Here is a 72,089-nt window from a genome sequence, read left to right as displayed (position 1 = left end):
TTAATATTCTCTTTTGTTAGCTTTATTGATTTGATTTTGTTTCTATATTCTAATCTGAATTGAAAAGAGGAATTATGATATTCCTTCTTCTTGAAATCAAAATCAAATATAGCTAGCCCAACTGGTTTAATTTAAAATCAATCTAGAACCTAGAACCATTTCTTAAGTGAGTATTGGACATTGAACTTCTATTCGAACTTTTACTCCGATTTGGTTCTTCCGGGCTACAACAAAAGGAGAAATTCAGGTATTTTACTTTATTGTAAATTTCATTCTTTTGGTTTTATTTGAGATTAAGCCAAAAAAAATCTCAATCTATTGGTTATCTGAGGAGAGCTAGAAAACTCAGAAGTGAGGTTTTTTGAATTGTGTAAGCCCATTTGAAAGACACAATTGTGAAGGTTTTAGGTGAACCTGAGAAACCTATTTTCATAGTGAAGGTTGATATCCACTGAGTGAGGATATTAGGAGTGGAGTAGCAAGCTGTGTGGCTGTTGTTTAACAGTTGGTGAACACACAGGCGAACCACTATAACTCTTTGTGTTTTATGGATGTGTGATTTATTTTCTATCTTTTATCATTCAAAGTTTGTGGGATGTATGTATGGATGTGAATGTTGTAATATTTACATTTTAAGCATTGTGGGGAATGTTGTAATAGTTTAATATTTCTATTCCTTACTATTTATTTATTCCTCTTCAATTTGAGTTTTTAATACAAAGAACTTTCTGGAAATAAGGTTGTCCTGCCATAAACCCTTGGTTTTTATGGTGTAAGGTTGTCCTTAGAACAACATTTGTATCAATCTCTAAATACTTGATTATTGCTTTTCATTTCTACATTGTGAATTGATTTCCTTTATTTGGCTATCATATTCTTTTATTCCACTGTTAAAGTTTAAATTTGGCATAGTCCTATTCACCCCCACCCCCCTCAGGACATATAGTTTGGCCTTTTCAAGTGACAATTCACACTACGCTGCTAGCCGCACCAGTGTCCAACATCCAGATACGTTGGATGGCCTAGATGTATGAATCAAGGTGGGTCCCACATGGACATGGCCCACTTGATTTAGATCAATCTAATATTTGTATTTACCCTACATCAGGGCCTGTTCAAACGGGATGCTAGGTGGGTCCACTCGATGAACGGTATGGATAAGATGCATACTTCATGATTGGGTCCATCTAGGTGGGCCACACGGCCATATCATCACCAATCAAAATGAAAGAGAGGGAGAGAGAGAGAAAGAGAGAGAGGGAGAGAGAAACGAGTGATGGAGGGACCCCGGCACTATGGGCCCTCCCTTCCATGCTTTACAACATACATCAAGTGGGTCCTATTACATGTGGGGCCACTGATCAAAATCAATGGTGGAGATCCTTTCTCCACCATAATGCAAGGTCTAGATGACCCTAACATATAAAGAAAATAAACATAATGATGGGGTCCATGGAGAATGGCCCCATCATGGAACGACCATGAGAATCATAAATCATATAAATACAAAATCTAAGCCTACGAAACACCCACCATTAGATCTTCTCTTCCTTCTTCCGCCAATGCATGCTAGAGCTCCAATGGATGAGATTCAACAGTCGAGATTAGTTTTGGATGGTGAGATTTGGTGGTAGGAAGGTGGGCCACATCAAGCTTTCTCATGGAGCTTAGACGTTTGCTCCTCTCATGGGGTTGCTTGCTTAAAAATGGGGAAATGAGAGAGAGAGAGGATGAGATGTAAAGAGAGAGAGAGAGAGGGATGGGTGATGGATGAGTGATGTGTACTTGACATGTAAGGGTGTGTAAGAGAGAGAGTTGACTTTGGGGATAGTGTTGTACTTCACATAATGTGGTGATTGATGGAATTGATTGATGGGACAGTTGTAGAGATTCTCTTAGGATTGCAAACATGCAGCATTTCCTCGAACTGAACGCGGGCCCACATCTCCTGGCCTGGGTATCACCTCGGCACGCGAGACGCGGTATCGGAACCGTGACGGTGGCGTGGTCGCAATGATACAAGTATCAGGTCGAATCGACTCAGATATGCATGACTCGGCTTAAGCTCGCGCGTAAATGTCGAATACAGGTTGCGGGTTACCGAAATTCGACCGAAAGGACCGCGAAAGCCTACAGAATGGTATAGTCTAAGATACGGGCCTTACACCTTACATTTCTTCATTTTGTATATTTTAAAACAATACATGTATATATTCAGCCCAGTTACATACTCATACTCTGGAGGTTGTGAAACACTTAATACTTAAATATATATGCTTCAGACTTTCGCTTACTTAATTTAATAATATCCGGAGTATGATATGTTATTTTAGTATAATCCGACTCATGTTTAATTCATTAATATGGTTGAACTCTAAACATCATTATCCATATTGCATAAGTGATGTGCTGAATCTCAAGAGTAGAGCTTTGCTCAACCCTCGAAATTTAGGGCGTTACATGAGGGCCCTATTCGACTGGTCAAGCATGGGCTTTGACTGGTCGAGGGTGCTAGATTTTAGTTGCTGAATTTCAAGTTAAGCAACCCTCGACTGGTCGAAGGCCTCTCTTCAACTGGTCAAAGAAGTAATAGAAAAAATCATTTTTCTGAGTTTAAACTTGGACTGGTCGAAGATTTCTTAGACTGGTTGAGCCACAGTTTAGACTAGTCAAACCTAAGCCTAGACTAGTCAAAATATAGCCAACATAAGTATAAAAACCCATATAAGTTTGTATCTTAAATGTGAAATTGCAGTAATGACCACTTTAATTAAGTGGAAATGTGCCAATATGTCCTAGAGGGGGGTGAATAGGACTTTTTAATATTTTATAGTTATTTAAAATCCTATCAATCTAATCCTGAATAAATGTGCTTACATCAAGATTTCTTCAGAGTAACTCTAATGGCTTCCAAGCCAAATGGAGGATCCAATCATAAAACTAATTGAAAGATAAAAAGATACAAATCATAGTTTATGATGGATGTGACTGTGTGTGAGGTATGATCTCAGACAATCAAATATAAAAGCATTTAAGGAAATCACATACGTAATGGAAGACAAATATCAATCTCAAACACAATCATTTTTATAGTGGTTCAACTGCTTGTCTACTCCACTTCCGGCGGACGCACTCAACCCTTGAGGGTACTGTATCTCACTAAAGGAGGTTTCACAATAGGTTCACCTCAAACTGGAGGTTTTAAATCAGGTTCACCTCTAACCAGTACAACCTACACTTAGGTTGACACACCGTGTCTACACGACACACTTTATACTCCCATGAGCAAGGGTCAACACACAGCACCCGATTTTAGGCCACACAAGCCAAGGATCCACTCAAGGAACCTCACAAGTTTATGCTCCTATGAGCAAGGGTCAATACAAAGCACCCAATTTTTAAACCACACAGGTCAAGGACCTACACAAGGACCTAAGAGTGTATACTCTCCAAAGAGCAAGGGTCAACACAAAGCACCCCCACGTACACTCCCGCCGGAGGCCTCCTATGAGGACTTGCAAAGGGTGAGAAACACCTTAGACCCAATCCTACAAAAGGAGTGATCACAAGGGTCCTCTAGACTCTAATGACTTACAGATAAGTAAATGACCTCATTCAGCGCGTTGTCAAAGATCTCCTCCTTTGTTGACGAAGAGTCTTCTACTTCCTTGAACCGCAATTCAAAAGATGTACCAATACATGGCGACGGGTTGGGTCAAGGTTATGATGGAATCCTACTCTATTAAATGTTTTCCTATAAGGGAGATAGAGCGATTCCAATCATCTATGCATTCAAGGCATCCCAGCTTAATGTTTTGCCATTAAGGTGGTAGTTGCAGGATCCTTGAATGCGGAAGTTCATTCTCCAATCCACTCTATTGAATGTCAATGATGAGGGTGGATTGGAGGATGAACTTCTATGAGAGAAAAGGCTTAAGGTATATGATGTAAGGTTAAACACTCAAAAGCACTCTCTATTTTCTCTACCAACAACCAAGGGCAAGCTCTCATTAAATAGGCAAAAGGTTCCAACGGATATAAAATGGTCACATTTTTTACAGAGTTCGATATCATCGAGCAGGGTCGATATCATCGAGTGTATACTCTTGATAGAATCGACTGGCTGCTCAATGACACGAACTCAAATATCAAATGCTTTTGAAACCTTTTGCCAGCTGGTCGAGGAAATCGAACGTGCATCGATATCATCAGATTTTGAACTCCGATTTCATCGACACGAAGTTCGATTCCTCAACATTTGAAAATGTGAGAGCACTTGCCCTTGAAATATTTTAGGTATAAGATATGATCGAGCATCACTCGATATCATCGAAATATGAATATCGATGATATCGAGGGCAGTGTCGATTCATTGATAATTCCAAAGAATTTTCTTATAAGCTTGTTGGACAGTTTGTGTCCATATTCGATGACATCAACCATGCCTCGATATGATCGATGTTTGAATATCGATTTTATCAAGTGACCCTCGATCTAAGAAAAAATAACCTGAAAAACTTGTTGGATAGAAATGTGTCCCAATCCGATATCATCGAAGGGCTTCCGATATCCTCGAGATTTGAATTCCGAGGATATTAAGGAGCTCTTCGATATATGAAAAATTACATGATTTTCCTTAGTAGAACTTTAAACACAACAGACCTGATGTCAATTTTAATGAGTCTACTTGATGGACTCGAGATTTAAATTTTGATGATATCGAACCATCTATCGATACATTGATAATTCCGTCCAGAGATCTTTGTGGTTGCTGGACATCTTAAGTCCTCATTTTGATAATATCGAGTAATCTTCGAGGACATCGATAACAAGGTTCAATTTCATCGAACCATGTATCGATAAGTCGACAAAGGTAGAAAACTTAAAGATTTTTTCTGAAGTTTGGGAAAGTTTTCTAATCATAAAAACTTAGGGTGTTCTATTCAATTTTAAGGGATTTAAGTACCTAGTGTTTTGGGACATGGGATGTGAGGCTAAGATTTACCTGTGGCAAGTTCTAACACACATCCAGTTGAGGCAGACGCTTGATCAATCTTCCTATGGGGCTCCTCTGTCTAGCTGACTCAACGCTCATGCTAATTGACAAACCAGGACACTTTCAATCTCGCCCTTTGTCAATTACGTGACAAAACACCAAAACACCCTAGAAAAACTTCTAGACAAACACCCTAAATTGTGTGTACATGAACGTTACACAATTTTACAAAGTTATCTAGTGAGCACACACATACATTAAGTAGCTGCTCCCCCTAACAGCAATATCCCCCTGTCTTCTTGCAGTTTCTCTCCCTAACACCTGTACCACCATCCACAAACAGATACACACACAATTTTCCTTCGGGGTGTGGATTTGTTCTCCCCCTTTTTGTTAGTCATTGGCAAAGGATAATGTAATAAGGGATATTGACTGAAGTTGAAGCAATTGGGAGAACCAAAATGCAGGGCATAGGTAGAGTAGATATAAAAAAACACATTCCTTGAAAGCATATCAGTTCAAAGAAAACATGTGATGACTAATAGTATGAGCATAGAGAGCAAGCATCATAGTTGATATAAACCAGATAAAATAGGAAAACAGGGATAAGATTCACAGATGATAGCATCATTTAAGGCAGACCAGTAAACCAAATTAAAATGGCAGTAAGATATATGAGATGTAAATAGCAATAGCCCAAAATATCCAAAAACATATACTGCCCAAGATTAGCAGTAGTATAACATTCATCCCAAACCAAAAAAATATCAAGCCCATCAATGGGCACCTAAAAATAACCACAAGTATCTATCCCATCCATGGGCATATACATATCCAAAAATAAAAACTTGTCAAACTATGCAGGTTAGTAAGCCATCACATATGCTCATGTGACATAGGGCATTCAAAAAGATACCAATGCCTATATGCAAAGATGAGCATAGGGTGTATGTGACAGCTCCTTAATGACAGCACTATGGTGGGGCGGAGGAAGAGGGTGTTGTATCATCGCGTCGGCAGGTGATCAAGTCCACCAATTGTTGCACCGACTGTTGCACGCTAGACATCTTCTCTAATGTTGAGAACCTTGCATCATGTCTCCCTAGCTTATCTTCTATCCGAGCCAGTCCCCACTGCGTTGCACCAACCCTATCTTGGTGAAGCTTGACACGTTGGGTCTGAGTTGAACCGCTCGGATCTGGAACTTGCTGTGGCTCCACAGGATCTTCACCAGTTGGTGTTGTGCCTTCTCCCACTTTTCCACCTTTATGAATAGCCTCCTCAGATTCCTCTTGCACATAGTCATGAAATTTAAGGTCCAATTTTCGTATATTGACCTTGTTAAAGTGTTGGAGAGGACGCTCAAGATCATTTGTTTGAGGAATACCAATTGTTTCGCAGATTACATGAATGTGTGGGGAAAGGGCAAATATACTGCTCTGGACTAGTGGATGACACTTGCTATTTGGTGAAGGATTAAGGTAGGCAAACAAAGTTTGACTCTAGTGGCAACGCAGTATATAACCATGACCATGAACCCGGTAAGGTCAACGCGATTGGGTCCACGAGGATAAGCATTTGAGCAGAATATCCCATGCAAGATACGGTATCGAGGATGCATATATTTTGCTTTTAAAGCATTCCCTTGATACCATGGGATATCTCAATCCTGACACAGGAATTTTGTAATTGTGGACCGGGTGATAGGATTTTTAAGATCAAGGTCAGACAAACAAACTGGACACAAAGTTAGACCAAGAATGCTAGCGATGGATTCTATAGTAATCTCAACACTATCATCTCCAACAGTGACAGTAATGGATGGTGGTTCTAGTGTTGGAGAGTGATAGTATGGACGCCCGAAATCAAGAAGAGGCAGCTAGTCGATTGCCTTTAATAGAGCTTCTATATTGTAGGGTTTTATGCATTCCCTGTCAATCCTACGCTCATACACCAGGCGCCTCCCTGAGTACTTTTCAAGTATCTATGGAGGAGGACCCACAACAGTATGTGGTGGTGCCGGTGCTTCAGCCGGGGCTTCTCTTCGAGACGACTGTCAGGTAGAGGAACTTCGTGGGCGTGCTGGGGACCGTTGAGCCTGAGCCCTTCCTCTTTCTCTTAAAGCCACGAATTTCTTTCTAATAGGCCGAGATGACTCACCGATGGCAGGAGACTTTCCTTTCTCCTTACTCATTAGAACAACTTAGAAGGAAAAGAAAAGAAGAATCTGAGGACCTTGACAACCAACCCAAGATTTCCAATTAGAAAGACCCTAACACAACGAAGTATACTTTGAGGAATCAAGAGAATGTGTTAGAGATTACCTAATTTAAGAAACCTTAGATGGCCTAAGGACGCCACGGAAGAAAATCCCAGACGAATCGAGCAGGGAAGAAAAAATGAGTTTTTCCCGCTCGTCAACTATTTATCGGGCGGTGATCATCGATATCATCGACACTTGTTTCGATTATATCGATATACCCCATTCGATGTTATCGAAGATGTTTTGATAACATTCTCAATCATGTGACTCTTCTAATTCCAAAGAGGGGTCGAAGATATTGATTCTTGGTCGATTCAATCGAGAGTCCACACAATTTGTCAATGGACATGTCGAAGATGTATATCTTTCATTTTTCAGCATTTCAACAAACCTTCATGTATAGTATAGTATATCTTTGAGTCAGACAGTATACACAGTAAAATTTTGTACACGCATTATACAAATCAAAATTATAAACATCAAGATGTTTATATACAAAAAGATTGAGGTGAGGGCCTCAGATGTATCATTAGAAGTTCAGCAAAAATTGCATCTTTTCAGCAACTATCTAAATCTAGATGCATGACCTGGACTTGTTTTTCCATGCTCGATATTTCTAGGCATATGGATCAGTTCTTCCTTTGCCTTTAATGACATAACAGTGATTATTTGTGTGACAACCCTTCATCACTGATTGACCTGATTGGTTAAGGATTTCACATTCCTGTTTGTTGAAGGTAACCACATGCTCATTGTCACATATTTGAGAAATGTTCAGAAGATTATGTGTTAATCCTTTTATGCAAAAGGCAATCTCATTTTTGAGAGAATTTATTCCTTTGATAATTTTCTGTCCAATTACCTTAGCGGTGCTTCCGTCTCCATAGGTGACTATCCCATCATTCAGATCTGAATAATTTGAAAGGAGGGATTTGTCACCTGTGACATGTCTTGAGCATCCGCTATCCAAATACCACTTAGTATCATTGCTTGTTATATGATTTGAGTGAGTAATAAGGCAATTTTTCCTTTCTTTCACTACCCATTTTGTGACAAGATTTTTAATAGTGGTAGATTTAGTTTCTTTAATCAAGTTGGGCAACTGAATCATGTTTTCTTGTGTTACAAATTCATTAGTTTTCTTGTTTAGTTCAGCCACTTGATTCAATAATTCCTTCATTCTGTCAGTCATTCTGGGTGGTGATGGATGTGTATTTCCTCTAACCATATTCCTAGGAAGACACTTGACATTTTGTTTTCTGGTTGGTCTGATTTTACCAGCATGCTTTTGACCAGAGTTGGGTTGTGTCCTCTCAGGAAATACGCATTCAAACTTATAATGACCTAAATCACCACACGAATGACAAATAGGAGTAAGCTTAGTTTTACTTCCTCAAGCAGCAGATTTTTCTTTAAACTTATCATATCCTAAGCCGCTCTTGTCTTTTCCTTGTCTTCCCATCCCTAACAGTTTTTCTAATTTCTCACCACTCTGGGAAAACTTATAATTTATCTTAGTTGATTTTCTGGATTCTTTTAAATCAAACAGAAGTGTGTGATTTTCATTTTGAAGGAGCATGTTTTTATCTTTTAATAACTCAACCTGTTTGTTTAGTTTTTCAGACTCAGATTTAAGGAAGATATTGATTCGTTCTTATCTATCTTATCTGAGTGATATGCTGTAAATCATTAATTAGGTGTGTATTGACTTCCAATGTCTTATCCAGATCTTTTTGCAGCAATTCTTTTTTATTCTCAGTTACTCCGAGTCTTTTAAGGATATTGATGCTATGAATGTAGAGTTGCTTGTAAGCATCCTACAGTTTATCCTTTTCTTCTTCCTCATTCTCAGTTTCCTCATTATCTGATGAAAATGATTCAGTGGGTTGCGGTTCTTTAACATTCTCGATTTCAGTGGGAATGGTTGAGGCAGTGGAGACCATAAGAATTTTCAGAGATTTCTGGTCTCCTTCGCTCTCTGATTCGCTAGATTCTGAGTTTGACTCTTCCGTATCATCCCATGTAGCAGCCATTGCCTTTCCCTTCATTTTTTTATTTGGGCATTCAGTAGACAGGTGTCCAAACTTTCGACAGGTATAACATTGTGGCTCCTTTGACTTTTTACCAGATTTACCAGTGAAATGTTTGTTGTCCACCTGTCTTCCTTTAAATGGACAGCCACGATTTTTCTGAAAGAATTCTCTAAACCATTGAGCTAACAAAACCACTTCTTCATCTTCATTTTCTCTTTCACTTTCAATGTCCTCATTTATTGTATTCTTTGAAGTTTTGAGGACAGTAGTTTTGGATTTAGGGGTTTGTTTGAAGTGTAGTTCAAATGTTTGTAGGGAACCTACTAGTTCTTCTACTTTCATTTTATCTATATTTCTACACTCTTCAATGGTTGTTACTTTATGATTGAACCGTTTCGGTAATTATCTTAATATTTTCCTACAGATTTTTGGGACCGGAACTTTCTCACCTAATCCACCCATGGAGTTGCAAATGATGTTCAGTTTTGTGAAAAACTCCATGAAGGTCTCATGCTCTTCCATTATGAGACTTTCAAACTGTGATGTTAGGAGTTACAGTTTAGATCTCTTCATAGTGCTTGTTCCTTCATGGGTTGTTTCCAACAAATCCCATGCTTCTTTCATTGTCCCACACATACTAATTTGATTGAAAATGTCTTGGGACACAGCACAGTAGATAGCATTCATAGCTTTAGCTTCAGATGTTTGTTTTTCTTTATTGAATGTTGTCCATATTTATTTGGATTTTGGTTTGGTGATAGCTGTCCCATTTTTAAGTACTACTTGTTCGGTTGGTGGCACATATCCTCTTTCAACTATATCACAAACATCATGATCCAAAGATCTCAGAAAGTAATGCATTCTAGCCTTCCAGTATGCATAATTTGATTCATCAAATACTGGAGGTCTAGTGACCGATGAGCCCTCTCCTTTGGCCATATTACCAACTTCAGTCAAGATCACTCTCTAGGCGGTGAAGCCCTTAAGAGAGACCCACTTTAATACCAATTGAAATTGCGGTAATGATCGCTTTAGTTGAAGTGGAAATATGCCAATATCTCCTAGAGGGGGGTGAATAGGACTTTTTAATATTTTATGGTTATTTAAAATCCTATCAATCTAATCCTGAGTAAATGTGCATGCATCAGGATTTCTTCAGAGTAACTCTAATGGCTTCCAAGCCAAATAGAGGATCCAATCATAAAACTAATTGAAAGATAAATAAGATGCAAATCATAGTTTATAATGAATGTGACTGTGTGTGAGGTGTGATCTCAGATAATCAAATATAAAAGCATTTAAGGAAATCATATAAGTAACAGAAAACAAAGATTAATCTCAAACACAGTCATTTTTATAGTGGTTCGACTACTTGTCTACTCCACTTCCGATGGACGCACTCAACCCTTGAGTGTACCGGATCTCACTAAAGGAGGTTTCACAACAGGTTCACCTCAAACCAGAGGTTTTAAATCAGGTTCACCTCTAACCAGTACAACCTATACTTAGGCTAACATACCGTGTCTACATGACACACTTTATGCTCCCATGAGCAAGGGTCAACACACAACACCTGATTTTAGGCCACACAGGCCAAGGATCCACTCAAGGAACCTCACTAGTTTACGCTCCTATGAGCAAGGGTCAACACAAAGCACCCAAGTTTTGGACCACACAGGTCAAGGACCTACACAAGGACCTAAGAGTTTATGCTCTCCACGGAACAAGGGTCAACACAAAGCACCCCACGTACACTCCTACCAGAGGCCTCCTATGAGGACTTGCAAGGGGTGAGAAACACCTTAGACCCAATCCTACAAAAGGAGTGGTCACAAGGGTCCTTTAGACTCTAATGACTTACAGATAAGTAGATAAGCCCCATTCAGCGCAAGTCAAAGATCTCCTCCTTCGTTGACGAAGAGTCTTCTGCTTCCTTGAACCGCAATTCAGAAGATGTATCAATACATGGCAACGGATTGGGTCAAGGTTATGATGGAATCCTACTCTATTAAATGTTTTCCTATAAAGGAGATAGAGATTCCAATCATCTATGCATTCAAGGCATCCCAGCTTAATGTTTTGCCATTAAGGTGGTAGTTACAGGATCCTTGAATGTGGAAGTTCATTCCCCAATCCACTCTATTGAATGTCAATGATGAGGGTGGATTGGAGGATGAACTTCCATGAGAGAAAAGGCTTAGGGTATATGATGTAAGGTTAAACACTCAAAAGCACTCTCTATTTTCTCTACTAACAACCAAGGGCAAGCTCTCATTAAATAGGCAAAAGGTTCCAACGGATGTAAAACGGTCACATTTTTTACAGAGTTTGATATCATCGAGCAGGGTCGATATCATCGAGCGTATACTCTTGATAGAATCGACTGGCTACTCGATGACATGAACTCAAATGTTAAACGCTTTTAAAACCTTTTGCCAGCTAGTCGAGGAAATCAAACGTGTGTTAATGTCATCGGATTTCGAACTCCGATTTCATCGACACGAGGTTCGATTCCTCGACATTTGAAAATGTGAAAGCACTTGCGTTTGAAATATTTCAGGTATAAGATATGATCGAGCATCACTCGATATCATCAGAATTTGAATATCGATGATATCGAGGGCAGTATCGATTTATCGATAATTCCAAAGAATTTTCCTATAAGCTTGCTGGACAGTTTGTGTCCATATTCGATGACATCGACCATGCCTCGATATGATCGATATTTGAATATTGATTTTATCGAGTGACCCTCGATCCATTGAAAAACTTATTGGATAGAAATGTGTCCCAATCCGATATCATCGAAGGGCTTCCGATATCCTCGAGATTTGAATTCCGAGGGTATCGAGGAACTCTTCGATATATCGAAGATTACATGATTTTCCTTAGTAGAACTTTGAACACAACAGACCTGATGTCGATTTTAACGAGTCTACTCGATGGACTCGAGATTCAAATTTCGATGATATCGAATCATATATTGATACATCGATAATTCCGTCCAGAGTTCTTTGTGGTTGCTGGACATTTTATGTCCTCATTTCGATAATATCGAGTGAGCTTCGAGGACATCGATAACAAGGTTCAATTTCATCAAACCATGTATCGATAAATCGACAAAGGTAGAAAACTTAAAGATTTTTCCTGAAGTTTGGAAAAGTTTTCTAACCACAAAAACTTAGGGTTTTCTATTCAATTTTAAGGGATTTAAGTACCTAGTGTTTTAGGACATAGGATGTGAGGCTAAGATTTACCTGTGGTGAGTTCTAACACACATCTAGTTGAGGCAGACGCTTGATCAATCTTCCTATGAGGCTCCTCTGTCTAGCTGACTCAACGCTCACGCTAATTGACAAACTAGGGCACTTTCAATCTCCCCCTTTGTCAATTACGTGACAAAACACCAAAACACCCTAGAAAAACTTCTAGACAAACACCCTAAAATGTGTGTACATGAACATTATACAATTTTATAAAGTTATATAGTGAGCACACACACACATTAAGTAGCTGCTCCCACTAACAGCAATCTCCCCGTCTTCTTGCAGCTGCTCCCCCTAACACCTGTACCACTATCCACAAACAGATACACATAATTTTCCTTCCGGGTGTGGATCTGTTCTCCTCCTTTTTGTCAATCATTGACAAAGGATAATGTAATATGGGATATTGACCGAAGTTGAAGCAAACGCTTGATCAATCTTCTTATGGGGCTCCTCTGTCTAGCTGACTCAACACTCACGCTAATTGACAAAGCAGGGCACTTTCAAAATGAACCTAAGCCTAAGGTCTTTCTAGGGTCTGTTATACCTGAAAAGACTGGACATTGAAGTAGATAAGATGATTAAACTTCATGGAACTTATTCTTCTACTTGATTCTTCAATAGAACTTGTAGTTGAAGATGGAGCTTGTTCTTCTAGTCGAAGTGTAGTAGAACTTGAACTCACTCATCTTGAACTTAGTAAAGCTTAAACTTTCCATCTTTATCTACTTCATGACTTGAACTTCAGTAGAGTCTTGAACTTTGTAGATTTTGAACTATCTCGACTTGAAGTAAGGTCTTGAACTTTCCATCTTGATCCACATTAGACGGACCACTCCATAATTTGTTTTGTCTAAACGAAAGTTGTCAAAGAAAGGCGTGCTTTATACAATATAATACTCAAAGTATTGATCTTAAAATTTTATATTAACTTAGCGAAGGATTGATTAAAGTAGAGCTTGATCAATTGTGAATAGTGTGAATTAAAATATATCCACACCTATCCTATTTAATCAAATATCCACTCCGATCCTAGCCAAAACCACAATCTAACCATATTATTCTAAACAGTACAATAACTTAATTAGATGAATCATATTGATTCTATTAGATTTAGAGCATGAGGACACAGATCTAACAACATTAGGGAGAGACCGAGATCGAAAGGTGAGGGAATCCTTTAAGCTTATAGTAATTTAAGTTGTTATGTTTTATCTTGCCTTTTACATTTTTTCATTATGATTCTCTCACTGTAGTTGTTAATTTACTACCAATAATTATTTATCCTTTGGGAATTATGGTATAATGCTAATTACAAGTGATCCTCATTATTTTTATGTGGGGCGATGGATATAAACCTTGCCCTTTCCTTTACCAATTTTGTTGAGTTAGCCCTTGCTACTCTCCTCTTTGTCGAGTTAGTCATTGTCACTCTCCTCTTTGTTGAGTTGGCCATTGCCACTCTCCTATTTATTGAGTTGGCCATTGCCACTTTCCTCTTTATTGAGTTAGCCATTACTACTCTTCTCCTTTATTATGTTATCCTTGTGCTACCTCCTTTTAAGGCTTGAGCATGTGTCTTAAAATTCCAAAACTCCCATGATTTAATTTATTTTTCTCTTTATTGCAAGTGATGTATTAAATGTAACATAATTAGTAATTCAAATATTTTATCATGTACGTAATGCGCTATGGGTAGAGGCCCTCTTAGTCGACGCATAATTTCGTGGGTTTTGGATAGTGGTGTATAAATCGATATAAGTAATATGCAATGCGTGTTACATCAGTTTTGGGATTGGATGTCGTAAATAGTCACTCTATGAACAAATCATGTCACGTAATTCATCTAACTCATGTGTTGCGCCACCTCGAGGTGTTCACATAAATCTACGGTAGCGTTAGACATTCTGACGAATCTCCATAGTTTGAGAATGCAGGGCTAGCCAGGGTTTTCAATGAACTATATTCCACATTATGATGATCACTATGTATGATGAGCCGCACACACTTTGCTACGCATGCATTCATATATATTAGTTGCGCATACGATATCCCTTATAGTAGTGGAGTACGAGACATATTAGAACGATGGCCCACTTTCATCCTCATGATCATTCCATGATGGGGCCATTCTCCATGGACCCCATCATGATGTTTATTTTCCTTGCATGGATAGGGTCATCTAAACCTTGCATTTCGGTGGAGAAAGGATCTCCACCATTGATTTTGATCGGTGGGCCCATATGAAATGGGACCCACTTGATGTATTTGTAAGTCATGCAAGGGCCCACTAATGCCGAGGTCCCTCTATCATCACGTATCTCTCTCTCTCTCTCTCTCTCTCTCTCTCTCTCTCTCTCTCTCTCTCTCTCTCTCTCTCTTTCATTTTGTGTGATGTGTGGCCCACTCAGTTGGACCCCACCTTGATGTACGTCTTATCCAAACCATCCAACCATTTGGTGGCCCACCCTGGTAACACGTCAGTGCGTGGGGCCCAGCTTAAATATCTGTTACCCAAACCGTCCAGCGTCTAGCGACGCTGGACATGGCTAGGCAGTGAAGAATGAGCTGACGGTGTGGTGTATTAGCGGCTAGACTATATATATATATATTAGCTTGTTTAAGCTTTTTGGGTGGGTTGCTCATGCAGGCCCCACCTTGATGTATGGATCTAATCCAAGCCGTCCATCCCATTCCCTAGATCATTTAAGGCGTTGAGCTGAAAAATGAAGCCAATTTGACTATCTGGCGGGCCATAGAAATAATGCTTTTACCGTTGAAATCCACCCTGATGTTTCTATACACCAAAATACCTTGAATATTGGGCTTGATGGGTCTGTCTTGAGCCATAGAAGCCAATGAGAGGGGGGGATTCCCCTGATGCGAGCCCCACCTAGGAAAAACCTCATGAAAATACAAAAAAATAAAAAAATAAAATAAAGCAGCTGCTGCTGACCGTCAGAGGATGCCAGCAGCGTCTTGCTATGGTTGACGGTGGGCAGGGACATGGGTCCCTGCAGTGGGACCCATCGTGATGTGTGTGGAACATCACACCGTGCATTTGGTGGGCCTCCTTTTGCTGTGAGCCCCACCCCAAAATCAGTCGTACCTGGATCCTAGGTGGCCCACGTCACTGGAAACAGGGTGATTGAACGTCTGCCATTGAAAGCCTTTTGGGTAACAGAAGTTTTGGATCATTATGAAATTTGTTTTTCTCCTTCATCCGGGTCTGTGTGACCTTACCAATAGAGTAGGTGGAAAATAAACATTACGGTGGGACCCACTGATGTTGTGTTTAACCCATCTAAGTGGGATGGCAGGCGCACCTCACTCTAACTACATAGCAGCTATAGTGGTGTCACCAAGTTCTGTGGGACCAACCTGTTTCATCCATGACGTCCATCTATATGGGACCCACCATGATGCAAGTGTCGCATCCAAACCGTCTGCCATTTGGCAAGCTTGTCTTAAGGCTTGAGGCTAAAAAAATAAGACAGATCTAAGATCAAGTGGACCACATTATAGGAAACAGTGGGTTTGAACGTCCACCATTAAAACCCTTGGGCTACAGGGTTTGGACCAATATGATATTTTTTTCCTCTAAATCTGGGTCCTTGTAAATAGACTGGATAGGAAATAAACCCTATGAGGGGGCCCACTAGAATTTAACCGTGGAAACCATTATCACCACGGTTAGTTATGGTATGGTCCAGTTGATCTTTTGGTATTGTTCATTTTTATATAATACTCTATATTAATTTATGGAATTAGATGAATTGTGTTTGGCCTATTTGACTTGTCCCATTCGACTTGTCCCATTCGACTCAACCCATTCAACTTGGCTCATTCGACTCGGCCCATTGATTCGGCCCATTTGATTAAGCCCGATGTAATGGACTTGGGGCCCATTTGATAAGACCTTGATGTGATATGTATGAGGCCCGTTGTTGAGGCCCACCTTGATATATATGAGGCCCATGTGATGCGACCCATTTGATATATTTAAGGCCATCAGTCGAGGCCCAATGGGATGTACTAAGGCCCATTGCAATGTGTGATTCCACCATGGTTTGTGTAAAGATGTTTATGGTGGTAATGCCTTGGGAGCAATGTTGGTTTGATGTCCACATTGTAAGGATAATATTGGTTAAATGTCCGCATTGTTTCTCTCCCTAGGGCCCATTGATAGGCCCATACTTGTTATGTGTAGGCCATGTAGGCCCATCTTCGTTGTAAGGATAGTTCATCACCTTATGACATGCTTAGTGTAACTCCATGACTCATACTTATACGCATCATATGTATGCTTGATATGAGTAGTGACTGATCATTGCATATGCCATTGGACAGATTATTTATGGGACTCACTGATAGGAGTTACCCACATGAGCGCGTGGTATGCATAGGATTATTGCATGACTGGACAGTGTGATTCATGCATCTCGCATATGTGTGACATCATCATTGTACGCCCTAGCGACATCAGGGCCACGGCCTTCACAGGCACATCGTGGATGACCGGATTGGATACTGAAAATATTGGCTCTAGCACTGTGGGCACTTAGGATGTCCTTGGGTGAAAGTCCCAGAACCTTTTTGGTACCAGGAGATGCTCCAACATCTAAACCGAGTGGATACACGAGCGCAGGAGTGCCAAATACCAGTAGGCCGCGTCTCCCACTATGTCGTGGTCGGTTGGAAGGGGGTGTGGCCTTATTCGCCCGAGTGAGGGGGTTATAAGCTAGGCTGAGTTTGACCAGCTCACAAATGAGTCTGCTATCGACGAGCCGGGTAGGTATTGACAGACTACTGGTCAGGCGGATAGTGTGGTCTATTCCACTTACTGGGTTGTACGGCTAGGGAGGTGGCAATCAGTGTGAAGTGTATTAGACCTCGGTGATATCCCAAAGAGAAACTGTATTGATATATGTATTTGATGAGGACTGGCATGCTTGTTTTATATCTCGCATATGACATTTGACTACATAGGCCTCGCATTGCATGGCCTTGGTATGGCCGATAGCATTCATGTCTTGCATCGCATAGCCTTGGTACTGCTGATAGTATTCATGGACTTACCGCATATTTTTGCATTACTCTGATATTGTACACTTGGCACTCGCCTTGTGCACACACTTACACCACCCTCTAAGCTTTTGCAAGCTTATACACGACCGTTGCATTGAGGTGTCGTTGGATCGCAGCAGCGCTGAGGCAAGACGCGTATCGAACTATTTTGGAGCTTTTTTATCATCCTGTATTTTCCTTCCCCCATTGTACTTAAAGTTTTTGATATAGTGGATATGTGGTGATGTTGTTTTGTGACTTGGTTATGCTTGTAGTTATGCTCCATTACAAAAAAAAAATCATACTAAAAATTCTCCTTGTAGGATTCTAGGATCGGAATCTGGCGAATGGGTGCCGGAAGCCAAGAATGGGGCACTACGAAGGCTGACGGCGATCGGGAATTTTGTGAGCCCGTTTTCCGAGTTTGGGGGGTGACAGAAGTTGGTATCAGAGCATAGCTTGAGAATACTTGAGATCACATCACATATCTACTATGAACTTAGAATGAATAGGTCCCAAGTCTGAACGACTTAACGATTTTCCGACATAGACCCTTAACGTTTATGCCTTCGAAAATTCTCAAGGCTTACAGGCCCTTGTTCCTTCCTGTAAGACATGCTTCCTAGAAGAGTAACCCAAGAGAATCCTGCTCCACCACCTGCGACTCCCGCTCTACCACCTGCTACTCCTACTCCACCACTAGATATTCCTACTTTCCAGCCTGAGGATGTCACTCCTCTACCTGAGACCGGTGCAGATCCGACCGTACCTGTGAGTGCCGCCCAGCTGCAGTAAATGCTACAAGCGATGACTACTATTCTTCAGGGGCAGAGCAGGCGTCCCACTATTACGCCAGCCGTAACCGAGCAGGAGCATGCGAGCGACCTTCTCAAGGACTTCCGACAGCACGATCCCTCACGTTTTCGGGGCGAGTCAGACCCTATTACAACAGAGATATGGTGCTCCGAGGTGGAGAAGATATTCAACACCATGAGAAGTACGACCCAACAGCGAGTCCCGTTAGCTGTATTTCTTTTCCAGGGTGAGGCTCAGCATTGGTGGGCATCTGTCGCCCGATCAGTAGTGGCCTATTTCTTGTGGACCTGGGAGGACTTTGTAGACCGGTTCGACCGGAAGTTCTTTCCCGAACATGTGCGCTAGCAGCGCGCATTAGAGTTTGACACTCTAGTCTAAGGGGACATGACTGTGTCCCAGTATGAGGCACGTTTCATCGCACTATCGAGATTCGCGACATATCTTGTTGATGATGAGGGGCGGAAGGCCCACCGTTTTGAGAACAGTTTATGTCATGCCCTCAAGAGTCGTGTGATCGGACGCATGCTTCCGACATTTGAGCAGATTGTGGAGAGGGCCTAGATCTAAGAGTCAGATTAGGACAGTTTGCAGAGGGCCTATGACCAAAGAGGAGATTAGAAGAGGAAGGTGCCCTCTGGTGGTTTCAGCAGCAGCAACATCATCCACAACAGCGACGCATGACCCGCCCAGCATTCCGAGCACCAGTGGCACCCCCAGCACCACCTTTAGGACTGTTTTTAGGTGCTTACTTTGGATGCGGTAGGACAAGACATCGTAGGCACAAGTGTCCCCATCTGCAGCAACAGCAGCCGAGGACACCGTATCAGCCTCCATGACAGCCCCCACAGGAGCAACAGCGACCATAACACCAGCCTCCAGGACCTCCCTCGTAGTAGCAGAGGTAGCAGATCAGGCCACTACAGCGACAGCAACATCATCAGAGACCTTAGAGAGGACCTGCACCTCCCCAGCAGGCCCAGGCCAGATTTTATGCCGTCCAGCAGGACCCTCAGTCATCAAGAGAGGTTGTCGAGGGTACTCTCCCTGTTTCTACATGTATTACATGTGTATTGTTTGATTTTGGTACATCGCATTCCTTTGTGGCCGATGATTTCTGTCGATCAACCGATTTGCCGATGGAGTCTGCCTGCGAGGGTTTGTCAGTATCGATGCCCTTGGGGAAGACTACAATCATAGACCGATTTTGTTCATCTTGCCCCATTCTGATTGGGGATATCTGTTGATTTGTTCGTATTATCGATGTCCGAGTTTGATGTTATCTTGGGCATGGATTGGTTCACCGAGTACCACGCCATATTAGACTGCTTCGCGAGGACAGTCACGTTCTGTATACCCGGCGTACCAGAGTTTCAGTTTGTTGCCGAGCCCAGAGGAGAGCAGCTTTCTTGTCGTTGAGGAGTCAGCTGCTTTGAGTATCAACCAGCTGCCGGTCGTTTGTGGTTTTCCCGATGTGTTCCAAGAAATTTCGGGGTTACCACCTCGTTAGTACACTGAGTTCCAGATTGATCTCGTACCCAATACCACACCTATTTCGAAGGTCCCATATCGTATGGCACCATTGAAGTTATGAGAACTGCAGAAGCGAAGCAATTGGATGAGTTGCGTGAGTTAGGCTTTATCCGTCCGAGCAGTTCACCGTGGGGAGCGTCGATACTCTTCGTGAAGAAGAAGGATAGCTCGTTGAGGCTCTGCATGGATTACCATGAGCTTAACAAGGTCACGATCAAGAACAAGTACCCACTCCTGAGGATCGATGATTTGTTTGATCAGTTACAGGAGGCGCAATTCTTTTCGAAGATAGACTTGCAATCCGATTATGATCAGGTTCAAGTCCAAGATGAGAATATCCTAAAGACAGCCTTCAGGACTCGCTATGGTCATTTTGAGTTCCAGGTCATGTCCTTCGGACTGACCAATGCGCGCGCAATATTCATGTAGTTGATGAACGAGGTCTTTCATCCGTATCTCGACCAGTTTGTTGTGGTGTTCATCGACGACATTCTAATATATTCGAGGACCCATGAGGAGCATGAGCGGCATCTGGAGATACCTTACAGACCCTCCGTGCACACCAGCTTTACGCGAAGTTGGAAAAGTGCGAGTTCTGACAGGAGGAGGTGAAGTTCCTCGGTCATGTGGTGACGAGGCAGGGCGTCGCAGTGGACCCCTTGAAGATTGATGCCGTGTGTCAGTGGGGTCAGCCCACAAACGCATCCGAGATCCATAGTTTTCTTAGTTTGGCGGGTTACTACCGATGTTTCATTGAGGGATTCTCTCGTGTTGCAGCCCCGTTGACCAGGTTGACCTAAAAGGGTGTCGAATTCGTTTGGAGTGACACTTGTGAGCAGGCATTTATGGAGATAAAGGATCGCCTCACGTCCACTCCTGTCCTCACTCTTCCCTCTGGGAGTAATGAATTTATTGTATTTACTGATGCCTCGCAAGTTGGCTTGGGTGTTGTCTTGATGTAGCACGGGAAGCCGGTGGCTTATGCGTCTCGCCAGCTCAAGGTCCATGAGCTGAACTACCCCACATATAATTTGGAGCTGGCAGCAGTTGTCTTCGCCTTGAAGGTGCGGAGGCACTATCTTTATGGGGTGAGGTTCGAGCTCTTCTTCGACCACAAGAGCTTAAAGTATCTGTTCTCTTAGTTCGAGCTAAACGTGAGGCAGAGGCGTTGGATGGAGCTCCTGAAGGACTATGATTTTGATCTCTAGTACCACCCGGGTAAGGCGAACATGGTGGTGGATGCCCTCAGCTGTCAGCCATGAGGCCTGGTGGCACACATGATAATTCAGGAGTGGAGGATGCTTGAGGATATAGTAGAGTACGACTTCAAGTTTGGTCTGCAGTCTTCTATCGTTCAGCTATCGAGTCTGTTGATTCAACCCTCTCTTGTCGTAAGGGTGATCGAGGCTCAGTAGACAGATGAGTCGTTACAGAATTTTTGAGCAAAGGCAACATCTGAGAGTTAAACAGATTATCAGATTGGTTCTGATGGTGGACTTCGCTTCAGAGGCTGATTATATGTCCCGGATATTCCTAAGTTGCGTCGAGATCATATGACTGAGGCACATCGATCGTGGTTCTCTATCCACCCTAGCTCGACAAAGATGTATTGCGATATGAGGCGTCAGTATTTTTAGTTAGGGATGAAGCGCCAGATAGTCAGTTTTGTGGTCGAGTATGACACGTGCCAGTGTATCAAGGCCGATCATCAAAGCCCCCCTGGTTTATTGCAGCTGTTGAGCGTCCCGATGTGGAAGTAGGAGTACATATCTATCGATTTTGTCATGGGTTTGCCGAGGACATAATGCGGTCATGATGCCATCTGGGTTGTCGTGGACCGTCTGACAAAGTCAACATAGTTTTATGCGATTCGTGAGACTTGATAAGCGAACTGGCTCGCCAAGTTATTTGTTGATGAGATTGTGAGACTGTACGGTGTTCCTGTCTCGATCATTTCAGACCGAGACCCGAGGTTCACATCTCAGTTTTAGGGGAGCTTCCAGAGAGCGATGGGGACTGATTTGCAGCTCAGCACAGCATATCATCCGCAGACCGATGGCCAAACCGAGAGGGTCAACCAAATCCTTGAGGATATGCTTTGGGCCTACGTGATTGACTTCTCGAGTAGTTGGGATGAGCATCTGCGATTAGCTTAGTTCACGTACAACAACAGCCATCAGGCTACCATTGGCATGGCTCCTTTTGAGGCATTATATGGCAAACCATGTAGATCTCTGAGTTGTTGGACTGAGGTTGGAGAGCGACGTCTCCTAGGTCCCGAGCTTATGCAGCAGACGTTAGAGGCTATCGATATCATCAGGCAGAGGATGCACACAGCTCAGAGCTGACAGAAGAGTTTTGCTAACCGTCGGCATCGTCCCTTGGAGTTTGACATTGGAGACCATGTGTATCTCAAGGTCTCACCCATGAAGGGTGTGGTTCAATTTGGGGTGAAGGGCAAACTTTCCCAGAGATTTATAGGACCTTTCGAGATCACCGAGCCCGTTGGCGCCATGGCCTATCGGCTTGCCTTGCCATCTCAGTTGTCTGGCGTCCACAACATTTTTCATGTCTCAATGTTGAGGAAGTATGGGTCAGACATCGTTCCTGTTATTGATTAGCAGCTGTTGGAGGTTCGTGAGGATGCTTCTTACGTTGAGCAGCCAGTTTGTATCCTCGATGGGAAGGAGGTCCTACGAACAAGGTCATTCCCTTAGTGAAGGTGCAGTGGGGCCATCATAGTGTGGATGATGCATCCTAGGAGCACGAGGCGGAGATTCGAGAGCGTTATCCCCATCTTTTCGATGTTTGATTGTATGATGTATTGTGTTTTAATTATATATGATGTTATATTTTCTATGAGTTATGATTAGCTACAATGGTAGTATAAATTTTGAGGATAAATTTTTATTAGGTGGGGAGAGCTGTAAGACCCTTATCCTAGTCCGTACTATTCCGTCGACTCCCGCGATCCTTCTCGTCAAATTTCGGCAACCCTCGACTTGTATCCGACGTTTGCGTGCGACCCCAAATCGTATCATGTAGATTTGAGTCGGCTTAATCCGAGACTTGTACCATTGCGACCACACCATCATCGCGGTTCCAACGCCGCATCTTGCATATCGAACCGATACCCTGGCCAAGAGATGCGGGCCCGCTTTTAGTTCGAAGAAAACACTGTGCATTTGCAATCCCAAGAGAATCTCTACAACATGTCCCATCAATCGATCACTCAATCAATCAATCAATCACCTCATGTCAAGTACACAACCCATGCTTTCTTTCTCCACAAGTCAAGCAATCTACCCCAAAAGTCAACAAATCTCTCACCTCACCCATCACTCACCCCACATCCATCACTCACCTCACATCCATCACCCATCACCTCTCTTACAACCACCCATTCTCTCTCTCTCTTTCTCTTCACATTTTCCAAGCAACAAATAGCAAAGAAGTGTACGTCCAACAATTCTAAGAGAGAAAAGTGAGTGTGTGTGGCCCACTTCCCACCCCAAAATCCTTCATCCTAGCCATTCATCTCTCATCATCTTCCATCAAAGAGAAGCACAAGGAGATCGGCGTTCCATCGGACAAAGAAGATGGAACAGTGGGTGCTTTATAGGCTAGATTTTTATGTTTTGATGATGGGTCAAGTGAGGCCTACCGATTGATGCTATGGATCTCACTTTGGACCCTAGATGTGGCCGATGGCCCACTTTGATCCTCGTGATCATTCCATGATGGGGTCATTCTCCATGGACCCCATCATGATGTTTATTTTCCTTGCATGGATAGGGTCATCTAAACCTTGCATTTCGGTGGAAAAAGGATCTCCACCGTTGATTTTGATCGGTGGGCCCATTTGAAATGGGACACTTGATGTATGTTGTAAATCATGCAAGGGAGGGCCCGTAATGCCGGGGTCCCTCCATCATCACGAGTCTCTGTCTCTTTCTCTTTTTCATTTTGTGTGATGTGTGGCCCACTCGGATGGACCCCACCTTAGTGTACGTCTTATCCAAACCATCCAACCATTTGGTGGCCCACCCTGGTAGCACGTCAGTGGGTGGGGCCCACCTTAAATATCTATTACCCAAACCGTTCAGCGTCAAGGGATGCTAGACGTGGCTAGGTAATGAAGAATGAACTGACAGTGTGGTGTATTGGCAGCTAAACAATATATATATATATATATATATATATATATGTATGTATGTATGTATGTATGTATGTATGTATGTATGTATGTATGTATGTGTATATATATATACACACATACATACATACATATATACATATATATATATTAGCTTGTTTAAGCTTTTTGGGTGGGCTGCTTATGCAGGCCCCACCTTGATGTATGGATCTAATCCAAGCCGTCCATCCCATTCCCTAGATCATTTTAGGCGTTGAGCCGAAAAATGAAGCTAATCTGACTATCTGGCGGGCCGTAGCATAGAAAACAATTTTTTTACTATTGAAATTCACCCTGATGTTTCTATACACCAAAATACCTCGAATATTGGGCTTGATGGGTCTGTCTTGAGCTATTGAAGCCAATGAGAGGGGTGGATTCCCCTGATGCGGGCCCCACCTAGGAAAACCCTTACGAAAATAATAAAAAATAAAAATAAAATAAAATAAGGCAGCTGCTGTTGACCGTCAGAGGACACCAGCAGCGTCCTGCTGCGATTGACGGTGGGCAAGGACGTGGGTCCCTGGCGTGGGCCCCATCGTGATGTGTGTGGAACATCACACCGTGCATTTGGTGGGCCCCTTTTTGCTATGAGCCCCACCCCAAAATCAACAGTACCTGGATATCCGGTGGCCCACGTCATTGGAAACAGGGTGATTGAACGTTGGCCATTGAAACCCTTGTTGGGTAACAAAGTTTTCGATCATTATGAAATTTGTTTTTCTTCTTCATCCGGGTCTGTGTGACCTTACCAATAGAGTGAGTGGAAAATAAACGTTATGGTGGGCCCCACGTGGGACCCACTGATGTTGTGTTCAGCCCATCTAAGTGGGACTGCAGGTGCACCTCACTCGAACTACATAGCAGCTGTAGTGGTGTCACCAAGTTCTGTGGGACCCACCTGTTTCATCCATGCCGTCCGTCTATATGGGACCCACAATGATGCATGTGTCGCATCCAAACCGTCCGCCATTTGGCAAGCTTGTCTTAAGGCTTGAGGCTAAAAAAATAAGATAGATCTAGGATCAAGTGGACCACATTATAAGAAACAGTGGGTTTGAACGTCCACCATTAAAACCCTTGGGCTACAGGGTTTGGACCAATATGATATTTGTTTTTCCTCTAAATCTAGGTCCTTGTAAATATACTGGATGGGAAATAAACCCTATGAGGGGGCCCACTAGAATTTAACCGTGGAAATCATTATCACCACGATTAGTTATGATATGGTCCAGTTGATCTTTTGATATGGTTCATTTTTATATAATACTCTATATTAATTTCTGGAATTAGATGAATTATGTTCGGCCCATTTGAATTGGCCCATTCGATTTGGCCCATTTGACTCGGCCCATTGATTCGACCCATTTGATTAGGCCCGATGTAATGGACTTGGAACCCATTTGATAAGACCTTGATGTGATATGTATGAGGCCCGTTGTTGAGGCCCGCCTTGATATATATGAGGCCCATGTGATGTGACTCATTTGATATATTTAAGGTCATCGGTCGAGGCCCAATGGGATGTACTAAGGCCCATTGCAATGTGTGATTCCACCATGGTTTGTGTAAAGATGTTTATGGTGGTCATGCCTTGGGAGCAATGTTAGTTTGACGTCCACATTGTAAAGATAATGTTGGTTAAATGTCAGCATTGTATCTCTCCCTAAGGCCCATTGATAGGCCCATACTTGTTATATGTAGGCCATCTAGGCCCATCTTCATTGTGCGGATAGTTCATCACCTTATGACATGCTTAGTGTAACTCCATGACTCATGCCCATATGCATCATATGTATGCTTGATATAAGTAGTGACTGATCATTGCATATGCCATTGGACAGATTATTTATGGGACTCACTGATAGTAGTTACCCACAAGAGCGTGTGGTATGCGCAGGATTGTTGCATGACTGGACAGTGTGATTCATGCATCTCGTATATGTGTGACATGATCATTATACGCCCTAGCGACATCAGGGCCGCGGCCGCCACAGAGTGAGGGGGTACTTAGGATACCGAAAATATTGACTTTAGCACTGTGGGTACTTAGGATGTCCTTGGGTGAAAGTTCCAGAACCTTTTTAGTACCAGGAGATGCCCAACGTCTAGACCGAGTGGATACACGAGCGCAGGAGTGCCGAATACCAGTAGACCACGTCTCCCACTGTGTCGTGGTCGGTTGGAAGGGGGTGTGGCCTTATCCGCCCGAGTGAGGGGGTTGTAAGCTAGGCTGAGTTTGACCAGCTCACAAATGAGTCTGCTATCGACGAGCCAGGTAGGTATTGACAGACTACTGGTCAGGCGGATAGTGTGGTCTATTCCACTTACTGGGCTGTGTGGCTGGGGAGGCGACAGTCAGTGTGAAGTGTATTAGACCCCGATGATATCCCAGAGAGAAACTGAAATGACCAAGCTATATGTCCGAGAGGGGGGGTGAATAGGACTATGCCAAATTAAAAATAAATATGGCGGAATATGAAACAAAGAATAGATTGCACTATACACCAATCACAGTATAGGAACGGAAAGCAACCTAAAATAGAGAAATATAAATAAAAATTGTTCTAAGGACAACCTTACACCAAAAACCAAAGTTTATGGTAGGACAACCTTATTTCTAGAACAAATAGAGAAACTGAAGCTCAACGTAATAAAAAGATAGCAAAAATATAATGTTGAAATGTAAATCTAAATTATTACAAGATTCCCCACTGTGCTTGAAATGAAATGATTATAACATTCACATTCACACATACATTCCACAATTCTGAATGATAAAAGATAGGAAATATAAATCACACATCCGCAACACAAAGAATTATAGTGGTTCGCCTGTGTGTTCACCAACTGTTAAACAACAACCACACAGAATGCTACTCCACTCCTAATATCCTCACACAGGGGATATTAGCGTTCACTATCAAATAGGTTTTCACAGGTTCACCCAAAACCTTCACAATTATGTCTTTTTCAAAGGGCTTACACAATTCAAAAACCCTCACTTCTGAGTTTTCTGGCTCTCCTCAAATAACCAACAACTTTGAGATTTTTCTTGCTTAACCTCAAATAAAACCAAACAATGTAAATTACACAAATTGTAAAATACCTGATTTTCTCTTTCGTTGTAGTAGCCCAGAAGAACCAAGTCGGAGTAGAGATTTGAATGTCAAAGTTCAATGTCCACTACTCACCTTATAAGGGTTCTAGGTTCTAATATATTTTAAATTAAAACAAAAGGGCTAGCTCTAATTGATTTTGATTCCAGAAAAAGGAAAACAACAATTCCTCTTTTCAGATTAGATTGGAATGCAAGAAACAAAATCAATTAACAAAGCTAAAGAAAGAGAATATTAAATATGCACACTTAGCTTAAATGGAGCAACGACTTATCTCTCAGAAGACTGAATTAAATTAACTTGAATTGCTTGATTTATTCTGAGATTTGTGCTCTATTTATAGGTGACCCAATCACATCTTCGACTGGTCTAAGGACCTCTACGACTGGTCGTAGAACCAACAGATATTTGAAAATTTGAGCGCAATAAGATTTGACAGTTTCACGACTGGTCGTAGGTTTCCTTCGACTGGTCGTAGGTCTCCTTCGACTGGTCGTAGGATCCCTTCGACTGGTTGTAGGTGGTTGAATTTCAATACTATTCTTTGAGTTGTAGGTCTACGACTGGTCGAAGATGCAGTCGACACTGTTCCTACGATTGGTCGAACAGTCCCCAGGACTAGTCGAAGCCTAACAGAAAATTTCTGATTTTTGTAACAAACTTACAGTGATCCAGGAAATGTTTAGACAGGTCGAAGCAGTGCTAGGACTAGTCGAACAAAATCCAGGACTAGTCTTAGAACAAACCAAACTCTCTTATATAAAACATATGAATTATGTATCCAAAATGGCCTACTCTAAAGGTCAACCTAAGGTCAGTCATACCTCAATAGTGAAGTAAGGACATTGAAACTTTAGAGACGAGTGACCTTTGAAAGTAATGGAGCTTGAAGTCTTGATGTCGTTTAATCTTGAGAGCTTTTTAAGATCTTGAGATTAAACTTGAAAGCTTTATGAGATTCTTGACTTGCGAACAGTGCTTGTCAAACTAAGTTAATCTTGAGTAGAGCATTGTTCTTCACAGATGCAAGGTTCATAACAGTGTCTTTGGCACCACAAATTTGACAACACAAATGGCTATAAACTATGGCACTTACAATCTCCCCCTTTGTCGAATTAGTGATAAAACACACTTTCAAGATATGTTACATAACACAGAATATCTGATTAAAGAATCATGCACCAGTTGTTATATCTAATTAAAGAATCATGCACCAGTTGTTATCAACCGGCATTCTGCAGACTTGAAAATCAATAAACCGGCATCCTGCAGACTTGAAAATCAATATTATTCAACATACAGTCCACCTCTGCACACCTCTGCTCACACTCCCCCTGAATAACATACTCATAAAACACCATACATATACATATCTATAACATATCCATAGTCCCCCTTTTTGTCATAATATGATAAAGGAAGCACAAAATAGATGGCTGAGGAGAAATAATCAATGAAAAATATGAGAGGTAACTAGTCAAGATATGAGAACATAGCATAAGCAACACACATAATTCATAGACTGAGTTAAGTTAAAGAGAGTGGCAAACTCAAAACTAGTTAGGAGTAATTAAGTTATTATAGACCAGTAATCTTAAAAAATACTAATCTGACCCAGATGAAGGAACGGGAATAGAAGGATCAAGTTGATGCATGCCTTTGTTCAAGCGCCTAAGATATTTGCGCATATATTTGAACTGTAAATCATGGGCAACAGACATGCTTTCCATCTTAACATGTAGATTCTCAACTTTATCTTCCAATGCACCTAAACATGCATCAAATGAAGAAGGCTCATAATCTGGATCATTTGTAAAATCAGACTCAAGCTCTTCAAAAATATCATCCATGTTAATATCATCAGGAGGAAGATCACCAGCTTCTTCCTCATGTTCAGCTTCAGCACTGCCAACACCATCACCTTGGCTAGGAAGGAAATCCAACTTCATCTTATTGATATTGGAATTGTTAAATATCAGATGATGGATAGGGGCCTCTCCAACCAGCATGTCGACTGACATATGTGTAGCCAACACAGTCATCAAATATCCAAAAGGAATGTCACTGTGACCAGGATGGAGTCGAAACTGAATGATGAAGTGACAAATCAAGGATGGTAAACAAATGTTAACACCACTGACAACAGAATGAAGAATACGAACCATGAAGGACGTCAATTCAGATTTATTACCTGACCGAGGATACAAATTAGACACAAAGATTTTGTGAAGAATTCTGTATTTGGGTAACAAATATTTTGAAAGAAGCGCATTCCCTTTAAGCGTCTATTGTACATCCAAATTGCATAAGTCCTTAGTCAGCATATGTTTTTCAGCGACAGAGGGTTTATCAGATAAAGTATGGGTGGGAATACCCTCCTCATTCACTGGAATATCCATAAGGGCTTAAATCAAATGACGATCAATTTCAAATGGCCCTTCTCTTGTGGAGATAGAAAAAGTTAAATTTTCTAGTGAGAAAGCACATATGCATGCAAACATGGATTGGGCAATGGACAGGTATGTTGGCCCACCCCAAAGCAATAAGTTATTCCAACCTACAGATTGGAGCATAGAAAAAATATCAAAAGGAGCAACATGATTAATATCTACTGGATGCTCAACAATAACATTACACAATCTCATGTCTCGAACATAAGATGGATCGTCATCAGGAGCCCTAAGATGACGCTTAGTGATAGGGGCTGATCTGGAAGAGGAAGACGGACCACGGGACATTGATTTTCTTCCTTTAGAAGCCATATGCAACAAGGATTTCAAGAATATAGAGAGTTGTAAAGGATTGAGAAAAAGGTTTTCTCAAATCAGATTTTTCAAGAGAAAAACTCCAAATCTCAACTAAATTCGAAATAGACAACTCCAAGAGAGAAATAGAAGCAATCTAGACACAAATCTACAAGCAAAATGCAAATAGAGCACTAACCTTGAAGATTTTGAAAGATGGGTTCGACTAGTCGTGTGTCGGCTCGTTGGAGAGTGAAGTTGAAATGAAGAAGAAGATGATTTCCCCCAAATTTTAAGTGAATCCACGCGATTCACGACTGGTTGTAGATATACACGACTAATCGTAACACAACTGGTTGTGGATACTCACGACTGGTCGAGTACAGGCCAAAAAATCTGATTTTTGGATATTTTTCAAGATTTGAAAACTAAACTAGCGAATATAAACAATATGATACAAAAAGGCATAATTAATCATTTTAAAATGCACATGCCGAGATCAAATTTCATTTTGTTAAACCTTTTTTTATCGAGCGGTTTAGTGAAAATATCAGCACATTGATTCTCGGTAGGAATATATTCCAAGGATATAACTTTTTTCTTCTACTAATTCCCGAATATAATGAAATCTAATGTCAATATGCTTAGTACGAGAATGCTTAATTGGATTTTTTGAAATATTTATGGCACTGGAATTATCACAATATAATAACATAGAATCTTGTTTAATTCCGTAATCACTTAGCATACGTTTCATCCAAACAAGCTGTGTACATGCATTACCAGCTGCGATATATTCAGCTTCAGCTGTTGAAAGTGATATAGAACTTTGTTTCTTGCAAAACTAAGAAACTAAACAGTTTCTGATTTAAAACAACCACCACTGGTTGATTTTCGATCATCAAGATTACCAGCCCAGTCAGCATCCGAGCACCAAGGTAATTGAACACTAGTCTCATGTGGATGCCAGAGACCGAGATTAATAGTACTTGCGACATATCGTATAATCTGCTTGACAGCAGTCAAGTGCGATTCTTTAGGTTCAGACTGATATCTAGCGCAAATACCAACACTAAGAGCGATATCTGGTCTACTAGCAGTTAAATACAATAGACTACCAATCATACTCTGATATAATTTCAGATCCACATTTTTTCCTGCAGAATCTTTTGAGAGTTTCAAGGTTGTACTCATAGGAGTATGAAAGTTCTTACCATTCTCAAATCCAAATCTCTTAATCAAGTTCATAGCATATTTAGATTGAGAAATGAACATTCCATCAGGTTTTTGTTTTACTTGCAACCCGAGGAAATAATTCAATTCCCTAACCAAGCTCATTTCAAACTGAGATTTCACCAAATCTGCAAACTCAATAGTCATGTCAGTACAGGTAGATCCATTAATGATATCATCAAAATAGATTTGTACTAACAAAATATGATCCTTATATTTTTTAATAAAAAGAGTTTTATCAACACATCCCATTTGAAAATTATGGCTTAATAGAAACTTTGTTAGTTTCTCGTACCGTGCCCTAGGAGCTTGTTTTAAACCGTAAAGTGCCTTTTTAAGACGATACACATGATTCGCATTTTTAGGGTCTTCAAAACCCATTGGTTGTTCAACATAAACTTCCTCATGCAGATCGCCATTTAAAAATGCACTTTTCACATCCATTTGGTAAATCTTAAACTTTCTAAAACACGCAATGGATATAAAGAGTCTGATTGATTCAAGACGTGTTACTGGTGCAAAGGTTTTATCATAGTCAATACCTTCAATTTGAGTGTAACCTTGTACCACTAGCCTAGCCTTGTTTTTAATTATATTGCCAAGTTCGTCAAACTTATTTTTGAAAATCCATTTGGTTCCAATGATGTGTTTATCTTTAGGTCTAGGTATGAGATACCAAACATCATTTCTCACAAATTGGTTATGTTTGTCTTGCATCGCAACAATCCAGTTTTTATCACCAAGAGCTTCTTTTACGTTAGATGGTTCTATCTGGGATATAAAACATATGTAATTGCATATATCCTGAAGTTGTCTATGGGTACGAACACCAGTGAGAGGGTTTCCAAGAATCTGTGTGGTTGGATGATCTTTAATAGTCCTTAGTTCAGAATCAGTCTGATTAGATGAAGTATCAGGTTTATCAATTACAAGAACTTCATCATTATCTGAACTTAAGACAGGTGTGCTTAAGTGATCATCAATGACCACATTGATGGACTCTTGAATCACACTGGTCCTTTTGTTGAGAACCCTATAAGCTCGACTGTTTAAAGAGTATCCTAAAAAGATCCCTTCATTACTCTTCGTATCAAACTTTCTCAGATTTTCATGATCTCGTAAAATATAGCACTTGTTGCCAAAAACTCGAAAGTATTTGACAGTAGGCTTTTTTATTGAACCACATTTCGTAAGCCGTTTTATTATTTCCTTTACTAGTGTAAACCCGGTTAATAATATAGCAAGCTGTATTGACTGCTTCAGCCCAAAGATTCTTAGAGAGCTTCATACTGTTCAACATGACATTAGCCATTTCTTGAAGCACTCTATTTTTCCTTTCAACTATACCATTTTGTTGTGGAGTTTTGGGTACTGAGAATTCATGTAATATTCCCTGGTCACTACAAAACTTCTCAAAACCGCTATTCTCAAATTCAGATCCATGATCACTACGAATCTTACTGACTTGAGAACCTTTTTCAGTTTGAATCCTTTTGAGAACCTTTTTTACTTCTTCAAGGGTTTCTGATTTGTCTCTTAAGAAGACAACCCATGTATATCTGGTAAAGTCATCTACTATTACCAAAATATATCTCTTGTCACCTCGACTTTCCATCCTAGTAGGTCTTACTAGGTCCATATGGAGAAGCTCGAGTGGACTTGATGTGGTATTAGAATTCACTTTTTTGTGTGAGTTCCTTGTTTGTTTGCCAATCTAGCATTCACCACATATTTTATCTAATTTTTGTAGTTTGGGTAAACCTCTTATAAGTTCCTGTTTGCTCAATCTATATAGATTTCGGTAGTGTACATGTCCAAGACGTTTGTGCCATAAGTCAGTCTCGTCTGTATGGACCATGTAACACGATTGATTAGATGAGTTGGATTCGCTAACAATATAGCAGTTTTCAGACGTTCTACGTCCAGTTAGTATTACTGAACCCTTGTTGTTTAGAATCTCACAGCTTTGATTAGAAAACCGTACACTATGGTTATTGTCGCATATTTGAGATATGCTAAGCAAGTTATATTTTAGACCTTCAACATATAAAATATTTTTAAACAAAGGAAGGTTATAGAGTCGAATAGTACCTTGGCCCATAATCTTTTAGTTGCTGCCATCACCAAATGTGACTGAACCATCAGTCATGTCTTTGAGATCGGTGAATAAACCTTTATCACCAGTCATATGCCTTGAGCATCCACTGTCTAGGTACCACTTTGAATGGCTTGTAACTTTGAAAGCGGTGTGAGCAACCAAGCAGGCAACTTTAGGAATCCATTTCGGAACTGTTTTGGGTTTAGGAGTATAGTTGGTCTTCTTCCGACTGATGTTGTAAGAATGACCTACTGAGTTAGATTTTAAGAGCTCCTTGAATAAATCTACTATCTTTTCAGCAAGAGGGTTTCGGTTTTGATTTTTAAAGTTGACATGTCTGCTTTTAGGTTTTTGAAAAGTTTTTATATTTTTAGAAAAACCTTGATAAGTACTTTTTCCTTTTGAGTTTGAGGATTCTCCTTTCACAAACTTAGGAGGAGTATACTTTTGATTAGGAGTTGTATTCTTATCATAGCCCAATTCGAATCGATCGCCACTTTTTCTTGATCCGGATAATAGTTTTTTTAACTTTGGATCTCCTTGGGCATAACTCTATCTATCCTTTAAACTTCGAAGAGAAGATACTTCATTTTTAAGTATCTCATTTTCAGATTTCAGATTTTCAATCAGCGAGGTTTTGACTTCTAAATCGCATTTTGATTTTTCAAAACAATCTGAAATTTGAGATTTTTCTAAAACAAGTGATTCAAAACATTCTTTGAGTTTAAAAAACTTTTCTTTTTAAAGTTTAAGTTTGATAGCAATTTTACAACTTTCCTTGTATAGGGCATTGTAAGCATCTTGAAGGTCATCTTCATTTTCATAATCACTATTCAGATTTTCTTCGCTAGTCGAATCATCATGATATGAAAAAGTGAATTTGGCTAGAGTCATAAGGGCTTTAACTTCACTGCCCGACTCGATTTCAAAATATTCTGATTCAGAAAAAGCTTTAGAATCAGATGATTCATCCCAAGTAGCCAACATTCCCTTTCTTTTTGTTTTGTCCTTTTTAGGACTTTTGTTTGCTAAGTGCCCATACTCTTGGCAGTTGTAACATTGACTATCTTTCAAAGACTTCCAACTTTTAGATCTAGGTTTAGATCTTTTCTTATCATTTGATTTTTGAAAATCTACCCTTTTCTTGCTTTTGAAAATCTTGTAAAATTTCTTTGCTAAAAGAGCCATATCGTCTTCAGAATTTACTAAATCTGAGTTTTCTTGAGAAATACCTTTAGAAGATTTGAGAGCAATGAATTTACTTTTAGGAGCTTTAAAGTTTAACTCATAGGTTTGTAAAGAACCAACTAGTTCTTCTACCCTCATATTATCCGTATCACGAAGTTCCTGGATTGCAGTTACCTTAGAGTTGAACCGTTCAGGAAGTGAGCGTAGTATCTTTGCACATACTTTACTTTCTGGGATTTTATCGCCAAGACCCCACATTGAGTTCACAATGTCATTTAATCTAGTGTAAAAGTCCATAAACATTTCATTTTCCTCCATATGAATTTCTTCAAATTTGGTTGTAAGGAGTTGGACTTTAGATTTTTTGACAATTGTAGTACCCTCGTGTGTCATTTCTAATATATCCCAGGCTTGCTTTGCAGTATCACAGGATATGATTCTTTTGAACTCATCTGGTGATAGTGCACAAGTGATTGCATTTAGTGCTTTTGCATTGGCACTACTCTCATTTTTCTGAAGGGTGGTCTATGAGAAATATGGTGTTACTCTCATTGATTTTGAACCATCAATACCAGTCACTTCAGTGGTAGGTGGGTTCCATTCAGTCACTGTGGCTTGCCACACACTCTCATCCATTGATTTGAGGAAGATCCTCATCCTGGCTTTCCAATAGGCATAATTGGAGCCATCAAAGGGTGGAGGCCTAGTGACTGATAGGCTATCAAAATTTGACATCTTATATATAGCTTAGATCGTTAGCTCAGGAATTAAATCTAAATAAAAAGCAATAAGAGCGAGCTATTAGGCTCTGATACCACTTGAAATGGCCAAGCTATATGTCCTAGAGGGGGGGTGAATAGGACTATGCCAAATTAAAAATAAATATAGCGGAATATGAAACAAAGAATAGATTGCACTATACACCAATCACAGTATAGGAACGGAAAGCAACCTAAAATAGAGAAATAGAAATAAAAATTGTTCTAAGGACAACCTTACACCAAAAACCAAAGTTTATGGTAGGACAACCTTATTTCTAGAACAAATAGAGAAACTGAAGCTCAACGTAATAAAGAGATAACAAAAATATAATGCTGAAATGTAAATCTAAATTATTACAAGATTCCCCACTGTGCTTGAAATGAAATGATTACAACATTCACATTCACATATACATTCTGCAATTCTGAATGATAAAAGATAGGAAATATAAATCACACATCCACAACATAAAGAATTATAGTGGTTCGCCTGTGTGTTCACCAACTGTTAAACAACAACCACACAGAATGCTACTCCACTCCTAATATCCTCACACAGGGGATATTAGCGTTCACTATCAAATAGGTTTTCACAGGTTCACCCAAAACCTTCACAATTGTGTCTTTTTCAAAGGGCTTACATAATTCAAAAACCCTCACTTCTGAGTTTTCTGGCTCTCCTCAGATAACCAACAACTTTAAGATTTTTCTAGCTTAACCTCAAATAAAACCAAACAATGTAAATTACACAAATTGTAAAATACCTGATTTTCTCCTTCGTTGTAGCAGCCCAAAAGAACCAAGTCGGAGTAGAGATTTGAATGTCAAAGTTCAATGTCCAATACTCACTTTATAACGGTTCTAGGTTCTAATAGATTTTAAATTAAAACAAAAGGGCTAGCTCTAATTGATTTTGATTCCAGAAAAAGGAAAACAACAATTCCTCTTTTCAGATTAGATTGGAATGCAAGAAACAAAATCAATTAACAAAGCTAAAGAAAGAGAATATTAAATATGCACACTTAGCTTAAATGGAGCACCGACTTATCTCTCAGAAGACCGAATTAAATTAACTTGAATTGCTTGATTTATTCTGAGATTCGTGCTCTATTTATAGGTGACCAAATCACGCCTTCGACTGGTCATAGAACCAACAAATATTTGAAAATTCGGGCGCGATAAGATTTAGCAGTTTCACGACTGGTCGTAGGTTTCCTTCAACTGGTCGTAGGTCTCCTTTGATTGGTCGTAGGTGGCCGAATTTCAATGCTATTCTTTGAGTCGTAGGTCTACGACTGGTCGAAGATGCAGTCGACACTGTTCCTACGATTGGTCGAACAGTCCCCAGGACTAGTCGAAGCCTAACAAAAAAATTTTGATTTTTGTAACAAACTTACGAGTGATCCAGGAAATGTTTAGACAGGTCGAAACAGTGCTAGAACTAGTCGAACAAAGTCCAGGACTAGTCTTAGAACAGACTAAACTCTCTTATATAAAACATATGAATTATGTATCCAAAATGGCCTACTCTAAAGGTCAACCTAAGGTCAGTCATACCTCAATAGTGAAGTAAGGACATTGAAACTTTAGAGACGAGTGACCTTTGAAAGTAATGGAGCTTGAAGTCTTGATGTCGTTTAATCTTGAGAGCTTTTTGAGATCTTGAGATTGAACTTGAAAGCTTCATGAGATTCTTGACTTGCGAACAGTGCTTGTCAAACTAAGTTGATCTTGAGTAGAGCATTGTTCTTCACAGATGCAAGGTTCATAACAGTGTCTTTGGCACCACAAATTTGACAACACAAACGGCTATAAACTATGACACTTACAGAAACCGTACTGATATATGTATTTGATGAGGACTGACATGCTTGCTTTGCATCTTGCATATGACATTTGGCTGCATAGGCTTCGCATCGCATGACCTTGGTATGGCCGATACAATTCATGTCTTACATTGCATAGCCTTGGTATGGCTGATAGATTCATGCACTTACTACATATTTTTGCATTACTTTGATATTGTACACTTGACGCTCGCCTTGCGCACACACTTACACCACCCTCTAAGCTTTTATAAGCTTATACACGATCGTTGCGTGCAGATGTCATTGGATTGCAGCAGCGTTGAGGCAGGAGCGCGTATCGGACTATTTTGGAGCTTTTTGATTATCCTATATTTCCCTTCTCGCATTGTACTTAAAGTTTTTGATATAGTGGATATGTGGTGATGTTGTTTTGTGACTTGGTTATGCTTGTGGTTATGCTCTATTACAAAAAAAATAAAAATAAAAATTCATACTGAAAATCCTCATTGTAGGATCCCAGGATCGGAATCTGGCAAATGGGTGTCGGAAGCCGAGAATGAGGCACTACGGAGGCTGTCGGCACCGGATTCGGCGATCGAAAATTTTGTGAGCTCGTTTTCCGAGTTTGGGGCGTGACATTACTGACCACATCAGGGCGCGAATTGGGTACTACCCCAGCCTGTTCGGAGCTTGGGACAAGCGGAGGCTCCGAGGGCCACTGAGGGGCCATCGTGATGTATTAATTTTATCCGCACCGTCCATCCATTTTTCCATATCATTTTTAAATTATGAATTAAAAAATAACTATGATACAAGGATCAAATAGACCACATAGTGTGAATTAAATTACTACCGTTGAAAAATTCTTGGAGACCACAGAAGTTTTGGATCAAGATGATATTTGTTTTTTCAATTCACCCAAGTCTATAAGACCATATCAAAAGGTTGGATAGCAAATAAAAAACTTGTTGAACCCTAAGAAGGTTTCAATGTTGGGCTTCCTTAGCACTGCTGCTTCCTTTGGTATGCTCCAATTGAGACTTAGATCTGCCTTATTTTTGGTCCAATACTCTAAAATATTTTTTAAAAATGGATGGATGGTGTGGATAAAATCCATACATCATAGTGGCCCATTGGGGCCTCCGCCTGTCTTGAGCTCCGAACAGGTGGGGGTAGTACCTAGAGGTGTACATGAGTCGAACTGAGTCGAGCTGTGCCTAGCTCAACTAGGCTTGGCCACTAGTTGACCCCAGCTTGAACTCGGCTCGGCTCGTTCCTCGAGCTTGATTGGTTAGCTCGGCTCGGTTCAGTCAGCAACTTAGGCCGGTTCGAGCCGAGTTTGTCTATGGGGCGTTTTCACAAACACATGGAATGCACCTTCAATTTCTCACGGTATGTAAAACACAAGCAGCAATTTCCAGGTATTTCATCGAATAGCCAGTAGGCAACATCAAAATCAAGATACAAGGGTATTTGTTTCATATCCATGCCTTTCTCGCCACCTGCGGACACTTCCTTGAGTCATTTCATCAAACACTTGGTGTGAAACATCAATATCAAAATAACCGAGTCACCGAACTAGTTCGATTCGAGTTGGGGTTCGATCCGAGTCGAGTCCAGCTCAGGCAAGCTCGAACTTGGTTTGAAATTTTTTTGAGCCCAAAAAATCAGCTCAACTCGGCTCGAACTCAGTTTCGAACCGAGTGAGCTTTTTCGATTCGAGTCGAGTGAGCTAACCGAGCTCACTCGGTTCGTGTACAGCTCTAGCACCTAATCTGCGCCCGCTGAAGATGGGGGAAAACACAAGTTATCCAACGTATAACACTGCAGTCTACTCGTCAAAGGATCCACTCATCCAAGGGTCCGTCCACACGCTTGCTAAATTGACAAATGTGGTGCGTCGTGCGTGTAGGGCCAGCAAATGGTCGTGAAGAACCATTTCCTTTCCCTCCATAATTGAGATCTCCCTCCAAAGCCTCTCACAATCCCTCCCGTCTTAAAAAAACCCAGGTTGCTTCCACAATAACTCTCATTGCAGAGAAGAAGAAGAAAAAACAGGCAATCCAATCTAATCCAAACATGTCCACGACTCACCAACAGGATTTAGATCTCCTTCTCTCACTCCAAGACAGAGTTCTGGAAACCCCACCTGCCTCTCCTTCTTCCCTTCATTCCCGACCACCAGGTTCTTTCTTTTTTCTCTCTTTTTTCTCAATTATTTCATCTGGGTATGTTCTATATCTCCTCAGCGCGTTCACACACACACACACACACACACACACTCTCTCTCTCTCTCTCTCTCTCTCTCTCTCTCTCTCTCATGAGTTCCCTTCTTTATTCCCATTAGCATGAATTGGGTATTTCTTGATTCCATCCAATTTGCAGCCTACCTCTCGGATGATGGATTGCCGATGCGGAAAGCTGACATGTCTGTGTTCCGAAATGCTGTCCAGGACTATCTAACTGATAACAATGAACTCAGTAGCATAGCTACTGCTCCCAAATCAAACCCTTCGCTCTCAAAAGAAATTGATATTGAAAAGTTTTCAGGCTTGCGGATACGGTAAGTTAAAAGATCAGCCCTTCACTGTAATGCTTCTCGCAAATGCCTGTCTGCAGACGTGGAACACATGTTGCATTCATGACCATGAGGCCCTCTTAATCTTGACCGTTTGTGGTGGAGATCCAGGTAATCCCCACAACGTTTGCTAATCTGATTGCGTTTGTTTAATTGGTCCCCTCACTTCATTTTACTCAATGTGATGGGCCCCATTATGGTACTGGCCATGGCCAAATATGTGTCTTATCAGAAGATGCTAACCATTGAATGATGCCTATGGATGGACAGTTACTGCTAAATGATCCATGTTCGTTAGGAACTTACAGGCATCCAAACGACCCCTTAATTTAGATTAGCGTGGGGTGTTTCTCTCTGGGGGCATTGATTATATTGGTAATCAGGATTGTGTGCCAGAGTATAAAAACAGATTTGCAACTCCATTACTAGATACTTGAGAAAACACGAGAAAAATTATTAAGAAAATCCTATGGTCTGCAAGAACATACCACCAAAGCGATTCCAACTCTCACTACACGTCTCTCCTCATTTTTGGATGGCAATTGATGGTCTAGATCGTGGAAAATTTCAACACAAGCAAACCCACATGTGCCAACATGTGTGAGATGCATGAAGTTCATCAGGGGACCAGGTTGGTGACTTGGCCTAGTGCAGAAATTGAGGTGGGTAGCATGTGTAAAAAAAGTAATGGTTAGGTCCATACTCAATCTACCTGTGTGGATTGCCTGATTAGTGGATCAACCTGACTATTGGGCTCCAGCATGTTCATTGTGAAGCTTGCCTGAGAATGGTCAGGATCTTTCACACATGTGCCACATTGGCTATGTGGGGTCACATTTGTGTTTGGTGTTTGCAGATGGTTGCTTAGGGTCAGCATTCATCCCAATGAAAAGTAAATAAATGATATCTAGGTCCTTAAATTTTTTTTTTTTTTGTCAGGAATCTCTCTGTCTCTGCCATGGACTTGAATAACCATTTTTCGGATGTCCGCTTCATTCGGTTGCCAGCTATACGGTACCAAATCTGATCTAGTGAAATTTATCATAAATAATTTTCTAGCCGTTTGTGAGATTGCAATGTTGCCACCATTTCTTATATACGTTGTGTATTGTTAGGAATTCACTGATGGGCGATACTGTTTCTGGCTGTTGGGCGACTGTTGGCGTCTTAACAGAGAAAGGGCTTCCTAAAAAAAGCTCCAACTCAAAGACTTTCTGTGTGTGGAAAATGGGGTGTTTGGATGAATTGGCAGTTTCTGTTTTCTTGTTTGGTGATGCTTATACAAAGAATTGCAACGAACTGGCTGGAACAGTTTTTGCGTTGTTCAATGCGGGTGTTCGCAAGGATGCTGCGGTATAAATTTGAAAATGGTTGCATGTAATTTTCTTTGGAAATTCTGGATGTTTCTAACTTCCATTGTCTTTTGATAGGGTAATGGGTTCTCATTGAGTGTATATTCAGCTCATCAAGTTGTAAAGATGGGGATTTCTGTTGATTACGGTGTATGCAAGGGGAAAAGAAAGGACGGGATGGCCTGTGCAATGGTCATAAATAAGTATGTTTTCTTATTCTCATTGCTTTAGTGGCACCATATCTGTTCACTGTGTGTTCTAGACTCGGTTATGAATTCTCTTCCCCTTTCCCTTTTCTTTTTAGGGTTTGTTTGGATGGTGGGTAAAGAAAAGAAAAGAAAACAAAATTATAATGATTATCCAATGATGATTTTCCAAGATCTTCCATGAACATGGATTCCCATGGATTTCTTTTTGTGGGTCTTGTTTGGATAATAGGTGGAAATCTAAAATAAAGCTCTCACAAAAGTCGCCTCATATTTCGTGCATGGGAATTTGACTAGGTGTTAGGCTAATAATTGCATTTTGAAATCAATGTTTCTTTTGCCATCCAAACACGGAGGAACTTCCCATCATGGGAGAAGTCATCCATTCTCTTTTCCTTTGCCACAATTCAAATAGGACCTTAGTTGCTTAACCATTCCTCTCTCTATCTCGAAAATGGTTAATACTCTCTCTCTCTCTCTCTCTCTCTCTCTCCCTAAAATGGCTAAGAGATGGTTGCGCGTTTGCTAGTGGGCCATGGTCTGCAATAGTAGTATCATATTGGTTGATATGGCTGTATCATATCTCTGTTGGTGGGGTACAATTTGTGACACGGGGCCAAATAAGTCCACCTTAAAATCTTTGGCCTGTATCAGCCAAAACGGGGCATATCGGCACTAATAGGGCTCAATATGGTTCAATATAGTCTGATACGACCATAACGGTCTAAATTTGATGTTTTTCCCCTCAAACTTTCTCAAATTTCCTCTTCTTTCTCTTCTTCTTCTTCTTCTTCTCCATTACACTGGGCGTATCAACATTGATAGGGCCTAATACGGCTTGATACGGGTTTACACGACCATAACGTCCTGAATTTGATTTGATTTTTTTTTTCTTTTATTTCATTTATTGAGGAAGCATGGAAGTCATTTTTACACTAGATCTAGGGCTATTTAGGGATCGAAACAAAGACTTGAGTGAGATTCAATGAAAGGAACATTATGGAAAAAAAGGTAAACCAATAAACCATCATTTTTAAGAATGTTTTCTTCTTTTAGTTGTATTTCTATGTAATGGACCATAATTCATCAAATCACGTTTGGTTTGTGTTTGATTGGGTCTCATTTGGTTGATTTTCAATTGGGCAAGCTGACAGACAATAGGCTTGTCAGAAAATGGAGAATTAATTTAGTAAAAGTGTCTGGATGCTCGTCATAGCCCAATGACGCCAGCTGGTTGGAGATTTTAGTAGGCTTCTTGGAAACTTAATGGCATTGCTCAAGTTTTCGATTGAAGCTGAATTTGGATTGTTATTTTCCTTTTTGAGGCTTGGTGATTCACGGCTATGGCATTTCATGCTGGTGATGCAAGTTTTGATCATGATTTTTCTCTTGACCAAACTTCTTTGGTGATTGAGGCTTAGTGGCTGAATGGGGCATCTCAACTGAGAATGGTTGAAGGTGGAGCATTGCTGGCAGGAAGATGGTTTCCAAGAGTGCTCAAATTTGTTGATTGAATTCCACAAGAGTTTTCAACTTGTTGTTTGAAGGTGCAGAGAGGGACTGCTTGGCTCGTGTTGGGAATTCTTTTCCCCTATCTTAATTGTACCAATAAATTCAGTCATTGCTTTCTCATACATACATATGTCAATATAATGAAAATACCAAAAGAAGCTCTAGATTTGGGAATTTGGTATCAGAAACAAATGATAAAAATATCATCCCGACCACCGTCACAGTTGGTGCACCACTACTAGGTGGAGTTAATATATCCGGATACCCCCCGCCCCCCGCCCCCCGCCCCCCCCCCCCCCCCAAGCGTAAAATACACCATTATTTTGAATAAAGTCATTGTATAGTGGAAACCATTATAATGGATGCGAAAATGTTCTCATGGCTGACGTAAGGGGCTTTTTAGGCATCCCTTCCCGGTTTTGTTCCATTTCTTTTAACCTCTGTTATATTTTCATGAGGTTGATTTTAAAAACCTTGGGACCTTCTGGGGTAGTTGATCTTGGTATCTGAAAAAATCAACAGTAGAGAAGAAAGAGAGGGCTATCTTTGTTCCACCAAGACCTCAAATGAACAAATAATTTTATTCCCGTACTAATCAAAGTGGTTTTCTTGTGTCTATTTCTGGATTCCATTTTTCTAGTATGATTTGTATTTGTATATTTCCTCTTTACCTTACCAAGTATTTTTTCATTTCAGGCGTCGTGGAATATACTGCAAATACCATACTTCGGTGAGCATAGCTGCTCAAGCCTGCCTAATCTGATACAAATCTACAAATCTTAAACTTGTAGCTACTAATCTAAAGTTGTTTTGGTTTTGTCTCATGCCAGAATGTATCCCAAAAATACTCAACTCTGCGCTCTGAGCTTAAGGGTGGGTAAGTGTTTGCTTTTTTCCTTGTATCATCAAAATGTATTTGGTTCATCTGCAATTTCTTTATATTTTATGTAAAAACAAGTAAAACCCAGTATTACTCTCTACTGAAACCTCCACTTGTATTTCCTTAGTATCTTGATCTTGTCTCATTGGCTTTGATATGTTTGGTGTTGTTTCAGGAACTTACGACAAGCATTTAGGAACCATCTCAATGCTGAGGGGATTTACTTGGTGGATCGTCTAGCAGGTCATTCCAATTTTGGGAAGCCTGTGCAGCCAGTGAAAGTGATGTCTGTCGATGGGCTGAAAAAAGCTTTAAGGTGTGTACCAGAATCTTGAGCTTACGCTGATTGATAGCTGTTACCTTTAGCACTACTTCGTCAAAATTCTGCTAGATTTTATGTAAATTAAACATCAAACAGCATAAAGAGTTCTTGAAGATGCTCTTGAATTTTTATATAATGAGGAGTCATTAGGGCTGTAAACGGGTTGGATATTGCAGTATCTGATATCCCTATCTGACTGAGATATTTGATACCCGTATAAAATTTTTATCCGAGTCCCCTGGATAATACCCAACTTCGTATTTGTATCTGATTGTAAATTGGATATCCGATTGTTAGCTGGGTAACTGGTGTGTATCCACTCTGTGGGGTAATTGTGTAACCAAATGCTCTATGGGGCCTACTGTGAAGTCTGTGTTATATCACTCTGTCCATCTATTGCACAACCTCATGCAGCACATTGGCTTCAAAATCAGTAATGCTACAAGCAGTGAGATTGCACGCCCACCATTGAAACTTTCTTGGGGCCACAAAATTTTGAATGTGCTAATTTTTGTTTTTACGTCTTGTTCTGATGGGAATCACCTTATTAACGAACATGTTAGATGGCTTAGAAACATCAAGTGGACCCCAGGAAAGTTTCAATGGTGTGGCTATCCCTATTGTTTCCTATGGTGTAGCCCAATTGAGATTTAGATCTGCCTCATTTTTGGGCTCAAGCCATAACATAGGCTGGAGAAATTGATGAATGGAGTGGTTGTCACACAAACATCACGATGAGCTCCATGGAGCTTTTGTTTACACTTTCTCCCTCCAACACATTGTAATTCCCAAACTAGGCCAGAATTGTCTACAAACTACAACACCTTTTTACACAATGCATGAAACACCCAAGCTCTGTGGGCCACACCATTTTCTTTATGTAAATACACTCCGTTCCTAAGGTGAGCTTTTATTGAAACGTATGTACAAAATACTAGCTTGATAGAGAACTCCGATGGGCCACACCAACAAGAAAAATGTTAATTTTTTGCTAAACCCTTCAGTTCATGTGGTGTGGCTTGCCTGAGTTTTAGATCAGGCTGATTTTTCTATCTTCAATTGATCTTGGTGAGTTACAAACTGTTTTGATGAAAGATACATATCATGATGTCCTAAACACGTATGGTTGGCATCGCATTCCTGTCATGCCCCAAACTCGGGAATTGGGCTCACTAAATTCTCGGCTGCCAAGTTTGGTGCTGACAGCCTCCGTAGTACCTCATTCTCGGCTCTTAGCTCCCATATACTAGGTTCCGATCCCAGGATCCCATGAAGATTTTCAGGCTGATTTTTTATTTTATTTTTTGTAAAGGAGCATAACCATAAGTGTACCAAATCATTGAGTATAGTGTTGGAAAGGGAAATATAAGTGATTAAGAACTCAAAAAATCAGGTTCATGCTCCAGGCTCAATGCTGCTGAGATGCCCTAACATCACTTGCAACGTAAACAAACGTGCATAAGCCTCCTACGAAGCTTAGTAGAATGCATTTGTGCGTGCGCTACGCGGAAAATAATGAAGGGCTAAGCTGCCAAGTCCATGAATGTTGTTAACCATATCAAGGCTATGCAATGCAAGGTCTACGTGGCCGAGTATCATATGCTAAAGATGCAACACAAACATGTCAATCCTCATCTAGTCGGCGTATTAGAACAATTCGTAACTGGAAACAGCACCGTGGTCTAGTACACTCCAATGCTAGCTATCACCCATCGTGCGCATGACCAGGTGAGTGGAAAAGACCTCACTATCCGTCTCGTCAGTGGTATGCCAATGCCCACTCGGCTCGTTGATAGCGGACCGATTTCACGAGTTGGTTAAACTCAACCTAGCTTATAGCTTCCTACACCCAGGCAAATGAGGTCACACCCCTTTCCAACTGACCTCTACATAGTTGGAGATGTGGCCTAGTAGTATTTGACACTCGGATACTCATGTTATCCACTCAGTCTCGACGTTGGAGCATCCTACTGGTACCACAGGGTTTAGGGACTTTCACCTAAGGACATCTATAGTGCCCAAGTGTAGAACACATTTCCGGTATCCAATCTGGCCAGCCATTGTAGTCTGTGGAGGCCACAACCTTGATGTCGCTAGGGTGTGAAACTAATTGTGACATGCAGAATGCGAAATGCATGAGTCATACCATTCAAGTCATGTACCAAACCCGCGTATATCGCGCGATCAGGCGGGGCGACCCCATGTAGAGTCTCCTAAGTATCTCAAGCCGAAAGGCGTATGCTATAATTAGGGGTGTACATTGAGTCGAGCTGGCCTCAGCTCGACTCGGCTTGAACACTGGCTGACCTTAGCTCGGTCCTCGAGCCCGACTGGCCAGCTCAGCTCGGTTCAGTCAACAACTCGGGCCAGCTCGGGCCGAGTTCGAGCCAAGATTGAGCCGAGTTCGCCATTGAGGCATTTCCACAAACACCTGAACTGCAACTTCAAAATCCCACTGTTGGTCAGCAACATCAATGGCAAAGTAAACAAATTACTTATGAATGTGATGACATATTCATGCTTTTGTCACATGCATATTGTAGGTAATATCGAAGTTGAATAGTTAGGTGCTTGTTCTCTTTTAGAAATAACATCCTAGTTATCTTCTCATGCAGATAAGCCCAACAAATGGGCAAAAGAATTCTTACCTTGATAACCTCCTCAGTTTGTCCTAGTTGGGATGGCAAAGTCCAAGATGTCATCTTATGCAGAGAGAACTATTTTATCCCAGCTCTCTTTTTAATTCCCATGTATCACCCCGGGTTGAATGGAAGTAGTTGAGCATAAATATAAGATATACAATGTATCTCTAAGCTCATCAGATGCTTATCAAATGCCACTTCGTTGAGTCATTTTATCAAACAGTTGGTGAGCAACATCAATGGCAAAGTAACCGAGTCACCAAACTGGTTCGATCCAAGTTCGATTCGAGCTGGATTCGATCCGAGTCAAGTCGAGCTAGGGCCTGCTCGAACTCATTTTCGAGCTCAAAAAATCAGCTCGACTTGGCTCGAACTCAGCTTCGAACCGAGTCGAATCGAGCTTTTTCGAGTGGAGTCGAGCAAGCTAACTGAGCTAGCTCAGTTTGTGTACACCCCTAGCTATGATCAATCGTCATCCACAACAAGCATACAAATGATGCATATGGGCATATGAATGGCCATGGTATCCATTACACTAAGCATGTTACTAGTGTGTCCTATCAGGCTAAGCACATTAGCATGTTATCCAACATATCATGTGATAGTCGACCTTAATTGTTCCCGTATGTATAGAGAGTGGGACTCGAATGGTAGGCCCCACTAACAATGTGAAAGTCTTATGTGGTGGTGCTGGGGGTGCTGCTGGTGCTACTGACGCTCGAAAGGATGGATGGGCCGTGCACCTCCGTGGTGGTCAAAAGCTGCTGTGGCCGGGAGCTGCTGCTGCGGCGGTTTGTACTGTTGCCTCTACTGCTGCGGGGGAGGTCTCAACGGCTGATACAGTTGCCGCTACTGCTATCCTCATTGTTCCTCGTAGTATGGCCCACCTGAGTTGTCAATCTGGCTGGTTTATCTCCCAGGGCAACTTGATTGGAGTGGATGTTACATATACAACATTCCCCACCAATATAGTTTGATTGATTTACCGACCATCGAACATCGGTGTCGTAGAGGATTCCGATAGTAGGAAATTGGGTATTCTGGCATTATTTAGGTACTCTGGCAAAGTATGATACATGAGCAGTAGAAGCTGTACATGTGGACGTACAATAACCCAAGTTAAACTTGTTGGGAGAGGAGATCCCTCCTTGATCACACAACAATATCGATTAAAAAGGAAAAAAAAGGAGAAAATATGCAAACCACAACATATATTTACGTGCTTCCCTTTCGGTACGTCCATGAATTCACATTGATCCATTATACTAAAAAGGCAAAAAACAAAGAAGTAGCTCTTAATACAACGATGGCTCTCTCTCTCTCTCTCTCTCTCTCTCTCTCTCTCTCTCTCTCACAACATAATATATATTACCCCAAATGAACTAAGGTTTACATTAAACTCCATATGAAAGTGATGGTTAGATGAACGGTACAGTTCTGATGATTAGGCTCCACATCCTAACAATCTCCCACTTGGAGACCGATCGTAGGCAATCTCCCACTGAATATGCTGCATTTGTAAAAGCCCATGCCTCCATAGAGAATTTGATGTGAATTTCCTCACGGTCTTCAAGCTTGAAGACCAATAGAAACTAAACATGACTTTAGTATCCTTGGTGACCACCTTGGTCAACGTATCTATAGGGTTCTGATTTGTGTGAATCTTCTCCAAAATAAATTGTACATCCTCCAAAAGCAATCGTATGAAATGATATTTGATGTCTATATGCTTGGTTCTTGAATGAAAGTCTCAGTTCTTTACTAGATGGATTGCACTTTGACTGTTATTGTATAACTTACATTTTTCTTGCTTCTTAACCAACTCCTCCATGATACCCTATAGCCATACCATTTCCTTGCAAGCCTTTATTGTAGCAACATATTCTGCTTCTATTGTCGAGATGGTAACAATCCTCTGTAACCATGAGACCCAACTAACCGTTGCACTACCCAAAGTGAACACATTACCGATACTGCTCTTTGTGCTATTAATATCCCTTGCCAGATTTGAATCAACATATCCCTACAAATAGTACACCGCGGCATCAGTAGTACCTCTCATGTATCTGAGAATCCATTTGACAGCTTCCCAATGCTCTTTCCCTAGGTTGATGAGTTGTTTAAAAAGGGCTACATTCGAGAGAGCCTAAGCCCTTGTGTATTTCCAACCCTCCTTACTCCCAAGAAGGATGGAAGTTGGCGCATGTGTGTGACAACCGAGCTATTAGTAAAATCACAGTGACGTATCGTTTCCTCATTCCTCGGCTTGATGATATGCTAGACTTGATGCCATATGCCAACGTCTTCTCCAAAATTGATCTTTGCAGGGGATACCACCAGATTCACATCTGACTTGGTGATGAATGGAAGATGACATTTAAGACGAAAGACAGCCTCCACGAGTGGCTAGTAATGCCATTTGGTCTCACAAACGTGCCTAGCACTTTCATGTGCATTATGACGTAGTTGTTGTGCCTGTTTATTGGTAAGTTTGTCGTTGTCTAGTTTGACGACATTCTTATCTACAATACGTCAAGAAAGGAGCACCTTAATCATCCAAGTCTCATCTTTAGAGTCCTTCATCGCGAGCGCTTCTACATCAACTTAAAAAAGTGTACCTTCATGAGTGCATCAATGGTTTTCTTAGGGTACATTGTCTTATCGTAAGGTGTAGAGGTGGACCCTACCAAGGTGAAAGCCATAGTTGATTGGCTGACACCTACCACTATCTCTGAAGCCATAGTTTTCACGGCATTGCTACATTTTACAGACGTTTTGTGTGGAATTTTAGCAGCATCATGGCCCCAATCACCGATTGTATGAAACAAATGGAGTTTCGATGGACAAGTACAACAACACGAGCATTTGATAAAATCAAATGTAAGATGATCGAAGCTCCAATCTTGTGCCTTTTGGACTTTGAGAAGGTATTGGAGGTGAGCTGTGACGTCTCTAATGTCGACATTGGGGGGGGCAGCATCCAATAGCTTTCTTCGGCGAAAAAGCTCTCTAATGCAAAGCAGCGTTACTCCATTTATGACTTGAAATTTTATGCCGTTGTGCAGACTCTATGGCATTGACGTCACTATTTGGTTAGAAAGGAGTTTGTCCTATATTATGATCATGAAGCACTCAAGTATTTAAACTCTTAGAAGAAAAGTGCTCGTCGTGTCAAGTGGAGTGCATACCTTCAGGCGTTTTCTTTTGTCATTCGTCACAAGGCTGGCAAGGACAATCAGGTTGCTGATGCATTAAGCCGTCGTGCACATCTATTGTCATCGATGGCAGTCACTCTTCTGGAATTCGAAGAGATACGGTGTGAGTATGCTGATGACAAGTATTTCGGGTGTATTTATATTGGCATTCTTAGTGGAGAGCATGTGAGACACCCATAGTTCAACATTCACGATGGCTACTTGTTTCGGGGAATGCAACTTTGTCTATTCAATACATCCATTCGTGAGTATGTTGTGAGTGAGTTACATGCCGATGGGTATAGTGGACACTTGGGTCGTGGTAAGACCCTATATCTCGTTGGAGATAGATACTTTTGGCCTCGTATAAAATCAGATGTTGCTAAGATTTGTAAGTTCTGCAGGGTTTGCTAGCTTGCTAAGGGTCAAAAGAAAAACAGTGGATAGTATCAACCGCTGCCGATCCCACATGCTTCGTGGGAAGATCTTAGCATGGACTTCATCTTGGGTTTGCCAAAGGCCGCTCGGAAAGTTGATTCAGTATTTGTGGTGGTTGATCGATTTTCAAAGATGGCTCATTTTATACCATGCTCAAATATAGCAGATGCTCTGAAGATTACTCAGTTATTCTTTCGAGAGGTTGGTTGTCATCATGGGCTTTTATTGTCAATTGTGTCTGATCGTAATATCAAGTTCATAAGTTATTTCTGGAAAGCTCTTTGGGCAACAATGAAAACCAAGCTTCAGTTCTTTATGCATACCACCCTCAGACCGATGGCTAAATGGAAGTGGTCAATTGTACTTTGGGCAAGTTATTATGGTGTCTTGTCCGCGATCATGTAGCTACATGAGACTTAATTATACCCATGGCCAAGGTGTGCCAAAACGGTTACGTATCGGCCGTAATGGTGGGAACCGTTACGCGTTTCGGGGTCGTATCGGCCGTTACGAGATTTTGTACTCGTATCGGCCGATACGGCCCGTTACGGGCCCAAAATGGTAACTTTTTTTTTTTTTTTTTTTGTTTTCCATTTTAAGCTTTGTTTTTGCTGTTTTTTTGAAACCTATTGCTTCCAAACTGTTTCTCACTCCTTCTACTACTAATTTCGACCAACTTTGGCTAGGTATTTGAGATAAAAACACATTATATTATAGATTTTTTTGAATCAAAGCTCGGTGGGCCATTTTTCAGAAATTCATCAAAAATAGGTATTTATACTTTTTTTAATATGTTTTGCTGTTTTAATCATGTCATATGATGTGTTAATCATAGTAGAACATGTTAATGTGCATTTTACAGATTTGGGGTGCCATTTAATAATTTTTTTATATTTTTTTCTATTTACGCATGAATTTTGGCCCCTTTTTTTAAAATTCGAAAAATCAATTTTTAATGGTTGTTTTGCTGTTTTAATCATGCCATTTGATGTGTTAATCATAGTAGAACATGTTAATGTGCATTTTACAGATTTGGGGTGCCATTTTATATTTTTTTAATATTTTTTTCTATTTACGCATTTATTTTGGCCCTTTTTTTGAAAATTCGAAAAATTATTTTTTAATGATTCTTTTGCTGTTTTAATGATGCCATATGATGTGTTAATCATAGTAGAACATGTTAATGTGCATTTTATAGATTTGGGGTGCCATTTTATATATTTTTTATATTTTTTTCTATTTACGCATTTATTTTGGCCCTTTTTTTGAAAATTCAAAAAATCATTTTTTAATGGTTCTTTTGTTGTTTTAATGATGTCATATGATGTGTTAATCATAGTAGAACATGTTAATATGTATTTTACAGATTTGGGGTGCCATTTTATATTTTTTTTATATTTTTTTCTTTATTTCGGCCCTTTTTTTGAAAATTAGAAAAATCATTTTTTAATGATTCTTTTGCTGTTTTAATGATGCCATATGATGTGTTAATCATAGTAGAACCTGTTAATGTGCATTTTACATATTTGGGGTGCCATTTTATATATTTTTTTCTATTTACGCATGAATTTTGGCGGCCCTTTTTTTGAAAATTCGAAAAATCATTTTTTAATGATTCTTTTGCTGTTTTAATGATGTCATATGATGTGTTAATCATAGTAGAACATGTTAATGTGCATTTTACATATTTGGGGTGCCATTTTATATTTTTTTTTTATATTTTTTTTCTATTTACGCATGAATTTTGGTCCTAAAAAATAATTGCAAACACCTAAATGTAAGATATTTTCATATTACATTCATTCTAATATATCTATCATTGATAGTAGATAGTTAGAAAATTAAATATATGAATTTTGTAATCAAATTCAGGTTATCTGGTTCATAAATTCATCAGACAGTCCGATACAACTTCTCACCAAAGAGTGGACCGTTACACCACCATAAACATGTTCCAATTTATAAATGAATGCATATTTGGAATGCTTAGAATATTCCGGATTTAATCCATATTTTTTCATATTTTTTTAGAAAAAAAAAAATTTGCGCCGTTACGGGCCGTTATGCCCCCGTATCACCGTTACGCCCCCGTATCCGTATCGGTTTTAGAGGTCACCGTTACGCCAACCGATACCGATACAGGACACCTTGCCCATGGCTTAATTTGCTTATAATAATTCAGTCAATAGGTCCATAGGGATGGTCTCCTTTTGAAGCAGTAATTGGTATACAATTGCGTCTTCTAGTTGATTTGGTTCCTATAGAGTTGAGACTAAGTACAAAAGTTGATGACTTCATTTGCCATATGCAAAAGGTGCATGACGAAGTTCGATGCAATATGGCCACCAATAATGAAAGTTATAAGCAACATGCATACACAAGACGTTGCTTTGTTGAATTTGTGGAATGTGACATGGTTATGGCCTGTATTCGTCTTGAACAAGTTCCATCCTCGCAATGTGCGACTGTTTAAAATCATAAAGAAAATCAGTGCCAAGGCTTATGTTTTTGATCTCCCACTAGATTTACCTATTAGTCCTACTTTCAATGTGGAAGATCTTTCCATCTATCATGGGCACCATACTAATGATGATATCGAAGAACAAGCCATCACACTTCCAACCGATTTTCCACCTTCAGATACGATCGTTGATGTTCTCGATGACCAAATCGTCTTCATGCGCGAAGGTGGTTATTAGAAGTTTCTCGTTCGTTGCTAAGGACAACCTCTCTCCGATGCTACATGGATCACAACTACCGATTTCTAGCATCTGAATCCTGACCTCTATGAGCAATATCAAGCCATATTAACTCGTCGGAGTCAAGTTCTTTCAAATGGGGGAGGATTGATGCAGGCTGATCTGGGCCCATGATCCATGGGCCAAGCTAAAGCCCATTAAGCCCAAGCCCAACAATTGACCCATTAATGAGGCTCAAGCCTCCTATTTAGGTAGTTAGCTAGCGAAATCAATTAGCTAGCTACGAATAATCCAATAGTCAACATTTTTAATGCATCCTTATCTCTTTTGATCTCGTTTTCATATTTGTAATAAGTCATTGGTTGTCAATGACATTATGTTTTTTCCTTATATGTACGTTGCAAAAGTCTATATAAGGGCCTAAGATGAGTAATGTGAGGACACCTTTGAATTGAATCAAATTTATGCAATTGTTCTCTATATTTGTTTGAGTTCTCATGCTTAGATTGAAAATGCCTATGCTTGGATGCATCCTTCCCATCAGTCGGCTGCGCCACTTATGCGTATGCATGTCAGTTTCATAGAATACCATATCTTTGCTCCTAATGATTTTTTGATTTTCAGCATCCCAAGATCGATAAGCAAAATTATTATAATGAATTTGCACCTTCTGGTCTTAGGATCAAGCTTGGTCCTATTTTTAGAATCGATATAGATATAAGATATACAACCAAATACCTTTAAATAATATAAGTTTACCTCTTTTAAAGTCCATGTTTCCTTTTGCAATCCACCATTTAAAGCAATTGATGGTCTTCTGTTAATCAAGTTGTAGTATTTACGGCATTTGCCCAAAACTATTTAAGCAATCCAGCATGGATTCTCATGTTCCTTGCATGCTCTAAAATAGTTTTGTACATGTGCTCAGCTACACCATTCTGCTGTGGCTTTCTTGGAGTTGTTTTTTGTCTCTTGATTTCATTAATTGTAGAATACTCCTCGAACTTGTTATCGCAATAATCTCCCATATTATCTGATTTAAGACACTTTAGCTTTAGACCTGTTTCATTCTCAGCCAAAGCTTTTCATTTCTTGAACACATCAAATATTTTTGATTTATGCTTTTAGAAATAAATCCACAATTTTCTATTAGCATCATCAATACATGTAACAACATAAAGAGAGCCACCGATAGAGGATACCTTAGTTGGTCCCCACACATTAATTTGAACCAGTTCCAACCACTTCAACTTTGGAGCCCCTTCGACCTTCGAGAAGCTAACCTTCCTCTGTTCTCCATAGATACAATCTTTGCAAAAGTCCATATCAGTAGATTCTAGCCTTGGTAGCCTTTATTATTATTATTATTATTTTTTTGAAGACACAGGGTGTTCCCACCTCTTTTCGAAGTGAGACTAATCCCTGGTAGCTTTTATTTAGAAAGTAGAACATTTATCTCATTTTTGCTCATGTGCCCTAGTCCATGATGCCATATATGTGTGTCCACCCTTGATGATGCAACTGCAATGGAACTATAAGAGTCGGAAGTTAAGTAAAGAGCACACTCCTTAACCCGGGCAATTACCATAGCCCCCTTCATGATCTTCCATGAATCACTAGTGACGGTTGTCATGTGTCCAGAATCTGTGAGCTGGCCAACCGGAATCAAATTCCTTTTTAGATATGGAACATGTTTGACATCTTTCAGCTTCAACACTGTCCTATTCGACTTGTTTATCTAAACGTTCCCGTTTCCAATGATATAGCAGGGTTCATCATCTCCCAAGTATACTTTTCGAGATTACCCTGCTCATAATTATAAAGAACATTCCTACTCGAAGTAGCATGAAATGAGGCACCGAAATCTATTGCTTAAGATTCATTACGAGTATCCAAAGCAAGGAATGCCAAATCGGTTACGTATCGGCCGATACGAGAATCCAAAGCAAGGAATGCCAAATCGGTTACGTATCGGCCGATACGGCCGATACGTAACGGTAATGGTACGCACCGTTACCCGATTCGGGGCCGAAACGGCCGATTCCAATTTTTGTACCCGTATCGGCCGATATGGGCGTAACGGCCGATACGGGCGTAACGGTCACCCGTAATGGTCAGCGCCGTAACGGTCGAAAAACGGCCATTTTTTTTTGCATTTTAAGGTCCGTTTTTGATGTTTTTTCGAAACTTCTTGCTTCCAAACTCCTTCTCACTCCTTCTACTGCTAATTTCGACCAACCTTGGCTAGATATTTGAGGAAAAAACACATTATATTGGCGGATTTTGTTGAATCAAAGCTTGGTGGGCCATTTTTCATAAATTTGTCAAAAATAGGTATTTATACTTTTTTTAATATGTTTTGCTGTTTTAATTATCTCATATGATGTGTTAATCATAGTAGAACATGTTAATATGCATTTTACAGATTTGGGGTGCCATTTAATATTTTTTTAATATTTTTTTCTATTTACGCATGAATTTTGCCCCTTTTTTTTAAAATTCAAAAAATCAATTTTTAATGATTGTTTTGCTGTTTTAATCACTCCATATGATGTGTTAATCATAGTAGAACATGTTAATGTGCATTTTACAGATTTGGGGACCCATTTTATATTTTTTAAATATTTTTTTCTATTTACGCATGAATTTTGCCCCTTTTTTTAAAATTCAAAAAATCAATTTTTAATGATTGTTTTGCTGTTTTAATCACTCCATATGATGTGTTAATCATAGTAGAACATGTTAATGTGCATTTTACAGATTTGGGGTCCCATTTTATATTTTTTAAATATTTTTTTCCTATTTACGCATGAATTTTGCCCCTTTTTTTAAAATTCAAAAAATCAATTTTTAATGATTGTTTTGCTGTTTTAATCACTCCATATGATGTGTTAATCATAGTAGAACATGTTAATGTGCATTTTACAGATTTGGGGTCCCATTTTATATTTTTTAAATATTTTTTTCTATTTACGCATGAATTTTGCCCCTTTTTTTAAAAATTCGAAAAATCAATTTTTAATGATTGTTTTGCTGTTTTAATCACTCCATATGATGTGTTAATCATAGTAGAACATGTTAATGTGCATTTTACAGATTTGGGGTCCCATTTTATATTTTTTAAATATTTTTTTCTATTTACGCATGAATTTTGCCCCTTTTTTTAAAAATTCAAAAAATCAATTTTTAATGGTTGTATTACTGTTTTAATCATGCCATATGATGTGTTAATCATAGTAGAATATGTTAATGTGCATTTTACAGATTTGGGGTGTCATTTTATAATTTTTTAATATTTTTTTCTATTTACACATTAATTATGGCCCTTCTTTTTTAAATTTAAAAAATAATTTTTTAATGATTGTTTTACTGTTTTAATCATGCCATGTGATATGTTAATCATAGTAGAACATGTTAATGTGTATTTTACAGATTTGGGGTGTCATTTTATAATTTTTTTCTATTTTCGAATTAGTGACTTTATGTTTTTATTTGCTTATATTGGACAGGTTTTGCCTTGGAGCTTCTTAGGGTTTAGTTAGAATATAAAATCATCTTTATTAACATAGGTCATACACTCATACTCAAATCTAATTATCTAGTGTCTACCTAAGCCTAAAGAAATGTCTGGATCTGGCCAACAACAAGTAAGTGATGATATTGGATGGCAACATTGTGAGAGGGTTGGTGGTACTAGGCACCAAATGAAGTGCAAGTATTGTGATAGACTAGTGACTGGTGGAATTACCCGTCTCAAACAACATTTGGCACATCGAAAGGGTCAAGTTGCGCCATGTAGTAGAGTACCGAAAGAGATAATGCTTTTAATGCAAGCTAGTCTGGATGAGTCGAAGGGTAAACGTGCTGCTGTACAAAAGAAGAAAGATGATATTTTGGATGCAGCTCGACAGGAAGTGTTTGGTCCTGAATATATGGGCATTCGTGATGAAGATATTATTGATTCTGACGAAGATTCAGATCGAGAATTTACTATAGCTAGGAGAGAGAGCTTGCGTCTAGCTCGTGAAGAGGAAGAACGTCGCCGCATGTTTGGCACGCATGGGTCAGTGCGTGATACAGGAGGGGGGGGTAGGTTTGGTGGGTTACGACGTATGTTTGGGAGCCGACGATAGACATCTTCACATGATGCCCCTATACGTTTGGATGAAGAAGTAAATGAGCCTAGGAGACCCTCTATTGATCTAATCCTATTTAGGAAAGAATCAACTAAACAAAAGAAGATAAAACAAATGTGGAGTAGAACTTTCGTTGAGAAATTAGGTAGAGCAGCAGCAAAGTTATTTATACATGCCAACATACCTCCTAACGCAGCCAATTCTCCATATTGGCAGGTGGTAATTGATGCAGCAGCAGAAGCAGGTGAAGGAATAAAAGCTCCCACGGCTAAGGAGATTAGGGGAAAATGGACAGATGCAGAGTATGCGGATGTGAAAGCATACGTGGCTACCTTTAAACCTGTATGGCAAGCCAGAGGATGCACAATCATGTGTGATGGTTGGACTGGCCCAACCAGACGCAGCATGATCAACTTCATGGTATACTGTCACTTAGGAACTATATACCACAAGTCAATTGATGCCTCAGAGGCAACAAAAAATTCTACTTATATTAATGGACTAATGGATAAAGTTGTGGACGAGATTGGAGAGGAGAATATAGTGCAGATTGTGACAGATAATGAAGCAACATATAAGCTTGCAGGACATATGTTGATGGATAAGAGAAAACATCTTTTTTGGTCACCATGTGCTGCCCATTGTATTGATCTTATATTGGAAGATATTGGGAGGAAGAAGAATGTTAAGGAAATGGTCGAAAGGGCAAGGGAAGTGACGACGTTTATTTACAACCATAATCAAGTAGTTGCAATAATGAGAAAGTTTACGAAAGGACGAGAGTTGTTGAGGCCTGCGGCGACTAGATTCGCAACAAACTTTATAGCATTAGAGAGTTTATTCCAGCATAGAGAAGAGTTGAGTGAGATGTTCGCTTCCCGAGAATGGCTCAACACAAAACATGGGAAGAAGACATCAGGAATACCGGTCGAAGTTGTGAACACCATACGGGACAACAAATATTGGAAGAAGGTCAAGGCGATCCTAAAGGTGATGGAGCTACTAATGAGGGTACTCCGTCTTGTTGAATCCGATGAAGCACCTACCATGGGCTTCCTATATGATGCCATGGATAAGGTAAAGCTTGCAATTCAACGTGATTGTAGAAGTTGGCAGACTTATTGGAAGATGATCGACAAGAGATGGACAAACCAACTCCATCACGATCTTCATGCAGCAGGTTACTACCTAAATCCTAGGTATAGATATGCCCAATCATTTGTTGCGGATGATGAAGTTCGTGTCGGGCTAAAAAATGTGATAAAGAGATTAGAGCCTGACTTAGATCTGCAAATAAAGGCATTAAATAAATTAGATACATTTGGAAATCGCCTTGGTAGCTTTGGAGATGCTCTTGCACAGCATGCAGTGTCTAGATTGCAACCGGCCGAATGGTGGATTAATTTCGGAGAGAGTACGAAGGCTCTCCAAAAAATTACAGTAAAAGTTTTGAGCCAGACAACATCTTCCTCTAGCTGTGAAAGGAATTGGAGTTGTTTTGCGCTCATTCATTCAAATAATAGGAATAGATTGCAGACTAGAACATTAGATAGACTTGTCTTCATGCACTACAATATAAAACTAAGAATGCGACGATATTATAGGAGCATTACAGCTACTGATGACGGAGACTACTGTCCAATAAACTTGGATAATATTTATGATGAGGATGACCCACTTCTACCTTGGTTGGAAACAAGGGAAAAACAAATTGAAGAGGATAGTGAAGAATTGGAAATTGATGACCCAGAAATACGCAGAGCGCAACAAGAGAGTCGTGCAGATGTGTTGGACCCAGTAAGAGGGGCAGCGTTTATGCCACGTACAGATACGGCTCAAGATCAACAAAAGAGTACGAGCAGTGGTAGCGTGACCGTGTCGGATGAAGACGATGACCCCCCTGCCCCTGGTGCTGGCACTTCTGGTGTTGCTCAGTGCCCTATACAGCCGTCTACAGATCACGATGTCGATGAACAGCGACGAGGTGGTACACGAGGTCGGACTTATGAGTGTACCGAGTCACGATACAGCCAGCAGGAGGTGGGTACATCTAGTGGTGCACCGGGTCCGAGAGGTTCGGAACATCAGCAGGCTCATGGTCTTGGTTATTATGATGGATATTCTTATGGTGAATTGAATTATGATGGTTATACTGAGCCTGTTCCATCACATTCATGTTGGAGTAGCCCTCCCGATCAATATCCATATGATTATAGATATCCAGATCCAAATCCAAGTTACTCATCACAGCAGACGCACTCTCAATCTCAAGATTCTCAACAGCCTGAGTATGGGCACCAGTATGGCTATTCGACGGGCACTGGTGGATATCCTTATTCCGGGTCAGAGTCGTTGCCTAGTCAGGATCATCATCCTCTAGTTTCGTTGATCTAGTATTTCCTTCTGGCACTGGATATTATGGATATGTAGCACCTACACCTATTGGACAGCCTCAGCCTGATGGTGACGATGACGATGATGTGGAGGTCGAGCAACCACAAAAAAGCAGATTTTCATTTTGGTGGTGACTTGTGATTGTGACTTGTGAGTATATATTTGTGTTAAGGTAAGTATTTGTTGCAGCAGACAGCTCACAATAGTATTATTGCAAGAAGCCATGCACACACTTGACACTGCCGAACTTGTATTTAAAATAGCTCCCCTGACAACCAATCAAGTAATCCTTAATCAAGTTGCAGGGGAGTATATCAGACACTACTAATTATTTTTTTTTAATATTCTTGACTTGAGGATGTTAGGTCATAGAAAGGAATCACACTATCACAGTCACGTGCACCACACTGCACAGGACCACAGGTATGTTCGAGAAATTCCTCAAAAATAATTGCAAACACCTGATGTAAGATATTTTCATTTTACATTCATTCTAATATATCTATCATTGATAGTAGATAGTTAGAAAATTAAATATATGAATTTTGTAGTCAAATTCAGGTTATCTGGTTCATAAATTCATCAGAAAGTCCGATACAACTTCTCACCAAAGAGTGGACCGTTACACCACCATAAACATGTTCCAATTTATAAATGAATGCATATTTGGAATGCTTAGAATATTCTGGATTTAATCCATATTTTTTCATATTTTTTTGGCAAAAAAAATTTTTTGCGCCGTTACGGGCCGTTATGCCCCCGTATCACCGTTACGCCCCCGTATCCGTATCTGTTTTGGAGGACACCGTTACGCCAACCGATACCGATACGGGATACCTTGATCCAAAGACATAATTAGGGCATTAGAAATGCATTCTTTAGAGATGTTTACAAAATCTTTACCTTTTGTTGTTTCTTTGGAACTTTATAGTCCTGCTTCATGTGCCCCCTTTGTCGCAATTTCAACAACCATCACCCTTTCCTTGCGGAGGCTTGGATGATTTGTTCTTCCTTGATCTCAGTCGACCATAGTTTTGTTTCCTCTGTTTTATATTTTTCCTATTTCTTCAACATTTAGAGCATTCCCCGATGTTTCACTTTAAGATCTTGAGGCTTTCCCCAAGATTTCTCACTTAGAACGAGGCCAACAACATCATATTTCAACTTTGTTGATTCAGTAGAATTGCTCGAACCCAATAAGATGCTCAACCACGTTTCCGCCATTAGACATCTTCATATTGAACAACCTCTGCATCAGAAGAACCTTGTTGGAAGCAGAGGATTTTTTGTACATCCTTGATAGGACTGCCATCAATTCCTCTATGGTCTTTTCCTTCACGATGTTGAACGCAACAGATTTCGCCAGAGAAAGTCGAATCGTTCCCAAAGCCTTTCTGTCAAGCACCTCCCAGTCACTATTGGACATTTTCTTTAGTATCTTCTTTTTTCCTCCAAGAGGAAGATATAGTTCCTTCTGATAGAAATACTCTTCTATTTGTATCTTCCAAAATTCAAAGTTCGATCCTTCTGATAGAAATACTCTTCTATTTGTATCTTCCAAAATTCAAAGTTCGAACCATTGAACTTTTCAATCCTCACATTTCCTTCTTCTGACATTGCTCCCACTCAAACCAAGAGCTTTGATACCAATTGTTGGGAGATCTCTCCTTGATCACACACACAACAACATCGATCAAAAGAAAAGAAAAAAAAAGAGAGGAGAAAATATGTAAATCACAACACAGAGATTTACGTGGTTCCATGTCAATACGTCCATGGATTCACACCAACTATGCTCGAATGCAAAAAAAACAAAGAAGCAATTCTCAATACAATGACAACTCTCTCTTCTCTCTCACACGACATAATATATATTACCCCAAACGAACAAGGGTTTACATAATACTCCATGTGAAATTATGAAATTGCCCTCTGGGCCGGGGGCTTCGCCTCTGGACTCCCAAGCAAGGGGGCACTTCCTCCGTGCTTATGATGCATCTACCCTTGGTTTAATGGATGGATTTGTCTATGCCTTGGTATATAGGCCCAAAAGTTGGAATAACTGCTTGTGCTATGGGGTATGCTTCTAGGACTCGATCATGAAGGTCCTAATCATCGATAACGATCTATAAGGGCAATCACGATCACGAGAAGCAAAAGCTCGATCAGGATTTATATATGCAACTTAAGTCAACTACTTCAACTGATGCTCGACTGCTCATTATGCTCCCCATTCACTCTGCGTTGAGGTGTTGTGCCTCTACTTGGCTCAGATGCTTCATTTGGGACCAGGTATGTATTTGTGTATGTATTTGTATATGCATAAAATACTGCTTCAACCACTTGATCAATTGGCTTTGCTACTTGTGTTGCTTTGAGGGAAATAATGCAGAATTCATATGTTCCCAGTGCGAAGAATGCATCGTAACATAACATGTGCATATTTGCCTCCTGAGGAAAAATTGATCGAAATGAATCTCATTGATCTAACAATTGGCCCACCAAGTGCTAACCTTTGAATCAGGACTCAGCGATCGAAGTGATGGATTTCTTAGTAAATTCGATCTCCCCTCTTTCGACTAACTTCAAAAAGAATGCATTGGATGGATGCCCACAAATTTGATCCATTACCTTCATTGGGTTCCTTCTATCTGTTTAAGCACCACCCACACCACCGAGCCTTCTTGTACCTGCACTAAGCTTAGTAGGTATCTCCCTCTATAAAGATCTATATCCATATCTTATTGAGCAAGATCCTGTTCCAGGCCTTAGGGATCATCCAATCTATATCCATGGATCAAAATCCAGTTATCAAAAGTGGAACCGTACAACCACCTTAGTTTCGTAGATCCTGCTACAACATATCCCAATCTGGCTTTCCCACTGCCACCCTGCCCAGCGTCCCTACCTGTTCCAACAAGTGATCAAGATTTCGACATCTTCCTAGAAGTGATGTTCCCGGATTTTGCACATACCTACCTATGGTCCATCTAGGTGTTTCATATCTAGTCCCATATCCCTAAGGTGCAGGAGAAGCAAAGGCACAACTCTAATACTCTCTGAGCTTAATGTGGAGTTCAACCCACGAAAGTGATGACTGGATGAACAATACACCTCTGATGATTAGGCTTCACAGATCCTAACAAAACTGACTACATTGTGGGACCCAATGTTTCTAATTCATGTCCAGTTAGAGTGGTTGAACAATTCTAACCTATGATTCATGGACACTTGTTGGTTAAAATAGGACCATTGTTGGATTTATTTTTGCAATTCTAATTATATTAGTACTCCATGACTCGTTAAAATATATTAAATTACAAAATACCCTCAAGTAATTGGGTAAGCAGACACTGATTGCTAATAACAGTATCTGACCTACTTAGAAGTTGGGTAAGCAGGTAAAAGTTTTTAAGTTGAGTAGAAAACACTTCCGAATCCTAATTTTTCCTGTTCAGATTTGTCAGGTAATTCGGTAAATGGATATCCATTGCCAGCCCTAGGAGTCATTGTCTTTTCTTATAACCAAGATGTCTTACAGATATTTCTTCATATTATGTTGAACACATGCCCTTGATTTGTTGTTGATTATCCTAAACCAGCAATTACCCTTGTGTATTTTATACTCCCAACTACTGGGGCGTTCAACGTTATATAAGCATGATTATTGTTTGACCTCCTGTGAAACTTTCTAGTAAGGAAAATGCTTGGGACCTCGCCTAGGCACCTACTGGGGTTACTTTTTATAACATTGGGGAAATGACTTAAATGTGTTTGAAATCCACCCTGTCCATCAGGTACAACACCTCATGTGCCTTGATGCTAAAAATAGGCTAAATCAACATTTACATGGGCCCCCCATAAAATTATGCTTAAAACCTCTAAATTCATTTGGTATGACCCACCTGGATTTTGGAATACTGTGATTCTTGGGTAGTTCATTCATCCTGACGAGGCACATCAGATGAATGGATTGGATGACATAAACCCCACTGTGGGCCTTAAACTAATGGTGGGTGTTCCATCCCAACCATTTCCTGTTGTGTGACCCACCTGAGTGTTGGATCATCATGATTTTTGGGTTCCATGGTGAACATGAGGCAGCTTACCTGATCTACTACTGGGTGGATCTTATGAAAGTTCCACTCTCTCAGTTAGTGAAAGTAAACTAGCGTGAGTTACGTATGTGCAGTTCTTCTGATAAATATATCAAGATTAGGAAACAGTCTGAAGTTGTAATCACGTAGTTGAGCTTTGCCATAGTCCACATGCACCTGTATCACATGGCCACGCATGCAAACCTGGACTTACTGGACATCCCATACATGTATGACCTACATGATGGGCGGGCCAGCCAGATTTTTGGAACAGCTCATCTGCAAACTAGGGCCCACCTGATGCACAGCACGGATGTTACACAGACATGTCAGATGAATGGAGGTGTGCATGAGCTTAGCAAGGCTTCCTGTTTGATGTTGAGTGAACAATGCAGCCTCTGGCTCTGGCTCTGCCCATGCTAAAAGAAAATATCAAATCTCTTGGCAGGAGGCTTCCTGCTATTCTTGCTAATTACTAATTAATTCTGACAGTATGATATACAAATAACAGCAATGCAGGTAAGGTGACGACCAATAGCCGATCACAAGGAATAAGATTCCTAACAGAAGTCACAGGTATAAAGTAAATTTTCTTTCCTCTCTTGTTCATGTCAGCCAATCTTCTGCAGCCTATTTGTTCGAGCTTTTGCTGCTTTAATTGCAGGGAAAATGCATTCAAAAGATCCAAGTAAAGGGTCTGCAGAGCACAACCAACAAAGGGGTAGTTCCCAAAAAAGGTGAACTTATCAGATAATAGTTCTACAATTTATTTTTTTGGTTTATGTTCTGTGCATTGAAGCACGATCCTGGTACTGTTTTTCAGGGTATCTTCTGCGACGAAGGTAGCTTCCAAAATAGTCATAGAAAACCAACAACCACTGCCAAAGAGAAAGAAAACCGAAGAGGCTTCAGAGAATTTGATTGAATTAGAAATTGTTAGTTCAGAGGAAGAGGGATGAAAGCATCAGCCATCCTCAACCATGGTTGCTTGATATGCGAAAATCACACATGGCATGTATTCAACTGTTTGGAGATGAGATTCATCCATACAGTAAGGACGGGTATGTGCAAAGCTTACAGTAGTAATCAAAATATCAAATATAACACCCACTGGGGCTGTCAAATGGTCAGGCCATGCCTGGTGTTGAACTGGGAATCTTGTCAAAAAGAGCCATGAGTGGAATTTTGTTTTGCTTCAGAGTATTATCTATTTTCAGCAATTTTAAAATTGTCTTCCCAATTAAATGCTTTAAATTTAATTATTAAAATGTTGAGCTGAGTAAAGATTCTGAGTTTTGGAGTTGGGAGTTTTTGTGTTTTTGAACCATATGAGTTGAGATATTCAGACCTTAGATCCAACAACTTAGATGGTTAACTTGGCAAAGATAGGTTTTGAGACCTCCATGCGGATCCAATCCATTCATTCATACCACTAGGGCGCGCCATTGTATAAAAATCATGCTGATCAGATGTTCGTAACCATCCAATGAATGACTGAAATAACAAAACAGGTCCAATAATCATTTTGAAAAAAAAAAAAAAAAAAAAACTACCAAGTAGGTTGCTTATGATTATTCTTGTAAAGAAGAATGTGGATGTGTTTCTCACTTTATATATATATATATATATATAAAAATGAGGAAGAGATGTTGTGCGAGAGATTCTTCCTCCACACAATAGGAATAAAGAAGATATATATATATATATATATATATATATATATATATATATATATATATATATATATATATATCTTCTTTATTCCCATTGTGTGGAGGAAGAATCTCTCGCACAACATCTCTTCCTCATTTATCATGAATCCTCCTTCATTTCTATTTCCTTTTGCTTTCCCAGCCAGCAGCCACGGACAGCCCTTTTGAGGTCACTACCAACCACTAATAACCCTTCCAAGGCCTACCCCTTGCCTTAGATAGTTCTCTAAGGCCATCACTGCCACTGGCCCCTTGAGAGCCATTTTCAACCTCATTTGATTATTGTAGACATCGATCTGGATTGCCAGTGAGTCCTGGTGATGGTGAAAGGTACAATCAATTAGTATTATTATTATTTTAAAATTTTTTAATGCTTTAAACACTGATGGAAAATAATATCTCACTTGGTGATCAAAAGGTCAGGGATTGATTGGGGCTAGTCAACATGATCATCCCATCCACAGTTAAAATTAGATACGGGAAAAAAAAATAATCTGGAGCCTGTGAAGATGTTTAGTTAGATGTTGATGAAAATTAGGTTTTATAGCTGGAATGCAGACAATATATGGTGATTGGGAAAGATTATATCATGGCTTTACTGATGTATGCAACCGACTATAAGTCATGGATTGGGAGGAATTGTTGTGGCTAAACATGTTTGAATGGGTATCGGTTTCACTATGAGATTAAGGAGCATGCAGCTAGGGAAGATGTTAATTGAGGATTATTATTATGCAGTAATGTTAAACCCCTGAAGATTGGACAACAAGACAAAACAACAAAGAATTTTCAATTGGCTGGGTTTTGGAAAGAGTAAGTCCTTAGAAGGGATTCCATTCCATATCTTTCTTAAATCAATATACAATTATATCAGAGGGGAAGCTAGTGTCTAGCTGCTGCTATTTGACATAGTTCCAATCTTATAGTAATCCCCTGGCATTCAAAGTCGAGGAATGATTACGATTAAACCTTTTTTTTTTTTACAAACACCACACACACCCACGCACTCACACCACTGTGGGATTTCGCGACAATGGATACTTGTACTCATGACTAGGGCTGTACATGAACCGAGTTAGCTCAGTTAGCTCGCTCGACTGGACTTGAAAAAGCTTGATTCGACTTGGTTCGAAACTGAGTTCGAGCTGATTTTTTGAGCTTGAAAAAATTTTGAACCGAGCTTGCCTGAGCTCGACTCGACTCGGATTGAACCCCAACTCGAATTGAACCAATTCAGTGATTCCGTTACTTTGATACTGATGTTGCTCACTAAGTGTTTGATGAAATGACTTAATGAAGTGTCGGTTGGTGGCAAGGAAGGTATGTATATGAAACAAATACCATTTTTTCTTGATTTTGATGTTGCCTATAAAGTGTTTGATGAAATACCTGTAAACAGCTGTAACTGTTTTACATACAGTAAGAAATTGAAAGTGCACTCCATTTGTTTGTGAAAATGCCGCACGGGCTTGATCTTGGCTTGAACTGGCCCAAGTTGCTGACCGAACCGAGCCGAGCTGGCTAGTCAGGCTTGAGGACCGAGCTGAGCTGAATTCGAGCTGGGGTCAGCTGGTGGCCGAACGGAGTTGAGCTGTGCCAAGCTCGACTCGGTTCAACTTGTGTACACTTCTACTCATGACCTTGTGTTGACTTCTACTCATGACCTTGTGTTGAAACTCTTGTGAATCTATCACTGAGGCACAAGGACCCGATTCAACTACTATGCCTTCAAGCAACTCTATAACAGAATCAAGACATTTAGGGCCTGTTTGGATTAAATTACATTACAGTAAATACGAGAAATTTCATCATTAATTTTACCTTAAGCCTGTTTGGCAAAAGTAGAGATGAAAATTCTAACCCATGGAATTCCCCTAACACCATGCCAAAGTAATCGAAAGATATCCCACGGGGAATACATCTCATACAACAAGAGTGACTTGGCTGCTAACCCAGAACCAGTGATGTGGGTGGTACCATGACTGCGGGGCCCACCTTAATGTATGCATTGTGTATCTACGCCGTCCATCCGTTGACATAGGTCTCACATGCCTGATTACCTCTTTCCCTCCCAAACACCTGATTAGTCAAATCGGTAGGAAGTTCTGCAATTTACGTCTTTACCCAAACACACACATTAGTTGGTCAAAATACAAACAGCCACTGTCAGTGTGATGGGTGAGTCATGGTTGCTCATTTGCAATATGTTACCGCAGTATGTGGAAATCCAAACAGACCCTTATCATCGTCTGGTATGATTTCCTTACATATTTACCCATTATATCTAGCAGGATCAAACTTACTGATGGCTCATTTTTCAAGGCCTCTGGAAAAGGGACCTATCAACGTTCTTATTCATTGTCATTACCGTGTGTGGTGCATGCCTTTTTTTTCTTTTTTTTTTTTTACATCAATCTGATATTTATTACTACTATGAAAAAAATAAAAAAAACACTAAATTGCAATGTTACATTATCCTTCTTTGTGTACCATAAGACCTGACAAAAGAACAGGGATGATTAGTGGTGGTCTTGAAGATGGTGTCCTCTACTTGGTTGACTCGGGAAGAATCTCTTCTGCTTTTACTTATAAATCAATCAATTGTAAATAGCGAGCATATTTGTGGGACAATTGCTTAGGTTACATGTCGGTTATATATATATATATATATATGGGAAAAGGTACTATGCGACCTCACGATAAGCTCCCGTGAGGTCAAGCTGTGTGGGCCCCTGATGCGTGTCGACCATCAACACCGTGCATTTGATGGGTCCCCTCTAAATTCTGGGATATCCCAAAAATCAGCTGTATACGGAACTTAGGTGGGCCATACCATCTAAAATCATGTAAAGACATGCCAAAAACATATAAAAGCACTTGGTGGGGCCCACTTGAGTTTTGAATGCTGCTGAAACTTGGTCTGAACCCTCATCCAAGTGGGACACACATAATGGATGGGCTGGATTTGCAAACCACATCTCGGTTGGCCAAAAAATGATTATGAATGTTTTAATGGTGCACGGCCCCTCCCCACTTCTATATGTGGTGTGGCCCACACAAGTCACGGATTGACTTGATTTTTGAGACCTAGGCCCACGATGGAATGGTGCATCTGACTGATGGGGTAGATGTTCGAAACGCATCACGGTGGCCCACACAGCTCGACCTCATGGGACGGTCCCATCAGCTGGAGCGCATAGTACCTTTTCCCTATATATATATATATATATATATATATATATATATATATATTTCCACATAAATTTTTAAGTCAAAATTTTAGTGTAAAGTTTGTCAGATGTATAAACATTACAAACCTTTTGCTTTAAGCATTTAAAAAGGTTCTACTCCTTTTAATCTTTTTCACTTTGATGTATAGGGACGATTCTTAGTTGTGTTTATGCTTTTTTTACAAGTAATTATTTCCTTTATTGATGATTATTTTACATTTACATGGATACATGTCATGAAAAAAGAATACAACAACAAGAAAAAAAAAAAAGAAAAAGAAAAAAGAAAAAAAGAAAAGAAAAGGAAAGAGACTCTCACACCTCAGGCTAGAAGAAAGAGCCCTCATGGGTTAGGAGGTCAAAGGACAAACACAAACTCACTTGCAAGGATAATGTGGAAAGGAGAGCTCGAAGGGGCGTTGACTAGTTTCAGAAGAAAGCTTCTTGACGCCTAAAAACAACACTAATTTGACATCCTGAGCCGGATATATAGGCGTGCACTCAACGGGCATAAAGGCATGCCTCTCAGGAAGATGAGGACCTGATAAAGCTAATAAGCTCTCGCCATTTTAGACTTGGATGCTAACACCTGCAATATCAGCGGAAATAAGTTTAGATATTCTAATATATTTAAAATGAGCCCACATTCCTCAAAGATTGTCTTCTTTGCGTAGGATTTTCCAAAACTGCAAATCAAGGAAGAAACTATTTTCATTTTCATAGCCCACCAAAGTTTTGGATCAAAATAAAAATTAGGCCCGGGAGGTTTCATGAGGTGCTGCTTCACGTGGACGTTCAGATTTTGGAGTCACATAACGTATGATGATCCATCTGGACGGTCTGAGTGGGATACACCATGATATATGTATTTGTGTGTGTGTGTGTGTGTGTGTGTGTGTATATATATATATATATATATATATATATAGAGAGAGAGAGAGAGAGAGAGAGAGAGAGAGAGAGAGAGAGAGAGAGAGAGAGAGGAATGCTCACCTGCACCTTCTTACGTGAGCACCCGTGAGCACCTTCGCACACGTGTCCACGTGATGCAACTAGAGGTACACACGAGTCAAACCAGTCGAGCTCGACACAGTGACTCAGCTTGGCCACTCGTTGACCCCAGCTGAAACTTGTCTCGGCTCGGTTCAGTCAACAGCTCAGGCCAGTTCGAGCTCAATTTGAGCCAAGATCGAGCCGAGTTTGCTTGTGGAGCATTTTCACAAACACATGGACTGTACCTTCAAAATCTCACTGTGTAAAACATCAGCAGTGGTTTTACAGGTATTTCATCAAACACCTTGTAAGCAACATAAAAATCAAGAAAAAAATGGTATTTGTACGGATTCAGATCCATGGGAAGAAAAACTTTAATGGCTGAAATGAGGACGTGAATTGCTAGCTACCTTGCATATAGCAAGTTCCTATGGCCGGAAGCTTTGTGGGACCTAAAAGAAATGGCCGTGATAAATTCACTTTGCCAATCCATGCATCATTTCTCAGGCTCACCTTCTCCATCATTTCATAAACGTACCTTCCTTGCCACCAGCCACACTTCATTGAGTCATTTCATCAAACACTTAATGACCAACAACAAGCTCAAAGTAACTGAGTCACCGAACTGTTCGATCTGAGTTCGATTCGAGTTGGGTTTGATCCGAGTCAAGTCAAGCTCGGGCAAGTTCGCACTCGATTCAAAATTTTTTTGAGCTAAAAAAAATTAGCTCAACTCGGCTTGAACTCAGTTTCAAACCGAATTAAATCGAGCTTTTTCGAGTCAAGTCTAACAAGCTACCGAGCTAACTCTGCTCGTGAACAACCCTAGATGCAGCACCCCTTGAAACCTCACAATCCAAACTTTCATCCTGATACAAAACTTTGGTGGGTCATAGCAAAGAGAAATGCAAATAAAGGAAGGAAATTGTTTCCTTTTTCCATGGCCCACCAAAGTTTTGTATTGGGCTAAAAGTTGGCTCGTGAGGTTTCAAGGGGTACCACATCATGTCAACCGTTCAGATTCCATGCCCATGACACATGTGCAAAGGTTCCCACTTAAGAAGGTGTGAAGGTGAGCATTCCTCTCTCTCTCTCTCTCTCTCTCTCTCTCTCTCTATATATATATATATATATATATATATATATATATATATATATATATATATATATAAAGATTGGAAAGATTTGATTCTATTGATTTTAGCATGCCAAGGAAAGAGATGAGAAGTTTTCTAACCACTGTGCTATCTATTAAGGCTATCAAGTAAGGCTCGACAATCCTTAATATACAGCCCAATGAAAAGAAGAGGAACCTAAGGTACCTAATGGGAAGCTCATCCTTATTTATATTTAAAATAACTTTGATGGTATCTTTGCGTAGGAACTAATGATTAGTAAAATACTCTTTGAAAGGTTAATTTCAAGGCTAGAGTGATCAGAAAAATAAAAGAAGAAGTTCTTTCAACACTAGCAAATATCATAAGGTCATATGCAAAGAGGAGATGAGAAACCGTGGTAGCTCTTAATGGGAAGGGAGAACTAATTAAACCATCATTACATCATTTTGAAAGGAGGGTCCAGAAAATTTCCATAATAATAGTGAATAAGAAAGGATAATAGGGGGTCTCATTGACATCAACCATAATTGTTCTCGAAAAACCAACAAACATCTCCGTTGATGCAAGAATCTGGACTACCTTTCACCAAGCTTTACGTGCTCGAAACAAACCCTGGTCCTATGTAGAGCAGTAAACAAAGGAGACCCTGGCATGAGTAGGGGACCCTCCGATGCCAAAGTCAGGCTAAGGAATCTGGGTCTAAGTAGTGTCGAGAGGGTGCAAGATATTGCGTACCTGTTTTTGTAGAAATGATTCATATTTATACCCAAAGGTTGCCTTGAACGTGTCCAATAATCTCGGCATGGCTATCCCCACTATGCGAGAGTTACATGTGCGTGGTAGTTGGCAGTTACTTGGAGATCGTGCAGTGAGCACGCCTGTCGTGCTCTACTATTTTCGCTGACCAGGTTCCCATCTAAGTCGACCTCATGGCTCGGATCTTACTAGACGATCTGAGACCACGGATAAGTGGATTATTGCTACGCTAAGTAGAGAGGCTCGGCTCGAAGGAACACTGGATGGGTAAGTGATACTTTCCTGTGCTCCGAGTTGACATATTCGGGTCGGACGTCCTGCTGTAGCTCCGAGGTCTGGGTCGTAGGATGTACGATGACTCATTTCAAGTCTTGGATTGGTGTCGTAACTCTGCAAGAGCCCTCGGGTCATCGGTCACTCACCTTAGGTTGGATGCGTATCCGTCCGAGGCCTCATTGGTGCCAAAATTGACCTCGATGTGGCTCGGTTTGAATTTACCCATAACAGAAGCCCCCTACTCTCTAAGTCTGAGCTTGGACTCAGAGAGTAATAAGTCTGGGGAAATGAACCGAGGCTTGGGAAAGCAAACTGCTGCTCTTTGTAAGATGGGCTTGGGTGAAACGTTGCCATGATGAGCTTCGAGGCCCGTGCCATGTATGGAGACATCCGTTTCTTTTGCACTTGCCATGGGGCATCGCACGCATGGCGCAAGT

At 40.3% G+C, this 72,089-nt stretch overlaps 1 protein-coding gene across 1 annotated transcript; it reads left to right on the top strand.

The window, feature by feature from the left end:
• Window positions 1-39,018: 39,018 nt before the first annotated feature.
• Window positions 39,019-64,867, top strand: LOC131237193 (uncharacterized). Its single transcript, XM_058234862.1, has 11 exons — window positions 39,019-39,302; window positions 39,503-39,680; window positions 40,635-40,709; window positions 40,811-41,048; window positions 41,126-41,250; window positions 43,462-43,495; window positions 43,596-43,642; window positions 43,821-43,961; window positions 64,079-64,143; window positions 64,232-64,304; window positions 64,391-64,867. The coding sequence occupies exons 1-11, from the start codon at window positions 39,197-39,199 to the stop codon at window positions 64,524-64,526; spliced, it is 1,218 nt and encodes a 405-aa protein (XP_058090845.1). The 5' UTR covers window positions 39,019-39,196; the 3' UTR covers window positions 64,527-64,867.
• The last annotated feature ends 7,222 nt before the right edge of the window (window positions 64,868-72,089 follow it).

Source organism: Magnolia sinica, chromosome 2 (assembly GCF_029962835.1).
Source record: "Magnolia sinica isolate HGM2019 chromosome 2, MsV1, whole genome shotgun sequence".
NCBI classification, from domain to species: Eukaryota; Viridiplantae; Streptophyta; class Magnoliopsida; order Magnoliales; family Magnoliaceae; genus Magnolia; species Magnolia sinica.
This window is presented reverse-complemented; position numbering and strand designations above follow the sequence as displayed.

Bases quoted from the DNA above. Each gene is read 5' to 3' on its own strand.
- LOC131237193 (XM_058234862.1), top strand. From the start codon at position 39,197: ATGTCCACGACTCACCAACAGGATTTAGATCTCCTTCTCTCACTCCAA. The intron at 39,303-39,502 runs GTTCTTTCTTTT...TCCAATTTGCAG, and splicing joins CCTTCATTCCCGACCACCAG to CCTACCTCTCGGATGATGGA. The intron at 39,681-40,634 runs GTAAGTTAAAAG...TTTTTTTGTCAG, and splicing joins TTTTCAGGCTTGCGGATACG to GAATCTCTCTGTCTCTGCCA.